Below are 72089 nucleotides of genomic sequence, written 5' to 3' on the forward strand. Positions count from 1 at the left end.
TTACTGGGAATGTAAGCCAGACCAACAATATGTCATGAAAGTGGTTTATATAATTTCATTTCCTCTTTTATTTTGGTAAATGCCAGTGGAAAAGGGGGGCAGGGAAGAGTGGGAGTGAAAATCTCCATGCTTTTGAAGTATAGGAGAGTCTAGAAGATCGATCGTAATGGCATCTCAAGCCTATATAGTCTGCCATGTATTATTACATTTTTCTTTGTTTTTTAAACTACAGCTGCACTGAAAGGACCTAGGGGGACTCAGAAGGGTTTAAATCAGTAAGACCTCAGATCTGGTTCTTGTATTTTTTGGAGAGAAGTGTCTTGTAACTGGGTCCTCAGTCAATATGGGATTTGAGATATTAATATATTATCTAATATAATAAATATTATATAGTATAGTTTATATTTGCTAAATATGTTATATATTGTATTTTATTAATTAAATAATTATAAATATATAATTATATTTTATATTATATATATCTGATAACTAAGCTGATTTCTGAGTCTATGTTCTATTTAGGAATAAAGTGCAAGGACTGTATATTAGTGTTAGTCTAATAATTGTCAAGTAGAAAGTTAGTTATACAATTGTATTTAGGACAGATGAATAAATCATAGAAGCCTCCAGAGACTATTTTTTTCTCTCATCTGTCTGCCATTAGGAGTATGGTGTTTTGTTTATTTTGTGTTGTCATTTGGTAGAAAAATCATCTTTCTAGAAGTGAACAAAAGGGCAAGGTCAGTAGCTCTCAGTGAGAAAAGCCAGTTATAGTATGAGATAATGTCAGCAATACTAGAAAAGGCTCTCCAATTTGGCCAAATTCTTTAATTTGCTGACTAGTGATTGAAACTTTATCATTACTACTTCATTTCTGTGGATAAAGGCTTTTCTTTCCCTTTTTATAAAGATTTTATGTATTTATGTATTTATTTATTTATTTATCTATTTATTTATTTGAGAGATAGAGATATAGCAAAGAGGGGGGAAGAGCAGAGGGAAAGGGACAAGCAGACTCCGTCCTGAGCTCAGAAGTGACTTGGGGCTCTATCTCAAGACCCTGATATCATGACCAGAACAAAAATCAAGAGTCAGAGCTTTACACCCAGGTGCTCCTATGGTTTTCTTTCTTTTGAATGATCAATACTGTCCTCACCTCCATCATGGGGAGTAAAGTAGGAATGAGTGGGAACCTCCTTACTTATGTTTTCCTTAGGTTTCAATCCTGAGGGAAGGTATTCATGATGTAGAAATGGACAAGAGAAAAACGTCATGCCTCGGAAGGCATGACAGATGGAGTCATGAGAGATTGGTTGCAAATTTTGTGAAGCAGAGTAAGGTCGATCCTAAGGAGAGGTATCTACCAAAACCTCTTTTATAGGCAGGGAGATGGGTTGACCGCAACCATGACATCTCATCCTTATGGAGATAAAATAAGTTATTCTCAGAATGGCATCACATTTTAAGAAGACACAAAGAGATTCAAGTTCCTACCTGAGAAAAGAGAGGGAGGAGAGAGAGCGGGAAGGAGGGGAGAGAGAGAGAGAGTGAGACAGAGAGAAAGAGAAAGAGAAAGAGAAAGAGAAAGAGAAAGAGAAAGAGAAAGAGAAAGAGAAAGAGAAAGAGAAAGAGAAAGAGAAAGAGAAAGAGAAAGAGAAAGAGAAAGAGAAAGAGAAAGAGAGAGAACCATAGCCTAGATCAACTTGAGAGCAGTAGAATTAAATGGTGAAAATCTACAAAGAAAATTCTGAATGCACGTGCTGGGCTGATGTGTTCAGGTCTCCTTGGAGGTAAAGCCTACATTTTGGTCTTAATTTTTATTTCAAAAGGATAAGGGAGTGTTCATAACCAGCTATGTTTGGCATTGCAGCTTCACACTGTCATCGATGGCACTAAGTATTGGTTAAGTGCCCAAATACCACCAAAGACTGTTATTATCTTCCACTCCCTCTAGCTAAAGAGCCAACATTCTGACATATTTACATACTAAATAAACTTTTTTAAAAAGAAAGTTACAATTAGTCAATCTATTTTCAAAGATTAAGTAAAGACATTTAAGGCTGTTAGAGCTAGCCCATTAAAAGGAAAATCTGTTAGATATTAAGATGATTCTTAAATTTATAGAACTCTTGGCTGAGTTTGTGTAGGCAATTATGCAGCAATTTGTTAGCTGTGCCATAGAGTCTCTTTTTCTCCTGTCCGTTACCTACACTCCCTCCCTGGTTATCAGTGGACAACAGATGGGCAGTTATATGGCCCTTGTCTTTGCTGATTTGCTCTTTTGTTGTCAGTTATTCATGGCCTGACAAGGCCTGAACCCTACGTAGGGGACAAGGAAAGAGCTGCATACCTTGGTTCAATGAAATCCTAGCCTTAATTTGCCATCTGATATCCAATTCCCAGCCTCGACAATTGCTTAAGTATACCTATTCAGGTTTAACAAGAAGCGACCATGTGATTTCAAAATCTGTCGTGAAGTTCAGCTAGATCATGGAAAAAAGCAAAAGACAGTTCAGAGTCTATTCTATTATAGGTTACACGAAAGAATACTGAACTTTGTTTGGCAAATAATCTCTTAGTAAGATTTGCTTCATTGCCAATTTTTCACTAAACAATTAAGCATTACATTTCCAATTATTGATTTGGATGACCTATCTGAAACAAATATTAATGAAATGAGCTCTAATTATCAGTTTCTTACCCACTATATGTCTTAAAAATAGACCCTCCATTGTCTTACCTAGTAATACTATAAATAGTAAGATTTCAGAGGTTGATCTCTTATAGTACTTAGTGTCTATATACAAACTTTGGCACTTAATGGTACTGTTTTATATTATTCTCTTAATAGTTCACATGTCTTGTTTTCCCTATTATGATTACAAATCATCGCAGGTAAGGTTCTGTCTTTTATTTCTTTTTCTTCTCTTAATATCCACAGAGACTCAACATACTGCTAAGGACAGAAGTAAGCTCTGGACATGCTCTTGTTCAATGGAATTGAAGGGTTCATCCAGTTTTCATACCTGAAATTGCTCTCCATGACCAGATTTCACTGTGGTATGTGATGCCTTGGTTGTCATTTTGAAATGTTGATCCTCCTCCTCATCCATCAAGACCAACTTATGAATCACCTCTTCTGGACAGCTTTCTCAGACCACTCTGCAGATAATTAGCCACTCCCTCCTCTGTGCTCCACTGTGTTCTGGTGCATGCTTTGATTATTGTGTATACCTCCTCCTCTGTAACTCCCTATTATTCATTTAAATGCTCATTTTCCCTATTTAAATGTGAAACTTTGTGAAAAGAGTCTATATTCTTAGTCCTTCATTGGTCTTGGCACATTACAGGTTCAATAATACATTTAATCAGTAAATAAACATGTATCATAGGGCTAGGTCACCTTTGATAAACTGCTGTTAATGCTTATTGATATGCTTTTAGTGAAAATTCCAGCAGACTTTAAAGGAAATTCCATATGTTGTTTGATAGTCAAAGGTCTGTGTTGAACTTTTGAGTATTTATTTTATGTTGTGCCTTGGCACCAATATCTGTCTACATTTACTTCTTTTTTCTAACATCCCCATGAAACTTGAGTTCCTCAAATTTCTCCTGCCTTTGCCTTCCAGTTCCTGCTTTCTTCGCTTGCCCTTTGGGGTTTAAACATTCTCTTTGGACATTTTTATACTTGGAACGTTTGAGGGACTATTTCAAATTCTACTTTATTTTCTGTGCTATCTAGAAAGAATAAAAGAGATCTGTGAAGAAGAGAAAATGATTTGGAACTTTGGAAGTTGTATGAACATCTTAGCTCTCCAGGCTATTTGGGAGAGAAGGTCTCTGCTGTGAACAAAGAAAAGTGCGAATGAAAACAGAACTTAGAAACAAATGAAATAGGGGTCATATTCCATGATCAAAAAAGCACCTTCTCCTCCAAAATTATTCTCAGCATGGCACTTTTTGCATCTATTTTATGGAGGTCAGTTGATACACAATTGAATTTTCCAAAAAAATACTTTTCAGCAATACAGAATAATAAGATTTAGTCCCATAGCGGTATCAGTAATCTTGAAAAGCTGTGCAATGTTTTGAGTTTTTCACAAGTTGCCTTTCTTAAAGTAGTTGGATATCTATGCATTAAAAACCAAAATCATGCCTGTGACAAGGACATGGTTCATATCTCCACCTGATAGAAGCTTCTATGCTTCTTGGAGACAAGGATAGAAACTTATGTTATTCTTAATGAGGTTAAAGCAAGAATGACGGGAAGAACTGAGAGGTCTCTGTGGCGGGGAGAAGGAAGAGAAGTAAATCATCATCTAGACTTGTGACTTTCTGAGCATGGTTCCATTGCTATGTTTGAGGCTTTTTTTTTTTTTTTTGAGGCTTTATATTATTGATTTTGCTTTCATCAAGTTTCTTTTTTTTATTTAAGTTGTTAAAAGCCTTGTCTCTGGAAATCACAGTTTTTAGATATTTCTTTTTTTTTCTCACATATGTGCTACCTTTTGGGGAAAGATACTTTCTTCTTCAGCCTGTATAGTTTCCCTGTATAGTCTTGAGACATCAAGATACTGTGTATCATTTTATATTTTTGTCTTGCCTAGGGTAGACTTAAACTTTCCTCCCAGGTGAAGTGTATGTACCTTGGGCCCCTGCTGTTGGCTTTGGCAGAACCTGACAGAGCACTGAATCAGTTCCCACCATCCTTGTGGGTGGTTTGCCAACCAGCAATGGTTTTCTTTGTGCATCATACTGGGCTGGATGCCTGAATTCTGCTCTCAGAGATGGGTATGCCTGGAGAAGCAGCATTAAAGCAGCAGCAGACCCAAGTACTCATTCTGGTCCAAAGGCTACTGACTTTTTCTTTAAGTTTGCATTGAAAAGGTTTTTCATTCTCAATCACACAGTTTCTAATGACACTAAAACCAAGAAAAATAAGATAGTGGAGAAAAACTAGTGCTTTCCAGAAATAAAAGAGCTGATCTAGATTAAACATGCATATGTTTCCATTTCCTTAATTTGCTGTAAAGTAGCTGTTAGTTTGGTGAGGAGACTTCTAGGAAGTAAAAAAATGTGGTCAATGGCTTAGAAGGTTTGAAACAGCAGAGGACCCTGTGGCTGCAGAGAGGATGTTTGTTTCTAGGGCTTGCAGGGAGAGAGGAGGCAGGAGGTACAGAGGCCAGACCCTGAGAGGATATATGTCTCCCTCAGCAGTCCAAACTTTGGTGACAAGGAGCCTTTGAACAATTGAAAATGGAAGGAGTTGTGTTGTGGTGGAAAGATTGGGAGCTTTGGAGGGAGCAGGTAAAGAGATAGCCAGATAGTCTACTTAGCTGCATGACCTTGAACAACAACAACAACAAAATCATCTTCAGTTTCCTTATCTGAAAGGTAGATATAATAATAGTGTTAAGAATTTCATATATGCACACAGGCAAAGCATTTGCCCAAAACATGGCACCCAAACACATACAAGCAAATTAATATTTGTCCAAAACAAATGCACACAAATAGGTACTTATTCTCCTTCAATTAGAAATTTGGGTATTTTGGTCAGGAGAAAGATATGCTTGGCTAATCTGTCCCACGTGAGTTGGGAAAACGCAGGCCAAGAGGTAATACACTTCCTCCTCAACAAAACTAAAAGGCACAGAGAGTGTTCAACATGCACATAAAGAAAAATACCCTAAACTTACACTGGAAAACAGAATGGCAGTTTCACCATTCACTAATTTTCTGGAGACTGAACAAACTGTTGTAAGCAGACTTGCCAGTTGATTCATTTGTTTCAGTGACCTTGATGTAGAATACGTTAATATTTCCCTACTCTGGCCTTATAGCTGGCACTTGCAAGTGACAAGGAACCAAAGGTATGATCAGAAGTACCACCAATGGCAGGTATAGAAATTACCATGTTATAAAGACTTGATTGTGGATACAATGTTCTGGTAATGGTCAAAACTTTTGAAAAGAATTGCACTGAAAATAAAGACGGCCCAGAAAATAAAGACGGCCCACTGGCCAAACAAGTTGGTAGAGTGGAAAAACAGTGTAGGTCCTGGAGGAGCTGACTTCCAGCCAGTATTGCATGTTGTAAGCTTGCATAGATTGGATCACCTATGACCCTCAGTTTCCTCATCTGTAAAATGGTAGAGTTGATCTAAATCACTGAAGTCCACTTCAGGACTAACTGTGTATTTAGTGAGTCTAAATTCGTATTTCTAGATTCAATATAGTGTCATCACGCTGACCCTAAGACTTGTCTTCTTCCCCAGAGTCTGATCAGTCACCAAGTCTTGCTCAGCATTTCTGTTAGAAACCCAAGCTTCAGAATCAGAGAGACTGTAATGCAAATCCCAACTCAGTCATACATATCAGCATAGGGAAATTCATCTTTCTCTACATTTCAATGTCGTCATCCACAAAGTGGGGCAACAATAGTATTTATAGCATAGCCCCTAGTGTGGATTGAATGAGGTAATGAATGTGAAGTCCTTAGCACAATGCCTGGTGTCAGGTAAATTGTAACTATATTTAAAACATCCTTTCCAAACAGCTCTTGAATGTGGTTCTTCCTCTTTGCCAGGAATACTGAAATCAAATTGGTTTCTTTAACTGTAGTCCAACTGTTTGCCCTGGCTGAGAGGTGATCTTTCAAAAGCACATGACATTACAACCACCATAAGAAAGCCAACAGGGTGATCACAGAAACGGAACAGAAGATGCCTTGAAAATGCTTATGGTATAATGTTAAGTGAAAAGCAGGGCCTGATTTGAACAATTTGAGAGCAAATTTCTTGTGGTCTTATTTAAGGGTGACAGAAGTAAAGGTCGTCTTGGACTTTTCAGGCCATTTTAATGTATCAGGTTGGAGTCGAGTCGGTTATGGTGGGACAGTGTTAGGACCCTTAACAAGGATCCTCTGCACACAGCACTCTGACTTCCTAAATTTTTATTCTGAAACCTAAGACTTGCTTTGTCTTAGAGGAAGATTCATCTGTCTGCGGGGCAGATGTGTGGTTGTTTGACCTCTGCGGCCACTGGCTTTTGGTCAGCTGGGGAGACAGGCTTAGGTAAGGGATGAAAAAGCAGCCCACACCCTGACACTTTGCCATGTGATTTGGAGCACAGCATGAGCTGCTCTGGCACATTGCTAGAGCTTCGCTTCCCTGCGCCTTCCCTGAGATGAGGGAAAAGCAGCTGAAAAAGGAAACTGTGCTCCGAATACAGCATGGGTGATTCCAGTTAGGCACCAGCATTTCCTACTATGAGTCCTGACGTAGTGTCAGAAAAACTAATTGGACTTTTCATTTGGGAGAAGAGTTTCTCTTGCCTGAAAAATATGATGAATCTCTTGCTAATACAAATAAGTAAATAAAAGTTTAGCTTTCATAACTGACCTGCTGGGAGTCTGGTTCATCGTGGAAAAATATTTAGCAGGGCACAGCTATCTCAGAACTCAAGGGGGCAGAGAGCATTAGCGCGACACCCAAGAGAACTGCAAGCTTTTAAACCCCTTTCAATTGCAGGCCAGTGGTAGTGACAGGACCCAGGAGTGGGGAGGGGCCGGGGGCTGTCCAGGCTGATGGGCGTCACATTACAGGGCAGGAGCGACTGGAGAAAGGGAACATTTGGCTCTCATTACAGAACAAAAGGACAAGGTGCTAGAAAACAGAGTGAATCTGGGTCAGAGGTACCTGACTCTCCCACAGGTGCTGTAGTCAATTTGCACACCTCCACTAGGGAGGGAGCATCCCAAAGCTGTCTCCCCACCAACCGTATTTGCCAACAATAACACTTTACCAGGACCACAACTTGTCGAGACCAGCACTGTAGCTGGAGCAGTGGCATGATGAAAATTGTGTTTGCTTAGGGGCAAAGCTCACTGCTGTTGAGAAGTTAGAGGTGTTAGTATGTGATTTTCATGAAAGCTCCTCCAAATATCCTAAATGTTGGTGTGATTTTATTTTTTACAAATCCCCTTTTCATAAATTCTTTGCTTTCTCTTGGAGGGGGTTGGTGAGGAAGGAAAAGACAAAATCTGTGACTCTTCTGAAGAATAGGTATTGATCATAATTCAAGATCTAAACTTAATATTTTCCTTAATTGTGACAGAATTGCAAACAGGTTGACATCGCACCACCTTTTTTTCCTTCCATTTTTTGTTTCTAACTCATCACTCCATTATTTTTTTCTTTCCAACCTGCCTTCTGATGAAGCAGTAATTTGAAAAATCTAGATTTTTGGCAATGTGACAACTGATCAGAGTTTTTAGTGCTCCCTTGACTTCTGGTTATTTCTCCCTTTCCTTCATTTTTCCTTCCTTCTCTTTTGAAATCATCTCCAGGCTTTCGAAGGGAGACTCTTGGATGCCACACTGACAGCAGGTTTGCCAACTTACCGCTCGAAGCTTGTAACTGTATTTTCAGTCATTAAGGACGAAGCCCCAGAAATGTTGGCAGAGGGTATGTTTCATCTGAAACAATATAAAGTATACAATGAGAGAAAAGCAGGCCTCAAGTATTTGCAGGGGTCCTGTTATGTGGTGGTTGTGATGAAAATAAGCTTAGTGACTTTAACAGCTGGCAATTTATTAGCAAACCTGGTTCTACTAAAAAAATATGGAAAATCAGAATTGATGTAGAGTGTTAATCGCAAATCCTTTGTATTAGCGAGACTTCTGTATTGTGTTAACTTTTACTATTGCGGAGAGCAGACATCCTTTGGAGCAAAAGGCTAGGCCAATGAACTTCCTTTGTCAAATAGGGCTCTGTAGGGATCCAGGCCACGTCTGCTTGTAATGTTGGGTGTAGAAGACAAAACATTTTCCTTTAGGCGGATTGGTACACCTGAGGGAGGTGTTCAGGTTTGGCTATTGTCACTACTGAGAATCCCTTCTTAGGGCATTGTGGAGTTGTCCAAGGACAGTTGTGAACTGTCCTTCCAGCTACACTTGTGGTAGCTCTTTCTCTAGGTGCATCATCCTGAAAAGCTTTCCCTTTGGCTGAGTTTTGGACACAGTAATTGAAAACAACACATTTTCCGCTGCCAACTGGAGACACCAGAGCGATCACTCTCTCTTTCTACTTTGGATTTAACAACGTGGCGGTGGATGAGATGGGAGACATGCTCTCAGGGTTCAAAATGAAAAACACCAGAACACAACTGCTATTTTATGAAAGAGGCTGGAATATCGTTAGTAAAAAAATTGCAGATGTGTTTCACAGATGAGGGGGAAGTAGCAGGAGTACTACTACATCGGAAGATAGCATAAGTACAATCTAGTCCTCATTTTTACCAACAGATTACTTCGGGGCTTACTGAGCTTGATTAGGGGGTTTATTTTCACTTTGAAGGGTATCTCTGTGTGTGTGTGTGTGTGTGTGTGTGTGTGTGTGTGTGTGTGTGGCTGCTGGTGGGGGTGGGGGTGAGGTGGGATTTTGATCTTTTAGGGAAACATAATGGATAGAATCTTGACCATGGTTCTTTACCTGTAGCTCCACTAAAGGAAACTTGATTAATTATGGAGACAACTACCCTCTCCAATTAGAAATTATCTTTTTGAACTCTTGTGCAAGAAGAGAAACTCAAAAGCATGAATATATTTTAATGGTAGACCACTCCAAATAGACCTGTTTTGTAAAAATTGCAATCATGAATTGTCCACTTTTGCCTTAATTTTGACTCTCCAGAAGATTCGTTTTTTGAACAAAAAGACTGTGGCTTGTTTCACGGGGCTAGGCCACCAGCAGGCGTTCAACAAATGCCTAGTTAGTGAATTAAGTATATGAAAAGAGTGTGAAATGTTACAGATGAAATTTCTATCCCTTCATCTGTCTAAATAAAATTTTCTTTTTTTCTAAATAAAATTTTAAAAGAATCTTTTATACTTTATTTCTTTGACTGAGCCTTTATGTATATTTTAGTGATTATTTTTCAGATAGTTTAATTATGTGTCTAAGTGACACAACTGGTTATTATGGTAAAATAGACACATGCCAAGTTTAAAATCTCTTAAATGATTGTGGCTGATTGTCATCCACAGCAAGTGACACCTAAGAATTGTTCTGTGCTCTGACAGTTCCAACAGTCTTGGAAGAGAGAGGAAAGTATTGCAGGAATAAGAACAATATTTGGGGGGTTTTGTTTGCCTTATACAAAGTGTTTTAAAATATATTTTAAGGTAACTAAATTTTTGTAAAAACGGATGTTTTGGTTCACCTCTGTTGTTGAGCACCCTTTTTATGGGACTTCATAAAAAAATGCTAAATATTCTAATTCCTCATCTATTGCAGATGTTCAGTTCAGGACATTAGAATAATTGTAGTCATTTTATTCTTACTTAGCCTTCATTAAAAGAATGTTGATGAACCTCTTCAAGAGAGGAATAATCTTTTATTTTTAGTTTACGAGTGCATATATAATGTTCACCTTATGCTGGGTGCTGTTTTAAGCACTTTACAAAACTTCACGCATCAAGTTCTTATAACCCTATGAAGTAACCACTTGTATCATCATGCCCATTTTATAGATGAGAAAACCAACGCATGTAGAAGCTAAGTAAATTAGTAAAACTAATGGCCCAGCAGGTAGTAGGTGGACGTGTAGGCTTTGATCCCACGCAGTCTGACATGAGAATCCTTGCCCTACTTCCTCTAAAACACTGTTGTCCAATAGAAATATGTCAGTCATATATGTAATTTAAAATTTCTAGGAGCTACATTAAAGAAGCAAAAAATAACATTGAACTTCCATAATATCTTATGTCATGCAGCAGTTCAAGTGAAATGCAGTATTTACCAAAGCAATACTATTGTGTGTAACAAAAATATGTTTTATACGTTTTAAAATTTAAATTCATTTAAATTAAGTTAAATAAAAAAATTCAGTTTCTCCGTAGCACTAGCCATGCTATAGTGCTAGCTATTTCAAGTGGCCAATGGCTACATGCAGTTTACCATAAGGAACAGCCTAGCCATAAAGAACAAACATTCCATAGAAGTGCATTTCTTGGAAATAGCTCCAGAGAACAAAATTAAGGCGAATTGCTTTCAGGAAGTTTTGTTTTCCTTATTACTCCAGGCTCATTACCATGACAGAAGGAAAAGTAAACATGGGTTCTCAATTTCTGACTTATCAGAGGGCTCAACACCTTTGGTTGGCAGGAAGATATCCTCTGATGGGCTTTCTGGTGGATTTGTGTTCTTAAAGGGGCCGTTCCCAACAGTGCTCAGGCTATGGCTTATCCAGGGTGGTGGGGATCTTGTGCCCAGCTGGAAGCACTTCCCTCTTGAGAAGAAACATTAATACCACCAACCACAAATGGAGAAAAGGAGGAGAGGTTTAGCTGTTCTGATTCCCCACTATCCTCAGGCCCACCTTCACCTGGTTTTACCGGTGTTTCCACCATTCACACATTAACAAATATCTGAAATGATCTCAGTATGGTTTTGTAGTCCTTTCTAAATATAGGCATAATCAGTAGAAAAAAATATATTTGGAAGTTGGGGATGTTAAATCAAATATGAGTGACTAGGCTGACAGAGGATAGAAGAAAGAACTTTTGTTTTCTCTTGATCACTAAGAATTAAAAAAATAAATCAAGGTAAGTATATCCTACACTTAATGTGGCAAATCTGCATGCATTTTGCATTTCCTAATATAAATTTAACTTTGCTAGAACTATTAACGTCATTTAAACTGTTTTAATGATAATGGAGACAAACTTTCCATTCAGATAGTTTACTATTAAAAGATAAAAGTTTTCATTATTGCATGAAAATAGTTTTGTAAACGGATGTCAATAGTACATCATTATGATTATTTTTATTTTTTTTAAAGATTTTATTTATTTATTCATGAGAGACACAGAGAGAGGCAGAGACATAGGCAGAGGGAGAAGCAGGTTTCATGCAGGGAGCCAACGTGGGACTCGATCCTGGGTCTCCAGGATCACGCCCTGGGCTGCAGGCAGACGCTCAACCACCGAGCCACCCAGGCTGCCCAATTATGATTATTTTTTAAAGTTTTGTTTTGTTTTGTTTTTATTACTGAGGGGAATATTTTTAAATTGTCATTTTTACCTTTTCAATTTTTCATTGGGAAATTCTGTGGAGTGTAATAGAAAGAGAAGGAGGTCTGGGGTTAGCAGACATCGATTTTAATCCAGGAAAGCTGAATTTTAATCCAACTTCTGCCACTTAAAAGCAGTTTCTCTCTAACCTTGAATACTTTACTTAATCTTTGTGAGTCTTTAGTTTCCTGCCCTGTAAATTAAGGACAATAATGCATATTTCTTCAGGCTGTTAGAAAGAGTAAATGAGAAAACATATGTAAAATGCTAAGCCTAGTGCTTGACACATATTAGGAAGCTAATAAATGTTAAATCCTTTTCCATAGTTACATGCACATTCTTTCATATGAATGGATCTCAATTCATCCAATGCCTCAAAATTTTATTAGCAAAAATGCTATTAAAATTGGTTTATGATATCTTCTCTTAAAACTCAAAATTCTTAATTGTGTCCTTTTTTTCCATGAGAAGTTTCAAAATTGTGCCTAAATTAATTATTATAGAGAGCTCGAAACTGATTAAATGGCAAATCATTTAGGCCCTGAATTTTTTACCATTTTCTTTTCTTCTTTCTTTCTTTCTATCTTCCTTCTTTCCTTCTTTTTCTTTCTTTCTTTCTTTCTTTCTTTCTTTCTTTCTTTCTTTCTTTCTTTCTTTCTTTCTTTCTTCCTTCCTTCCTTCCTTCCTTCCTTCTTTTTTCTTTCTTTCTTTCTTTCTTTCTTTCTTTCTTTCTTTCTTTCTTTCTTTCATTTCATTTATTTATTTGAAAGAAAGCAGAGCCAAAGGGGAAAGGGCAGAGTGACACGGAGAAGTGGGCTCCCTACCAGGCAGGGAGCCCAATGCAGGGCTCTATCCCAGGACCCTGGGATCATGACCTGAGCCAAAGTCAGACACTTAACCCACTGAGCCACCCAGGTGCCCCCCGCCCTTTTTTTTTTTTTTTTTTTACCATTTTCTAGAAGAAGGGAAGGCAGAAAGTGAACCAAAAAAGGGGAGAGAGTAAAATCTTAAATGACAGTATAGTAACTGAGTGGTAATATAATGATAATTGAATGAACAGATATTTGCTCTGGATTAAACCCTGCCAAGGGTTCTTCTTCGTAGCCTATCAGTAAGGGCTGGAGAGCCACTGACCTCATGTCACAATGTACACAGTGGGGCTATTTAAAGGCTGCCATTCCATATCCAAGTTTCACTCCCTTTTGACGTCTCTTGCACTGTTCACGTGGCACCCTTGGCTACACTTCAGCAGATAATTTGTATACTACATAAGAATTTAGAAAAACCCAGACTTAAACTGGGGTAAGAGTCATCGGTGACATTTATGGTTACTGAGCTCTTCCCTATGCCACAATGTAGGTCAGAGGGTGCATCTTTAAGAGAAAAAGACTATTCTTTCAGTGCTACTTCTTTCACACTGATGAGACAATGATTCTAGCCAAATTCAGGCTTGACCTCATTTGTCAAATGATTTTGTCAATAGATTTTTTTTTCTAGATGCTAAACTCTCTCTCTCTCTCTCTCTCTCTCTCTCTTTAAGTCAGAAATTCAGCATTGAAATTATTTGATCACAGGTAAATTTTTTTTTCAAAGTAAGAACAACGTTTTGTTGATAAGAATTTAATGGGAGGAGGATCCCTGGGTGGCACAGCGGTTTAGCGCCTGCCTTTGGCCCAGGGCGTGATCCTGGAGACCCGGGATCGAATCCCACATCGGGTTCCTGGTGCGTGGAGCCTGCTTCTCCCTCTGCCTATGTCTCTGCCTCTCTCTCTCTCTCTGTGACCATCATAAATAAATAAAAATTAAAAAAAAAGAATTTAATGGGAGGAAATTAGATAAATGTATTGAAACCAAAAGAGTGCAGTAAACCCCTTTTAGCTTAATAGATAAAAGAATGTTATGGGGATTTTTTTTTTCCTCCACAGGGATGGAATATGTGTTCTGCTCAGGGCAACCAGCTGTCATGCCACTTCCCAGAACTCGGGGGAAACAGAAACTTGTTTCTGTCCTGTTATTAATGTATGAGGGTGTGCCCGGAGCAAAGAGCGCAGTTCTATGGAGGTGCGGGTAGTTTTATGTATTTGGAAGGGCCTCAAGGAAACATCTTCCTTTGTACTTATTTACTCCAGATTGGGCAGTGCCAGAAATTGGCGCATTCAGCAGCACCAAGGGACGTGGTATGCATGGGGCAAATACCTTCACTGCTGGCACACTGTCAGAAATTGCAAGCTCAGCCAACACCTTTGACCCCACCGTGCAGCTGACAGCACAGTTGGCAGTCTGTAGCTTCCATTTATCCTGGGTCAGCTTCTGAGGCCTCAACCTAAAATCATATAAAGAATTGGGCAGTAACTTCAGAAACAAAAGTGGAATGCTCAATAGTTTGCTTCAGTCCACTTGGGCAGAGAACCATTTATTAAGCTGGTAAAGATGAGCAAATCAGATTCATAGGAGAAGCTGCTCAGGGTAAAGAACTAGGGCATCAGATACCTTATCTAAAGATCCAGATGAGGAAACCACTGCTTTATAACTGTCAACCAGCTGATCGCTTCAGTTGGGAATGCCACACAGTTCAGCGGGAAGACTGTCAACTTTCATAACTTCAGTGTCCAGCACTGTGCCTGGTAATTGGTGCTCACTCAGTGAGCATTTGGGCAATTAATGAGTGAAGCTCATGAGTGCTGACTGTCATTAGGAGCAGGGAGCGCACCAATCTTGCAGATGTGATAGGCTGTGGTTCTATAGATAAATCCTGTGACTTAATTCGTTCACTTTGAAATTATAGTCACTGGTATGTCATCTCTAAAGTAATACTATTGAGGGGTGCTTGGGTGGCTCAGTCAGTTAAGCGTCTGACTCTTGATTTCAGCTCAGGTTATGATTTCAGGATCCTGGGATTGAGCCCCTTGTAGGCTCCATCCTCAGCAAGGAGTCTTCTTGAAGATTCTCTCCCTTTGCCCCTACCCCCATTCTCTCCCTAAAAACAAATAATACTATTGATCATAAAATGCATACTCACATACCTACATAGAAGTTCATTTTGCCATCAACTAATTGGACCAGGAGAAAACTTAGCAAATAATATAGATACATATTATTTATATGTGTATGTGTTTACATACAATTATTTTTTTCTAGTTCATATATACTAAGATGAAATTCCCAAGTCATATTTTCTGAGAACAGGACGGGGAGGAAGGAATTCATATTTTTCTTCCATTCCTAAAGCATATGATATTTGAGTTCTGTGCTTTACAAAAGTTCTTTAACTTCATCTCACAGTGACCAATCCAAGAGAAAAATCAATTCCCTTTTGTAGATGAGGACACTGAGGCTCAGAGAATGTAAAACTTTCTAATTTTACATAGTGAAGAAACATTTGAGCCAAGATGCAACCTGCTATCTTTGATGCTGAAGTCTGTGGGTTTTTCTCTTACCTAAAACTTAAAATGTCATCAATTATAAAGCATTTGAAAATAGACACTGTATAGAAGGAGATATTCTTCAAGAAGTATATGTTAAAATCAATATAAAAAATTAATTTTTCTATGTGTTGGAAAAGATCACTTAGCAAAATATAATAGATTAAAAAGATCTCTCTCAAGAGATACAAAATATACAAAAATATATACTAATTTGGAATGAACTTATAAGAAAAATGCAGAAACTGGGATCCCTGGGTGGCGCAGCGGTTTGGCGCCTGCCTTTGGCCCAGGGCGCGAGCCTGGAGACCCGGGATCGAATCCCACGTCGGGCTCCCGGTGCATGGAGCCTGTGTCTCTGCTTCTCTCTCTCTCTCTCTCTCTCTCTCTCTCTCTCTCTGTGACTATCATAAAAAAAAAAAAAAAAAAAGAAAATGTTTAAAAAAAAAAAAAGAAAAATGCAGAAACTAATGAAAACAAAGCTACAAAGCTTTCCTGAGCAAGAAAATATAAAATCATAAATCTTGGGATAGATTTTGTTTTAGGATAGGAATTTTCAACATTGTAAGTTGTCACTTCTCCCACATGTTGATGTATACATTTAATGAAATCTACCAAAGTCCACAAGTTCTTACTCAGAAATTTGACAACTAATTCTAAAATTCATCTGAAAAAATACATAGAAGAAAGGAGCCAAGATATTTTTTAAAAGAATAGTAATGAGGCACGTTTACATTATCAGATATTAAAATAAATTATAAATCTTATTACTTAGAACACTGTGGTATAGCCACTTGAATTTATAGCAGATCATTGGAAACAAGGAGATGATACGTACATGTAAGTAAAATGAATATGATATAGATGAAATTTCGAATCAGTAAAGAAATAATTGATTATGCAAATAATGATGAGGTAATTGCTTTAAAAATGCAAAAATGAGTCAGCTATTAAAAAATTTATGCATGTGGTTTATAGAGCTAACTATAATAACTTAAAGATGAATGTCAAGCTGATCTTGGAATGAAGTGCAAAGGCTGAAAACAAAAGAAAGTATATATAGATTTAGGTAAAAAAATCATAAATAAAAATCAAAGAACAAACTTTGTGGTTTGCATAACAAATTCATGCAACATATTGTGGAGAGATTGTTAAATCTTCAGATTTATAAAGACTTCCTTTTAGGGATGTCTGGGTGGCTCAGCGGTTGAGCGTCTATCTTTGGTTCAGGACGTGATCCCAGGATCCGGAATCGAGTCCCACATCAGGCTCCCTGTGAGGAGCCTGCTTCTGCCTCTGCCTATGTCTCTGTCTTTCTCTCTGTACCTCTCATGAATAAATAAGTAAATCTTAAAAAAAAAAAAAAAAAAAAGACTTCCTTTTAAGTAAAAAGAATGAACCTTACAATGGAAAAAAGTGATAGAAAAGGCAAGTCCCAAGAACTATAGGATCAAACTCTAAATCATCTTTTAAATTTAGAAATAAAAAATATGCTACTTAAAATAAGACATCATTTCCTGCCAATCGAATTCTTTTTCCGGGGGCTTTTTTACACTTGCAGGTTTGTTCTAGAACTTACCTCCCCTTCTGCTATTGCCCTAAGTCAGCCTGGGCAGAGCTGCCTTTTACTCACTCAGCCTTTGCTGGAGACCTTTTTCTCCCACCCTACCTGAGACATGGAGAACCTTCAGATGCCAGATACTTCTTGGAGCTTCTTGGATGAAAAGGCTATGACTTGTTTCCCTCATCTGATACCTTTTGTTGGAGGAATATTTGCACCATCCTTTTTATTCCCCAGGGGCTTATTAAGTTTTATTGGAACAGCTTTTCATGGATTCTCCAGCTCTTTGATGGACTAAGGTATGATTTTAATAAAGACCTCACCAGAGAGACAAATCCTGGCATTGGAACCCATATGGCACTCAGAATCTGGAATAGCAAATCCCTTTCAAGGATAAGTCTTACTTAGAGGTTACTTTGCTGGAATTTTCTCTTAAGCTTCTTTCAGATAAGCTGAGATGAATCCCAAAGACTCCAGCCTGTCTGATTTGCCCTTAGTGTTGACTTTAGACACTCCCTTCTTTTGGATCATAAACCCTTCAAGTGGAGTTGATTTTTTTCCTTCTCTATGCTTTTAAAATGTCTCTAAGTTTCTCTCATGATCTGGCACTACAGCTACAATTTTATAATGTTCTTTTAAGAGTAAATGTTATAAGTATGGAAAAATGCAAGTTTTATTTCGTGAATTCATAGCCCAGAATTGATCCTTAGCAACACCATTTCCTTGAGCCAAAGATTAAAGTCTGCATTTTGCTTCAATCCAGGAAGGATAAGCAACATGTACAGATACTTTAAATTGAATTAAGGCTTTAGTTTGTTTTTTAAATGCCGAGTTTTGTTAGTCATCTAGCTTTTTGCATTTAAATTATAGCTAAGACTGTTGAACACAAACTCATAGCTTACCCCTGGCATGGAATAATTCCATTGAGGATTTATTTCAAAATAAAATAGAATATTTTCCATATTCACTACCATTATGCTTCCCACAAAACACGTAAAGGATATTTGAGGAAATGTTTCTAATTTTCAGAGTATCTCCTAAAAGCTGGTTTGGACACGGAAAAGAACTAGAGCCATAAATTTTTTAAAGGTGTTTATAGGCAACTACTAATTTATTATAAGTTTACATTTCATATATTAAAATTCTATTATGATGACAAAGTTCTTGACATACATTGTAATATTTATACTTTAAAACAATTCTCATGTGAACTGGGTATTTATTTACTCCCTATGATTTGATTTTTAAAAATTCTCTAAGAGCAAAGATTATGGACCTGTTTGTTTTTCAAGTATTCCTTCCTTGTAATTAGCTGTGCAATTGGTAATGAAGTTATTAAACAAATCAACCAACATGAATTTACTACTACTATTTATTATGTGAAATATTTAATAATAAGAAGTGAAAGTCATTTAAAAGAAAGAATTTTAGTGCATTATACATAATCACTTGAGGAAACAAAACATACACACACAGAAAAGACTATAAGACAACACTGAATGTTAACAAATGACACAGCTGATATTGATTTCAATGGATAAATATCCACACTGAGAAGCAAAAATGATGATGATGATGATGATGATAATCTCTGACACATAGTAGGTGCTTACAAATTGCTTTTGTTTGAATGAATATTTGTTTTATTTATCCAAAAAGTGCCTATTCCATGTCCCTTACCTCATAATAGCCCTGAAAGAGGACTTCATTAGCACTACCTTTTAAAAAATATTTTATTTATTTATTTGAGAGAGAGAGTTAGAGAGAGTACAAGCAGAGGGAGGGGCAGAAGGAGAGGGAGAGGAAGAAGCAGCTCCTTACTCCAAGGACCAGGGAGCCTGAGGCAGGGCTTGAACCCAGGACCTTGGGATCATGACCTGAGTCAAAAGCAGACTATTCACTGACTGAACCACCCAGGTGCCCCAGTACAATTTTTGTTGAGGAAGAAAATTGATGGCCAGTTCATAGGCTTCAAAGTGGCAGGTAGAAAAGGAAGTTTCATGCTCATATTTGTTTAACTCCATGGTCCATGTTTCCCTTTCCTCATTACATAGCTTCTTGCAGAGGGAACACTGGCATTGTGGCCACTGTGAAAAGGTGGATCTGCCATTGTAGACATGTTTATTTATCAAGCAATTCTTACAGCAAATATCACTGACCACTCACTCTGTGCTACGTATTGAGCAAAACTGGTCAATGGCCTCAGAAAATTTAAAGCCTATTCAAAAGATAACAACAAAAAATGCCACAAAAATTTTACAAAAAATGTAAAATTGAAATTCTGATAGTACCAGAATGAAGATATATATTCAACTAAAGATTATAATAGGTAGATTTGATCTAGTTTCGGGGTTGGGATTCTAACTCTGGAAGGTAAATAAGGTAGATTTGATCTAGTTTGGGGGGTTGGGATCCTAACTCTGGAAGGTAAATAGGTTTAAACTCCATAAATTGGAAAATAAAGAATACTCAAGACCTAGAGGATTTGGAACAAGAGGGGAAAACGGTGATTAAGAAGGATTAATGATGGCCAGCAAAACTTAAGCTGAGAGAATAAAAAGGATAGTAGTAGAAGATGGAGCTGAGGAAAAAGAGAGGCACAAGATTATTCTGGGTATTATAAACCATAGGGACTATTGGTCTTCTGAGAGCAATGGCAAGCCAATGAAAAGTTGTAACTGAGGAGTTGTAAGGGTGGAAGGGAAGAAAACATCTGAATAAACGTGGAGTTGGACTGCATGGGGGCAAGTGTGAATTTGAGTAGACCAGAAAGAAGACATTTTGTAGGCCAGCTGAGAGATGACAGTTGCTGGACTATAGAGTTGGTAATAAAGATAAAGAAAAAGGAATTGATTTCAGAGCTTATTTAGGAGATAAGTTAGCATACTTTGGTGATAGATTAGATGTGGCAAGGATATTATTGAAAGCTAAGTTTCAAGGATGAATTCAGGCTCTTGGTTTATGTAACTTACTAGATGTTAGTTCCATTCACTGTGACAGGAAACGGTCATGGTTTGGAAGGGAAGATGATGATTTTGGTTTTCAGCATAGAGGATTTGTGATACATTTGAGACTGGCTGGAGACTGTGAAATCATCTGTTGGATAGAGACACATGTAGCTCAAGAAAAGGTCTTAGTTACACAGATAAATTTATGGATAACCTGAGCTGATGCAGTGACTAAGGATATAAGTATAAATGAGATTACCTAGGGAAAGATATAAAATGAGAGGAGCGAAAGACCAGCAACTGAACACTGAGCAAAGATAGTATTTAATGGCCATGTGGAAGAAATGTACTTCTTCAGGAGACAGAGAAGTGACAGAAGGCAGGATAGTAGAATATCTGGGGACCAAAGAAAATGGTATTACAAGAAAAGAGTGGCCCTAATAATGTTGAATGCATTTGCAAGGTCATCTGAAATACTTTGTGCTGAGCCAAAGAAGGAAAGGAAAAGAATTTCTGACTGCCTATTCTCCTGTCCCCACCAAATTGAGGTGGACATCTAAATTCTTCTTTTCTTACTTTAAAAAAGTGAGGGGAAGGCAGAGGGACAGAGAGAGAGAGAGTCAGAAAGACAGAGAGAGAGAAACTAGCCTACTTCTGAATAATTGTTACTTAAGGAGACCTTAATGAGAGCTATTGTATTTACTTCCTCCCACTGTTCCCAACTTTGTCACCACTGGGTTGTTCCACAGAGATAGTACTTAGAAAAGTTATACAATGTTTAATATATTTCTCCAAGGATCACTTACACTATTTAAAATAAGTTTTTGTTGATTATATTTGCAAAACTAACCGAAAATCTGTTGTTGTTAAGTTCTCAAAAGCACAGCCATTTCAGGATGAGAGTTTTGAGGCAAACAAAACTCATAGAAGGCTTTTTAAATTTGCTTTAGTTGGAAATCCCATGTATATCCTCAAAGAAATTTAAAACTCTTTCCAAACTTCTTTTTTTTTTTTGGAAAAAAAAATGTATCTTTGACACATTAAAATAGGCAGAAATGTCTTTAATTTAAGAAAAACCTTTAAATATATGCATCCATTTGGAATTAAAGTGATTTGAGCAAGAGAAAGAATAGACCGTGAGCATCTCATAGAAAGATGATCTGAAAAGTAGAAAAAGTGAAAGGGGATTACTAGATGGGATGACTTTGCAAGAGTCCAGGAAAGAAGCATTTGCTGTTCTCCTCGTCTAGAGTGGAAGACAGTAGTAGGAAAAACAATAGTTTCTGGAATGAGGTAGAAAAATTAAAATGATGCTGTGACTGAATGGGAGGGGAAGCATAGATATGAGCTTCCACCAATGTTTATTTCTCACTGTTTCACAAGTGAAAATTTTGTGGAAGAGGAAGCTCAGAGATCCAATAGGCTGTTTTGGGAAACTCTTTAATAAGTTGTAGACCTAGAATTTCTACCTAAGATTTCAAATACAAGTTTTTTTTCTGATATAAAACCATAACAAATGCCCCCCAAAAGAACTAAAACAAGTAATAAGAAGTTTCATGAGAAGTACAGTGCTGTAAAACAAAGCTGATGAACAGAATAAACCAGAACTCTGTTTTCAGATGGAAAAGTAGCTTCTTCTAACAATGTCCTTCCTGTAGAGGCCTCGGTAATCACTGCCAGTCTTTGATGGCAGATGAAGAGAGTGGAGGAGGTCCCTCTCTTTGCAAGTGCTGTGGTCCCAGGTGATCATACTGAAGAAGCATATCCTCACAGCTGAATCAGTTTGGGTCATTGTGTTCACAGTTGCTCATTCCTGGTTCCCAGTGACCTGCCACGCTAAACACATGAAATGATGACCATTGAGTGAATCATGCCCAAGCCCTCAAATTTCTTATCAAAATGTTTCAGGTGGAAAAAAAGAAAGCAACCAAATTTATCATTTGCTTTTTTTTTTTCTTTTTAAGCTAAAGAATAAAGGCTGTCAAGAAGGATAGACATTTTGCAAAGAAGTGGAAAGTGAAGCCTTTAAAGACATTGTTTATACACCCCAAAGAAATCAGCTCTTATTTCAGTCAGGATCACAGAAGACGTGGGTATATTTTATATTTTCTTTTCAGAAGTGTAAAAAAATACTTAAAAGTGTATATATAGACTGAACATAGATTTATTGCCAATGACTTTTGTAAGGCGGGTGGATTGAGGCTGCTAATGTAAGTTTATGAGTACAGCTGGTCCATTTAACGGCAGGTTTATAGGCACACCTCAAGAACTGCCCCGTGTCTGTGGAAGGTATGGTATCAAACAAACTCTGTTGGACATATGGGCCCGTCTATGGGCAATGTACTATAAACCCACCCATAACTACTGCAGCTGTGATCATAAACCTTTTTAGAAAACAACTAGAAAAATCTAACTCAGAAATGTGTGCAGTGTTTCAAAAAGGCAAAGTGGAACATACAACGTGAGTGCCGATGCAGTGGCTTGGGTGAAAATATCACAGGCGCAGGTTAAACCAACAAAACCAACTCCACTCTCACACTGCATTGTGTTCATAAATCTCAATTGAAGGATCAATGGCAATTAATTTTCTGCTTTTAAAATGCTAAGTGCCTGAGACCTCTGGTATTCCACTAAACACCGGGGTTCCTCAAATAAGTAACCAGGATGTCGGTACTTACCTACAATGTTGGTACGGCGTTTTATTACACAGGCATACCTTCAAAGATTTGTCTTCCCTGTAATGAAGATACATTTCAAAGTTGAGACTTTTCATTGGTTAAAAGGGCATTTTGCCTTTTCTCTGACATTTTGAGATATTTATTTTCAAAACTATTTTATGGAAAGGGCCACCAGTGGACCAGCTAAGTGCATTACAAAAACTTATAGAAATACTATGACTGGATTTTTAAATTTTTTTTACAAAACATTGGCAGATGAATGCAAGACTCTTTCTCTCTCCTGAGATCTGCCATGGGGCCACACAAGGTAATAAGAAAACAATTGCATTTAATTTATAACAAATAATAATAGAGCTTTGAAGCTCTATCCATTTTTGTACTTTCATGGTTTCTAATGTTAGGGCTTGCAGAGTAGCTTTTGTTGTTTGGCTAGCAGAATACACAATGATTTCATATTAAGGGAGGACACACACAGAGAAGTATTTTTACCTACTTATTCACTACCAACAAATTGTCATACTGCTTTTCCTTCTTCTGGATTATGTTGACCAGTCTAGTTGGTGATATTGACATCTTTCTTTTCCATTACCTACTTAAAAATATTTTTAAAAATACGTGTAAATATCACTTATGTTTTATTTACTATTATTTGAAAAAAAATAATAGAGAATAAAAATGTGTGTGTGTGTATAGCCTTAATTTTGAAACTGACCTGATATCTGTTTTTTCAATCAGTTACTAAACTTATTATTGATTCTACTTAACATACATTTTGAGTTGTGGTGATAACAGTTTTTGGTTAAGTAACATCGCTTGCATTAAAGGAATCTGTTACTGACTTTATTTTTATTTTATTTCCAACGCTATGCTTGAACTCATGACCCTGAGATCAAGACCTGAACTGAGATCAAGAGTCAGACGCTTAACCAACTGAACCAGTAACAGGTATTCCTGACTTTACAGTGTATTATAGTTAAATAGTGGGAATCATTCCTTTTTAAGAGAGGGAATACTTCTTATATTAGACCCAAATTTTTGATATTTACTTCTCCAATTGGCTCCCTTGCTGGACTTGCAGAATAAATAATAAATAAAATAATAAAAAGGCTTTTAAGTTTTCAATTATCATATCATTGAGTTAGTTCATAGACCATTACTGGTTCTTGAATAGAATAAATGAGTGTGGCAAAATTCCCATTTTCTTTAGATGACTGTCTTTTGTTTGTCATATTTTATATTTTGGCCTCTCTGAATCTGGGTGATTAGAAGTCAGGGAGTACATCAATATGTCTATTATTTGGATGTAATTGGATTTCTCAATGAGAGTTAATTTCAAGATGCCTTCCAAAACATCGGAAGAAAGTGTAGACAACTGTCTACTTATGTGTTTCAAATGGAACATCCACTTTAAAATATTGAGAGTCCAAGCAGTTTAACATATTCAAAATTGGCTCTCGTAAAATTGATCATTTGAATAAGATTTTTTAAAAAGTAAGTTATAGAGATTTACATAATTTAAATTACTTTGACATATTTTATTTCATCTACTGTTCACAATAATCATTGGAGGTGTGCAGGTCAGGTACTATGTTCCCTTTTACATAGTAAAAGGCTCAGTAAGGTTAATGGTTTCCCATCAGTCTCACAGCTGGTTAGAGATTTACTTCAGCCCTGAACACAAGTGTTAGGTTCCATGATAAAACTACAATTGAAATTCACATATTGCCTAAGTAAAAGAGGGTCACACTTTTGATAATATTATTGCTATTACATTGGAGAGCTGAAAAGAGAAAGCCTTATAAGGAACAGAATACATGGCAGGTACATTTATTGTAAGAGGGTTACTGGATATTTTGTCTTTTATAGCATTGGCTTGGCAGGGCAGAGTTAGGTCACACCCTGGACAGCTGAAGGGAGGGGCTAAATGAGCCCAAGTGATTGGGTATGGGCCGTCAAGAGGAAAGAGACGAAAACACAAGCATCCCAATTTAACCAGAACCAGTGCTATGTGAGTATCAAAATGAACTAGAGCGACTGTAGAATATAACACTAGCATATCTTTCTTTTATTTTTAAAATTTCCTTGTATTATTAAATATATAAAGTGATGTCTCATCATGTTAGCAACCTTGGGCAGAAGATGGAAGTAGAAACTGCATCAGAAGGAACTATTTTATTCAGCCAACCACATCTGTTCAAGTACAATTAGGCATTCCAAAACTCTTTTGTGTTGGTTTAATCGTGCCAGATAGTCTCTGCTAGAGGAGAGGTCAACAAACCACCTCACAAAATATTATCTAATTATCTGAGAGCCTAATCTAGCTTAATTTTTAGATGATTTGGTGATAATAATATTATTTAATACTCTCCAAGTTTACAATTTAATCTTAACTAAATTATTTTAAATATAATACAATAATATAGGTTGGTTCTTTTCTATTTGGATAATATCTTGAAAAATTAATGGTAAATAGTCTCATATATATATATATATATTCCTATTCCATGATAAGAATTTTGAATCTAATTCTTAGAAATAAGGAACCATAGAAAATCCTTTTTATTCAACCTATTTTACTATTTTGTTACTTGCTTGCCTTATTATATTGATCAAGTTCCTTATTCCTTTTTTTTCTTCCCAATGTAGTTTGGAAGCCGAATAGCCTATTTCTACTTTATTAAAGATCAATCTTAAAATTTAGCATGTATTGTGCTCGTAAAAAAATTTTATTTTCTCAGAGATTCTTCTTTTTTTTTAGATTTATTTATTTATTCATTAGAGACCCACACAGAGACAGAGGCAGAGGGAGAAGCAGTCTCCCCCAGGGAGCCCCAAGCGGGACTCAATCCCGGACCCCAGGATCAGGCCCTGAGCCAAAGGCAGACACTCAATCGCTGAGCCACCCAGGTGCCCCGAGTTTCTCAGAAATTCTAACTTGTCTCCTAGTCAGGAAGGGATCACTGGAAAATTAACTCCAGCATGTCTCCTATATATAACAGTTATCTAGTATTTTAGTTCTACTGTATGTTTATACTCTCAATCATTTCAAAAATACAAAGGCAGGGGCAATTGGGTGGCTCAGTTGCTTAAGTGTCCAGCTCTTGATTTTGGCTCAGGTCATGATCTCACTGTTGTGAGATCCAGCCCCAAGTCTCCCTGCACTGGGTGTGGAGCCTGCTTAGGATTCTCTGGCTCCCTCTGTCCCCTTCCCCTATTTGCACACACTCTCTCTTTCTAAACAAAACAAATACTACAAATATATGTTTGGTTTCTCTTCTCTTAAAAAAATATAGCCAAATATTTAGAATTACTTGTTGACCAAATTCATTTCACACTATTGCCCCTTGCATTCTCCATATTCCTTCTGGGTTCAATTTCTTTCTTAAAATACATTTTTACTTATTTTATTCAATGATGATTTTGCAAATGATAAATTGCCTCGTAGTTTTTGTCTCAATATACCTTTAAATCCTCTTCCCTGAAAAACAGTTTTGTTTCCAATTATTTTTATTCAGTACAATGAATTTGTTATTCCATTTTCTTCTGACTTTATTATGGCTCTGGGAAACCCACTAGTAGTCTAATCATATAGTACCTTTATAGATGGTAGATTTTTTCCTTATTTTTCTTAAAGATATTTTCTGGGGTGCCTGGGTGGCACAATCGGTTAAGCTTCTGACCCTTAGTTTTGGCTCAGGTCATGATATCATGGGTAGTGAGATGGAGCCCTATCCTATGTCTGGCTCCCTGCTCAGTGTGGAGTCTGCTTGAGATTCTCTCCCTTTGCTCTTCACCCTACTTTCTCTCTCAATCTCTAACATAGAATAAAATAAATAAATATTTTTTTTAAAGATATTTTCTTTATCTGTGATATTCTGTAATATTGGTACTATTTGTTTAGGTTTGGAGTTATTTTTATTTATCATGCTTAGAACTCAGATTTCTTCAGTGTGAGGACTCAAGTCTTCAACAATTTACAAAAAGAGTCAGGAATTAAATATTTAAATATTCTCTTTCTCCTATTCTCTTTTTTGCCCTCTTCATCTAAAACTTATAGACATGTGTATCTTCTCATCCTATGTTCTGTATTCCTTCATCTTGTTTACATTTTCTGACTCTTACTCCTTATCTCTGCTGTCTTTAGGTTAATATGTTATTTCTCTCTTTTTTAGAAGAAACATAGCTATCTTACAGTTCATAAAATTTTGTTTTGTCAGTGTCTATTATTTGATCCTTTTTCAAGTGTGCCAAGGTTTCTTTCATGATGCCCTTTGGTTTCTGTGTAATTTCAACTCTGACTTTTATGCTTTTAATTATTTTTAAAAACACTTATTTTGTATGCTGTGTCAGACTGTTTCTATTATTAATGTTATTGGGGTCTAATTACTCAGTTTGTTATGGTCCCTGAATCTTGGTCATGGGGGATTATATCTCTGGGTATTTTGTAATGTTGAATTATAAATCCTAGACCATAGCAGCTACAACAGCTTAGGAATTAAATACTCTGTTGTCAGTTCTCATTTTATTCCTAAGCACTTGGGGAAATCCAATTCTTTTTGTGCATTTCTGCTATCTATCTAAGATAAAAGTTTATTTTATCTTGAATTTCTAGGTGTTGGAGGTAGGAGCGTTTACAGGTTGTTAACACTTCGTTTCATGTGGATGAAAGAGGCATAAACTTGCTTCTTGTAGGCCCTTTAAGAAAATAAATAAAACTAGAAAGGACTATTTCAGGTTCTTGTCTGTTTTTCTATCTGGTTCTCAGACTACTGGATTATGGACTAAAGAGATTATTATAGTCATTATTGAATCTCCAAGACAAAAAAAGAAAAAAGAATAAATTACTCCCAAAGTAAGAATTTGCTCAGGATTTAATGAAACCTCGTTCTCACTGTGAAAGAAATAACTAATCTGGTCATTTTTCAGGGTGATTTGAAAAGTTACATTTCAAGGAAAAAATTTTGGTGCCATATGTTTGTTCACTGTAATAATATAAATATTCCATTGGGTGTCATTTTAAATTCCAAATTAGGTCACCTTTCATATTATTGCTAAATGCTTATCCAGATTTAGGGGCCGTTTTGCTTCCTTTCTTGTGTAAACCAGAATCAACCTAATCACGTGAATTATTTCTTTATTAGGAAAAAAAGTAAGATTCATAGTTTTCTGTAATTTTCTTTTTTTGGGATTTATCAGTTTTTCATTCTTCTGTAGCATAATTGAAATAAAACTGTGAAATTACAAAGTTGGCCCAGAAATGGAAGATTTGATTGTTTCCTGCTTATTTTACATCAAAAAATATATTTTATTTTAAGGGGGAAAAGTTTAGAAGGTTTCCTTTTTTTCTTTTTTTAAATTTTATTTATTTATTCATGAGAGAGAGAGAGGCAGAGACATAGGCAGAGGGAGAAGCAGGCTACCTGCGGGGAGCCCGATGTGGGACTTGATCCCAGGACTCTGGGATCACGACGTGAGCCAAAGGCAGATATGCTCGACCACTGAGCCACCCACGTGCCCCAGAAGGTTTTCTATAGTAGAATGACTAATTTAATATACTCTGGGGAAGCAGTAATAGTCATGCCAAGAAATTATGAAAATTTTATAACCTATGGTCTTTGCTTTAGTGGCCCTTCTCTGAATAGCAGAATAACGTTGGAACCACATGAAACATATGGTCTATCACCTGGGTGGCTCAGTGGTTGAGCGTCTGCCTTTGGCTGAGGGCTAATCCCAGAGTTCCGGAATCAAGTCCCACATCAGGCTCCCTGCACAGAGCCTGCTTTTCCCTCTGCCTGTGTCTCTGCCTCTCTCTCTCTCTCTCTCTCTGTGTTTCTCATGAGTAATAAATAAATAAATAAATCCTAAAAAAAAAGAAACATATGGTCTATAAGTCAGTGCGGGTGTGTATGCAATATGAAAATACATGTAGTAGGTATATGTACATGAATACACATATATAAGAGACAACTAAAACTAACAATAGAACTATGATTTAAAACAACACTGTAAATCACATGATTATAAAATAAATATTAACGTAAATTTAATTTATATATAAAGTGATTTTATATGTAAATGACTACCCAGAGGAAAAATTACTCATTTTTTATATACTACTCAGCCTAAGTATTCAGAATTCATTTGTACTTTTTTCTTTTTTAGGATTTTATTTATTTACTCATGAGAGACACACACATACACACACAGAGGCAGAGACATAGGCAGAGGGAGAAGCAGGCTCCCTGCAGGAAGCCCAATGTGACTCCATCCCAGGACTCCAGGATCACACCTTGAGCCAAAGGCAGACACTCAACTACTGAGCCACCCAGGTGTCCCTCATTTGTACTTTAAATACAAATCAAAAGAAATTTGCCAAAATTGTATTTCAAAGGAAATATGTTATTATTATTACTGTATTGGTCTTACCTATTTAAAAAAATTGTGCAAGAAAATTTGGTATTCCCACCAGTTCTGCTCAATCCAGTTCTACCTGGATTTAAAAATAAACAAACAGCAGCAGCAACAAAACAAGAAGAGATTCAACTTGCTATAGCAGAAAAACAAGGAACAAAAATTAAGCTTTTGATTTTTAAAACAGGCAATTGAATAAGAACGTGTTTTTCAAATCTGAATAGTCTGGCCTTAAAGATCAGGAACAAGACTATTTTTTCTGAGCTGTAGGATTGATAAAGATGCGTAGGATTGGGAAGAGAAGAAAGATCCAATCAATGGAATGTGGTTGGAGTGATGTCTCCCACTTCCAGGTCTGGTACATAACAACATGCTACTTGGTCCTTCATAGTGTTTCTTTGGTCTGTTGGCAAGATGTAAATGACCAGCCAAGGACTCATGAAAAGGAAAAAGCCAGAGTACTTGAGGAACCACACAGAAAGCTTCCCCCTTACCAGTATAGCTACTTTGCACTTAACACAAGTGAGAGAGTTTGATAGATTTAAGCCACTGGGATTTGAGAGTTTGTTATATTGGCTAGAATCATATAACAAATAAAAATAAGCTAAAATAAGTATCCCAAACCTACATATCCAGCAATCAGAAAGTTATTCGAAAGGCAGATAATTATAAGTTTCAGATATAAAATAATTTATTTTAATACTTTTTGAAGCTCATGTTAATAGCTAAGGTGAAATATATACCCTAAAGATCCCTGGCTTTGAGGAATAATGGCTTGTTCTTTCTTTCTTTCTTTCTTTCTTTCTTTCTTTCTTTTCTTCGGGAGGGCGGAGGGAGGGGGAGGGGGGAGGCGAGGGAGGCTGGATGGAGGGAGCGGGTGGGAGGGCGGGAGGCTGGAGGAGGGAGGGAGGGGGGGGTGGAGGAGGGAGGCGGTGTAGGGATGAGGGGGAGGGAGTAGGAGGGGGAGGAGGAGGATGGATCTTCTTTCTTTTCCCCTTCTCTTCCTCCCCCTCCTCCCCCTCCTCCTCCTCCTTCCTTCCTTCCTTCTTTTCCTCCTTTTTTGAATAATAAGCTTCTTCTTCTTTTTTTTTTTTTTGAATAATAAGCTTCTTAAAACCACATTTCAAGGTCGAAAATCTAAATAAATTAATTTAGGAAACAGCAGGTGCTCAAAAACTATTTGTTGAATAAATTTTCCAGTAATTGAACTGGACTCTGCTGGGGATTATCAGTCAGAGGATGACAGTGTACATTGCATTAGATACCTATTGCTACATGACAAATTACTCAAATCTGTGCAGCTTAAAATAATACACATTTATTATCTCTCACAGTGTCTGAACTTTGCTGGTGGTTGTGGCTCAAGTGGCTCCTCCATGAGGTTGCAGAGAAGGTGCTGGCCAGGGTTATAATCATCTGCACATTCAGCTGGGGCTGCCAGATTCACTTTCACCCTCTATAAGAGCTGGCAGGCCTTAGCTCTCCTTCACCTCTCCATAACCTCTCCATAGGGCTGCCTCATGACATGACATGAGGGGCTTTCCCCACAGCAAGTAACAAGGGAGAGGGAGAGATGGAAATCGAAAAATAATAGATGATATGTAGAGAGAATCCTGACAAGGAAAGGTCAATCTTTCACATCTTATCCTCAGAAGTGATACACTTCCCTCCTGCCATATTCTATTCTCTTAGCAGACCAACCCTGGCACAATGGAGGAGGGTGATACACAAGGGTCAGGGTATGATGAAGAGGCGGGAATCAGTGGGGCCATCTTGGAGGCTGCCTACAACTTGCACATCAGAACTTCTGAGAGATTTATGAATGGAGATTATCATTGGTATTACCAAAAATGTTAAATAATGTTTATTTCTATATTACAAAGAAACCTATGTTCTTTGTTAAATAAGGGTTTTAAGTAATATAAATGTGTATAAGAACAGCAGATGTTTCTCTCAATGCTTTTCCTTTGTCCTATCTTTCTTCTTTATTTTGTTTAATCCAGAGGCATGTTTCCCCCCAAAGAGCCTTCAACAGACAGAACAGGTCAAAGAAAGATTTTTTGAGGATACTCATAACTCAATTCTCAGTTAATAGAAATCCTAACAGTCCAGGGTTATGTTTTAACTGTCATTGTTCTTCCGAATCATTTAACACAAGGTTTAAAAATGGTAAGAACTCAGTAAATATTTGTTGATTTGAAGTGAATTTAATTCAAAACAGTAACATATATTCTCAGTGTACGAAACAAGAAAATTACATGGAACTTTTTTTATAAGAGTTTTGAAATAAAGCTGTTTTTCAATAAATCCATTAAATAATTGGAAATAAAGAAATCCAGACCCGAAGATATATAGCAAGTCCCCGTTAACTGATGCTAAATTAGCTGAAACGTTTGTACTGTAGTTCCCTAAGGACTTCCAAAGATTTTTGGCCTGAATACAAGGCTCACAAAATACTATCAGCTGGGGACCTAGGGCATGTTTTCTAAAGGGCTGCCTGGTTCCCTATTCATGTAAAACTTTGTTTATCTAAAAGCTTCGTATGTACATTGCCCTACTCTACCACCTTCCTAGCATCTAATGACAGAACAATCTACTTAAATTTTAGTCTTAGTTAACAAATTTTTTTCTAATTTATTGAGGAATAATTGACATACATCACTGGATATGTTTAAAGTGTACAGTAGGATGATTTGATTTACAGATATTGTGGTGTGATTACCATAATATTTAGTTAATACCCAGCATCTCATACAGATCTAATTAAGAAGAAAAATGTCTCCTTCAGATGAGAACTCTTAGGAACTACTCTTTTAACAACTTTTTTGCTTATTTTTCATCACTATTAACTATAGCGGTTATCTGTATCTTATATCCCTAGTACTTACTTATCGTAACTGGAAGTTTGTACCTTTTGACTACCTTCCTGCAATTCCCCTTCAGGTAACACAATTTAAACAATGCCCTAAATGACCTCCTTAAATATTAGTAAGCTGTATTTTTACATTAACCAAACTCAGACCAGAGTATTGTATTCTATATTTGGAACATTTTTATGGAATAAGCTTGAAATAAACTGTGCAATTTATGTATGTCCAATTTCTTGGTGTAATTATTCATAACTAACAAGTGTAAACACTGCAATCAAAATCTTTTTCATAACCGGTATTTATAAGCTTTTATTCTATAATAGGGACCAGTCTATCAATTTATTTTAAAATTTACCCTGGAGAAACAAATATAATGCAAAAACACTTTAATTTCAGAGACATTCTGATAAAGGGATCCCTGTTGCTTAGAAATGGATCTCTTTTGGGGCACCTGGGTTGCTCAGTTGGTTAAGCATCTGACTCTTGATTTTGGCTCAGGACATGATCTCAGGGTTGTGAGATAGAGCCTATGTTGGGCTTCGCACTGCGTATGGATTCATCTTGGGATTCTCTTTTCCCTCTCCCTCTGCCCCTTGCCCTTACCTCTCCAAAAAAAAAGAGTTGAGGGAGGGGGAAGAAGTGGATCTCTTGTTTTCTGCTTATCATTCAGGCTTTTTAATTTGAGGTGCATGAAGCATAGATTCACCATGTAATCAACGTCAGTGTGGAATATTTGGGTAGAACTTTGCTGTAGAAATAGTCCCAGTAGTTTGAAAAAACTCCCTCATATCACAAAGGTTCTTGTTATTTTACATCACATAGTTATTGTGATCAGCATGTGATTTGTGTTTTTAATAACATGATCATTATTTTTCCATATGTAGCATGCAACTGTGGGTTGCCAACTCAACAGCTATTTTATTCATATTTCTTACCAATGCAATCCTGATTTTTTTAGATATTAGGCAATACTGCACCCAGAGAAGATGAGTCCCTTGTCCAAATCCAAAGGATAAATTATGACTATTCAAAGCCAATCCTTGCAATCCATTCTCCTTTGTTGGTGAATTTTATGGGTGAACATATGATCCATTTCTGGCTAATGAGACACAGGGGAAAAAATAGCATAGGGTTTCTGGGAAAACACTTTTTTCCCTGATAACAAGAGAGATGTACAAAGGATAACTTCTTTTTTATTCTTGCTTTTGGATATACTGAGAAGTTATGACTGAAGCTGTTGTAGGCAACATACGATCATGAGAGGAAACAAATTTCCCTCCAGTCCTCTGATCTTTTTAAGCTGCTGAATTAACCAACCTAAAATAATTTACTTCTTGACTTTTTGTTATGTGAGATATGTAAAAAATGCTACTTGGACCTTTACTTGAATATTTCATTATTTGCGCCCCCAAGCATCTTAACTAATGTACCATACTATTAACACTCTGTGTTTCATTCAAGGCATCAGTATTTATGCAGCTAATTTATTTATACCCCTCCTGGTGGTATTTTGCTTGGTTTCATAATTGTTAGTAGTGGCAATTGTGAATGATATGTTATATTCTCCTAAGACTTTTCTGTGTTTATATTTTTATAAAGTAGGCAATATCATCTCCATTTTGCTAATGCCAAAATAGAGGCTTACAAAGTAATCACGTCAGTTACACAGTTGGCAAATAATAGAGCTGAGATTGTATTCTTTCTTTTTCAATGTTTTATTTATTTATTTATTCATAAGAGATGGAGAGACACACACACACAGAGTGAGAGAGAGAGAGAGGCAGAAGCAGGCTCCACGCAGGGAGCCTGATGTGGGACTCGATCCTGGGACTCCAGGATCACACCCTGGGCCGAAGGCAAGTGTTAAAACCACTGAGCCACTCAGGGATCCCCCTGAGATTGGATTCTTGATGAAAATGTTTAACTTTGAAAACTGTGCTCTCAGACGCTGCACTACACTGCCTCCCTCATGGACCAGGATTCCTGCACTACTACTACTTCCACCATTCTAAACCTTTGGGGTTTTTTTTTTTTTTAATTTTTTAAATTTTTTTTAAATTTATTTATGATAGTCACACAGAGAGAGAGAGAGGCAGAGACACAGGCAGAGGGAGAAGCAGGCTCCATGCACCGGGAGCCCGACATGGGATTCGATCCTGGATCCCCAGGATCGCGCCCTGGGCCAAAGGCAGGTGCCAAACCGCTGCACCACCCAGGGATCCCAAACCTTTGGGTTTTTAACTCATTTTTCTTGGTTTTCACTTAATGTTTTCCCAATTGTATTTTCCCATGTTATTAAGAAAATTTTCAAACATACAGCAAAGTTGACATAATTTTGTAGCAAAAACCTATGTACTCAACACCTAGATTCTACCATTAACATTTCACTTGCTTGATCACATATTTATTACATCTTATTGTCACCATTCTCCCTTCTAATTCTCTTCTTTAACTTTAGTACTTTTCTAACATATACACATTTCATTAGCAATGGAATTAATGGTCCCTTGGATGCTGATTTAATTCTCTAAGATCTGGTGTTTCAAGTAGTCATTGGAGTAAATGATGACTCTCCTTTAATACTATTTTTCTGTTTGTTAAAATAAGAGAGCATTATCACTAATGAATTTTAAAAAATCACCATGATAGCCAGTACAGGTCTGAATCTGTTTGTTTTAGTATAGAGAAGTGTCAGGGGTGCCTCAGTGGTTCAGTTGGTTAAGCAGCTGCCTTATGCTTAGGTCAGGATCCCGGGATCTTGGGATTGAGTCCCTGCATCAGGCTCTCTGCTCAGCAGGGAGTCTGCTTCTCCCTCTCCCTCTGTGCTGTCCCCCTGCCCTCTCAAGTAAATAAATAAAATCTTTTAAAAAAGAGAGAGAGAAGTGTCAGGCGATGTTGCTATAATAGATTAGGGTTGTCTTTCATTTCCAATTATATTTATGCAATGGTAAATAATGGTGTCATTAAATAATCATTGAAATAGACAAATTATTCTTATAATGTTCTTGAAATATTTCTGATTCAGAGTGTTCATGCATGCCTTTTCTAATTTTAAAAGTTTGAAGTGGTTGCTCTCTTGATTTACCAGTGAGAGTCTTCTGTGTGTTTCAGTGTGAGAGGGGGGTAGGTGCGTGTGAGTGAAGCCACAGGCCGCTGTCTGAGGTTCCCCTGTGCCCTCTGCCATGTGTTTCTATTTCTGAACCTCTGGCCAGACTCACTTATGCCAACAGAATAATTCAGTGAAGTTCTTTAATTCAGTTCTCATAGTCCAACTGGGAAATATAAAAGAAACCAGATTTGTAGTTTGGGTCTCCGGCCTCTTCTATTTCCATAGTTTATAAATCCTTGGCTTCTCATGGCTAAATGCCTCAGGTATAGACAAGTAGTGATATTTTTAAAATTTATCTTCATCTTTACTATCTTAGTACAGAAAAAAGGGAAAGGTTCTTTGAGGGTGTTAAATATTCTATATAATAAAAATAATGAATGTATGTCCCTAAATCCCAACCACTTGATGCATAAGATATTATGATCTGGTTTTTATTTAGTATTTGCTATCTTTTCACCTAGGAGGAAGGAATGCTACTGTTTAATTTTTCTGTGGTTCCTTTGCTTGATATTAATGCATTTCTCAGTGTACATTTTGTTTGCATATTAGAACTATTTTTTTAAAAAGATTTATTTATTTGAGAGAGAGAGCACACACAAGTTGGAAGGGGAGACAGAGGGCGTGAGAGAAGCAGACTCCTCGCTGAACAGGGAGCCTAATGCAGGCTTCATCACAGGACTGAGGATCCTGACTTGAGTGGAAGGCAGACACTTAACCCACTGAGCCACCCAGATGCCCCTAGAACTTTTACTATTCTCTTTCCTTAGAATGCATTTGTTGGCCAATGGCTTGGTTATGACTTATTTTTATTCTTTTTAAATGAATGTTTGTTGAAGTCTTTTGTGTCAGATACAGTCTGGGAAACAGATAAATTGTCTTCAGGCAGCTTATATCTAATCACAGGATTAGCTGCTAATTAATTTATCTTCTCTTTTTATCTAATTTGAAATGGAATTTGTAAAATACGTTTGTCAGTAATATTTTTCTAAAGTTGTGTTTTCCTATCCTTTGTCTCCCCCACCGCTAGATATGTTTGGTCTCCTCTCAAATATTTGATCTGTATGTGAAAATAGGATTTATATATTGCATACTATTTTAAATACTGAGCCCTTAAACATTTCAAGAAACAAGACCTAACCTGCAACAAGTCCTGGGAACGTAAAGTGGAAAACCCATTTTGGCCAAGTATGTTTTTATTTTTTTTTTATTTTTATTTTTTATTTATTTATTTATTTTTTTTTATTATTTATGATAGTCACAGAGAGAGAGAGAGAGGCAGAGACACAGGCAGAGGGAGAAGCAGGCTCCATGCACCAGGAGCCTGATGTGGGATTCGATCCCGGGTCTCCAGGATCACGCCCTGGGCCAAAGGCAGGCGCCAAACTGCTGCGCCACCCAGGGATCCCTGGCCAAGTATGTTTTTAAAGCAGCATCACTATGATTCTCCAAAGCCTCCCTAAGGAGTGGGTTCTGAGGTTTTCACACATATTCAAGGCTTACTAAAAATGCTAACCCTGCTAAATGAGAAGAATATACTATGAATGTCATCCTCTGAACAACTGCGTTTATCTGAGAGAAGGCAGTCCTGGTGCCTTCTCACTCAGATCTTTGTTCAAAGGTCTCTTTTCAGTCAGGCGTCTTCTGTCTCCCTGTGGTGGTCTTCTCTGTGCCCCTCTGTCCCCTCCCCACCCAGTAGAGTCATCATCTCTCAGATAAATGCCCTGAGGGAAACGGGGCTGAGTGATCTGAGAGTAACAGGAAGGGGACTCACTAGGCTTAGGCTCATCGTTTGTTGCCTGTCTCTCCCTGTGGAATGTGACCTCCAGGCAAGCAGAGACCTTTCTTTTCTCATTTACTGTGGTGTCCCTCGTATCTACCTACAACAGTACCTGGCACGGGAAAATCATGCTATGATTACTGTTGCTATTTTTAACTTCTTGCTGAGGGATACACTCTGCTTTCCTACTTTGCAGAACAGTACAGTACATGGGCTTCTCAGATTTTATCACAGGGTGGACTCACAGCCATGTGGTAACACAGACTGCCTTCAGGTTTAGACAATTGCTTTGTTAGGTTTAGTTGATTAACTATTTCGTTGGGATGGAGCCAATGGGTATAATAGAACCAGCAGGTGTTTATTAATAATACAACCTTATTTCCTCTTGCTGTTCAGGACTGCCAACTTCTAAACAGGGAGATACCTGAGCCTTTTGTGTGCCACATGACAGTCTTGTATTTTTTTCACAGGTGTTAAAACAAAACAGGGATAAGCAGATTTTGTAATCTTGTGTGTCCTGAGCCAAGCAGAAGTTGTGCGACCTGTTTTCATGACACAGCTCAGAGTGGCTGGCCAGAAATTAAGTAGAACATCATTGGGGGCAAAACATATTTCCATTTATTTAATTAGATCTGTGACCAAAGATCTATTGAAAGTGGGTGGCAGAGTAATAGAAGATATTTTGAAATCTTCTAGATCTTCACCTTTACCCAGTTACATCAGGGCTGGTTTTTAGGATTTATGGTATACAACATAATTGTATACCATAATTTGTTAATGGAACCAGACTTTAGGCCTAAAAAAACCTACAATCAGGCTTTCAGGGGGCCCATTTGCATTTCTTTGAGAAATTCGTCTTTTAGACTACTCAGTTTAGGGATCCCTGGGTGGCGCAGAGGTTTGGCGCCTGCCTTTGGCCCAGGGCGCGATCCTGGAGACCCGGGATCGAATCCCACATTGGGCTCCCGGTGCATGGAGCCTGCTTCTCCCTCTGCCTGTGTCTCTGCGCCTCTCTCTCTCTGTGTGACTATCATAAATGAATAAAAATTAAAAAAATTAAAAAAAAAAGACTACTCAGTTTATAATCAATTATTATCAACAATTGATATAAAATGCACATTTATGGGTTTGCTTTAGTTTCATTTCCTTATTTCTCTTAGACTGAGAGATACACTAATATATACATCTAATCTTTCAATGCTAAAGATAAATTCTAAAAAATTTTTTTCTAGTTCCAGAGGCACCTCTTACAAAACTCGAAAGCTTGATGAATGCAGCATTTGACATGACATAAGATCAGAAATGCTGATTTATAGAACCCTCATTATCTTTTAGGTATTGTTTCAGGTGCTATCTTATTTATATATGTGTGCATATAATACTATATCTTAACTATAATCTAGTCAACACATGGTAAATAAATAAATTGAATCTCAGAGAGGTGTGGTAATTTGTTCAATCACACAGCTTAAAAATTGCAGCCCTAGCGTATAAACATTTTGTATGACTCCCAGATTTCTGCCATTTTCATCACATCAGGGTACTTCTCAGAAGACAAAAATGCTCAAAATTCCTTTTAAAAAAGCATTTGAATATAATTGGTAAGACAAATGACATCAAGCCAAATTTGTATAATAACATGAGGCTCAAAATGGAATCCCAAGTAGTATTTAAGAGAATGGTTCATAGATTCAAAGTGAGAAATTTCAACAAGTACAGGCAAGGCTGACACAGCTTGATGTCTGATGGTAATGGCTGTATTACTGGCAATTTTGTAAAATTTTCTTTGAAGCCGCATCGAATTACAATTTGAAAATGGAGTTCAAGCTTTGGTCCATTTTCTTGGATCTAGAGAAATCTGGGTGCACAAAAGGAAGCTCTGGCCTGGCGAACCTATAAGGGGAAGAATAGAGTGTCCCCTTTTTCCTACCATCCATTATGTTTCAGTGTCTGAGGAATGCAGAACCTGGAACAGATTAAGTAATCCACAGCAGCATGGACTTTGTTCACTTCCCTGCCCTAATCTCTTGGGCAGCCACTCTTTTCCTTCCTTATTCTTACAAGATAAAACAAACCTATTTGGGTCCTTCCGTGTCTCTTCATCTTAACCTCACTAGTATTTTAGCCATTCCCCACATTCCCAGCACCACTTACTACACACCGCACACATGCACACACACACAATTGGAGCAAAATTGAATTTCTATTCTTTATTGTCACTCCTTACCATGTGGGAAGTTTACATTTCATTTTCCTAACAAAGCAAGTTTACTCTGCTAATTAAGGATAGGCAGTGTGAAAGCATAGATGGCTTCTATGAAAAGAAAGAATTTTGATAGCTAAGAAATGAAACTGAAAGTGTGCGTGAATGATGCTTTCAGGAATTTTTTCTGAAGTTATTCATTTATGCCTAGCCAGGTTCGGCTATCATAGCTTCAATTTTGAAATGATGTATGTTCCATACACAAATAATTTACAAATCCAGAAAAAAAAATCATTGGGAAATTATGACTTCTAGGACTAGAGTTGAAACAATGCCAACCCCAGAGTTTTGTAAATTGGGCTCTAAGTGTGAAATCTTTCCAGCTGTTAAATGCATCCCATATCAAATTGTATTCAGGGTTTTTTTTTTTTTAATATTTCCTTCTGTATGAGACCTCCTAAAGACACACATACACATACAGACACACACACAGACACACACACACACACACACACATATATATACACACATACATATATAAGCTAAAATGGAAATATCCTTTTAATTCTTGGAAGATTATGAGAAAAAGCATATGTAAATTTAGTGTACACATGTCATATTTTTGGATGGCTTGTAGTTTTGTTGTATTTATTTATTTATTTTATTTTTTTCTGTATGGCTTTCTTAGTTTTCAGAATAGTTCAAATACAGAATTAACTATCACCTATAATCTGCCCACTTGATTGTTTTAAAAGTTCCAAGCATGGACACTCTGTGATCGACACTAAAAAAGGGATTTGTCTTTGACAGATAGACACTTTTCCCTGTTGATACAGCAGCTCTATGGAGCTGACAAGTCCCTCGGAGGAGGTGATGCTCTCTCCCTTTCCCCTTCAGCTTCAGCTAATTTAGTCCAAATGGAACCCAGTCTTGGGATGCCTGGGTGGCTCAGTGGTTGAGTGCCTGCCTTTGGCCCAAGGTGTGATCCTGGGTCTGGGGATCAAGGTCCATATCAGGCTCCCCGACGGGAACCTGCTTCTTCCTCTGCCTGTGTCTCTGCCTCTCTCTCTCTCTGTCTCTCTCTCTCTCTCTCTCTCTCTCTGTGTTTCTCATGAATACATAAATAAAATCTTTAAAAAAGAAAAAGAACCCAGTAGGGTATAACTGATTGTCAGTCCAAATTCTCAAACTACCTTTTCTCTTGAAGAATACAAATTTTAATCTGGGCTGATAAGAAGCATAAGATTCTGTAAACTTTAAAATCTTTGATTTTCTGATAATTATTTTCTATTCACTCACACTTCTGTGGTGAAATACCCCAAAGGGAAGTATGTATTCCCCCAGAAGAATATATGATAATTCTTTCCACCTTACCAGATGCAAAGAAAGAAAGCATAGTGAATGGAAACTTTCCTAGTCACTTGCCTTGTGGATGTTTTCTGACCCGTTCTTAGGGGTCTGTCAAACTCAATGAACTGAAGACATACACGTCTTTAAAAGTATTAACTAAGTCCTTCGATCTTGTACTTATTTTCATCCAATTTACAACCATTGTGATACAAGCATTAACATAAAAATTATTATGAAAGACTGTATAAGCTACTAAGAAATGTTGATTGGCTTATCAAATCATGATTTATTTCTTTTTATAGTTTGCATCTTAGTTCTGTGTTATTTGTGAAATCCTCTTTTTGCCTCTTGTGCCACTTTAATGGCCATTGGGAAACAGTGCTGCTGGGGTCAGGGGAGGTGCCAAGACTACTTCTTTGCTCCTTGTAGAGGATATTGTGTTCTGGCTATAAAAGTAAAATGTATTCCTATGCTCCTAGTGTTTATTTATAATTATAAACAAAAATAATTATCCATGATCTTGCCATCATTAATATTTCAGCAAGTCACTTTCTCTTCTTTCTCCGCCCATTTTTAAAACAGAAATTTTGAAATATGTAACAAATATGAGCAAGTCTTATAAACATAGAGATTTGAAACAATGAACACCGTGAAGTGTTGTCATTATGTAAGTGTTGATTTTGAGTCCTTGCCTTTCATCTTGCTAGTACATATAATTCAGAATTCAGAGATGACCAAACACTCTTATTCATGCACTGAGATGATTTAGTTTATAAGACACTCATGGAGCTTGTCATATTGTAATAATAGATCTATAATAAGCTACGGTTTAAAAGAAGCTATACAGAGATGCCTGGGTGACACAGCCCATTAAGCCTCCAACTCTTGATTTCAGCTCAGGTTGTGATCTCAAGGTTGTGAGACGGAGCCTATGTCTAGCTCTGTGCTCAAAGCAGAGTCCACTTAAGTCTCTGCCCCTGCCCCATGTGCTCTCTCTCCCTGTAAAACAAATAAATAAATCCTTTTTAAAAAATAAACAAAATTAATAAATAAAATTAATAACTATACAGAGGTCTCCACTAAAGAAATCACCCTATATGTATTTATTTTGACATTATATCATCAACATTTATACAAACACAAAAAAACAAAATCACAGCAGATTATCCAGGTTAGATTAATTTACATGTGATAATAGCATTCCTTTCTTTCATTCATCATTCATTTGCTTAACAAATATTGCCTGAATGCTTACTCTGTTCCAGGGACTACCTAAGAGCTTAGTATATGTCAGTAAATAAATTCCTTTATCTTTGTCCTTGGGGGAATTTGCTTCTAGTGAATTCCTCATTTCTATTGTCTAAGCTACTTTATTTTTTTAAAGATTTATTTATTTTTGAAAGGGGGGGGTCAAAAGGAGAGGAAGAGAATCCCAAGCAGACTCCCCACTGAGCTCAGAGCCCCATGTGGGGCTTGTTCCCATGACCCTGATATGACCAGAGCTGAAACCAAGAGTCAGATGCTTAACCAACAGAGTTATCCAGGTGCCTCCAAGCTACTTTAAATAATAGAAATTTTCATTAGCTTTTTGGTAACTCTGGGTCCAAGGGGCACCTGGGGCAAAAGATCTGATCCAAAGAGCTACTGTTTACCCCAATGTCATACAGTAAGCTAAAAATTCTGCCCAGATAGTTGCCTATTTCTATTTTACTTTAAAAATTAATTTCAAGGAGATAATTTTACACCAGTGTAGGCATCAAAGACAGAGACTGGGATAATGAATTTTGAATAATACTCCTGAGGCATTTCAGAGACTAAAAGCTACACAAGCAACTAAATTAGCACATTCTCTGTTTGGTCTTGTGCATGTTTGAAAAACCCTGATCTCTGACAGGTTCATGGAAAAGAAAGATACTATAAGGGCTACTGAACTTGGTTCCCAACTGGAAGGTGATTGATTAGTAAATGAGCCATCCATTGGGAATATCATATAATGAATTTCTTCCCCAAGTGTGTTGCCTCTTCCCAGGCATGCTAAAATGTGGGTGCACACAAACCAGATCTAGTGGAATCTCTTTTCCCTCATAATTTACCTTCTGTGGTCAGCAGAATGATGTCCACGGATGCTCATACCCTAATGGAGCCTGTGATTATTAAGAGAAATAGCAAAAGGGATTTCCAGAGGTAATGGAGGAGAGAATGTATCCTGCATTATCCAAGTGGGTCCAATCTAATCAGGTTAAGTCCTCAAAAGCAGAGAAGCTTCTACTGCTGGAGGTAGGACCTAAGAGAAGGTTAAAGAGTTTGAAGGGTGAAAAGAACTCCCAAGACTGCTGGCTTTGAAAATGAAGGAGAACATGAACAAGGGAATATGGGCAGCCTCTGAAAGCTGAGAATTTTACAACTGCATGCCACTAAATTCTGCCAACAACCTGAGTCTGGAAGAGTCTTCACAAGAGCCTCCAGATAAGAAAAGCCAGGCTAGAGGATTCTTGATTTTGACTTTGTAAGACCCAGAGCAGAGCAATCAGTAAAACTCAGACTTTTGATTCACTCACCAAACTGTAACATAGTAAGTCTGTGTTGTTTTAAGCCACTGAATTTGTGGTAATTTATTATGAGAGCAATAGAAAACAAATACACTGTCCAATGTAATTTAATCAGTCAACACTAGGACTTCAGTCATATTTTTGTTAGAATAAATGTATAAATTATCATATCCTGGGGTTTTGTATTAACATTTTGGTCAATTAGTAATAATTTGGCACTTACACGCTCTTCTGCATTTCCTAAGTAGTTTATCAACATCTTTTGTCCATTAAGTCTTTACCCAGGTACAGAAATAGTATATGCTTGAAGAAGTCCCTGCTTAGTGGTTCTTTGGTGACTGATTCCTCTCATCTATGGCATGGGAGCCTATTTACAATGCTGAGTGCTACCTGGGGCCATCCATGCTGTTACCAAAGGCTTGGCCAACAAGGACCCAAATGAGCTATCTGAAAGGTTTGTATACATATAGCCTGGGTGGGAATTATAGATTTACTGAGAAGCCCCACTGTGCCAGGCTGAGTTCCTTCTTTCTTACCTAGGACATCCTCAAGTAGGTGACAAGTATAACATAACCAGAAAACCTAGTCATGAAGAAAGTTGACTTGATCAACACCTGAGAGCAAGTCAGGTGAACCAGAGGGGATTTTTACACCTTTGTCTTCAGCCTGATTGTAAATCCAGTAACATGGTGCAAGCCATTTCATCTGTATGATTTCACAATGAAATCTAAACCATCTTTTTTGGAAGACTGCTAAGTATAGTGCCAAAGACATACTTTTTGTGGTTAACTCTCTCAACTTTATGCTCATTCCATTGCTATACAATTCTAAAAATCTGATTCCAAAACAATTACCTTGGCTTCCAGGGAATAATTACTTTAATGATCTTTTAAATATTTTCCCCATAAGATTTGACCCTGCCGTAAATTCTTTATTGCCTATTTATATGGTGATAGGGGATTAGGCAGACACCGTTCTTAAGTCTTTATTGAGCTAAAGGAAAGTGGCCGATAGATGGCCTAAAAATCATGGGGAAATTTTAAGGGGGAATGAAAATTCAATATTTCCAGAACCTACAAAAACAACCAAAGTCAATGATAAAAACAGATGTACTGTGTCAAATTAACAACAGAGGGAATGAGAAAATGTCAATTTTTGCATTGAGACTTAGAGTTGGCAACTTTAGTTGTTTACTGATTATATAGATTTCAAAATAACTTTACTGGTATGTATAAATTAACTAATAAATGAGTAAATTAATAAACTAATAAGATTAAAAGAAAATGAAAGGTGGAAGTCTTTTGTACAAAGAGATTTGTCCACTTAAATAGTAGAGATGGAAATCATAAGGACAGAGTTTAAGCCAAAAAAAGTGGATTGTTTCTTATATGTAATATATAAAAATGTCTAACAGTTATGTGTTAAGGAGTAATAAACCAGATAAAGGCTTAATAGTCTTTGTAGTAGCAATTGGTCTTCTAAGTTATATAAAATTTAACCACAATGAATATACAGGTTTTTATGGGAAAAAATTTAAAACCTACTAAACTACTTAAAAGAACACCTGAATAAATAAACGGTATGATATGTTTGTGAATGGGAAAGCTTAACATTTTAAAGATATAAATTCTTCCCAAATTATTCCAAAAGTTCAATACAATTCCAATACAAATTTTAGTAGGTTGTTTTTAAGAACTTGACAAATGATTCTAAAATTAGTTTGAAAAAATACAGGTTTGAGAATTGCTAAATCAGTCTTGAAAAGAAGATTCATTATTGAATCTACATGTGGACTATAGTTCACAGTAAAAAAATGTACCTCTCAGAAGTCTGCTCAATTGACCCATCCCCCAGCTGCTTCACTTTAAAATCCATTGCTGTTTGCACTCAAGGACATACTTGCTCCCTGTCAACTATTAAGCATGGCAGATACTATGGACTAAATGTGTTCCCCAAAATCATAGGTTAAAATCGAATCCCCTGTGTGAAGACATTGGGAGGAGGGACTTTTGAGAGGTGATTAAGTTGTGAAGCTGGAGTCTTCATGAATGAGATTAGTGTCCTTAAAAGAAGAGACCCTAGAGGCCTTGCTTCCTCTTCTGGTTTCCACCATGTGAGGATACAAGAGAAGATGGCCATCTGCAAACCAGAGAGCAGGCTCTTACCAGACACCTTATATGCTAGCACCATGATCTTGGACTTCCCAGCCTCCAGAACTATGAGAAATGTTTGCTGTTAAAGCCACCCAGTCTATGTTATATTTGTCATGACAGCCTGAATGTTGTAAGACATAAGGGATACTAGGGCATGCCATTACTGGGAGACATCGAATGCTTCTGGTGGCCAACTTTGGTTCCAGGACTCTCAAATAGCCTTGCAAAACTCTCTTTAGAACTACATGGCAGCTTAAGAGCTTTCTTCCTTACTTCTCTTCTGCATTTGAGGTGAGATTGGCATTATAGTTTGGTGGCTCTCCCACTCCCCCATTTTGGCATCTGCTTCTTATGGATCCAGACTTAACACATATTACATAGTTCTTATTTTTTTGAAAAATCAGACATTAGCACAGAAACAAACAGAACAAAGCAGAATAAATCACTCAGAAATTAGTCTGTTTTTACTTGTAGTTGATACATGATTAAAAATTGGTACCACATGGGATGCCTTGGTGGCTCAGCAGTTGAGCATCTGCCTTCTGTTCAGGGCAAGTCACAGGATTGAGTCCCACATTGGGCTTCCTGTTTCTCCCTCTGCCTATGTCTCTGTGTCTTTCGTGAATGAATTTAAAAAATCTTAAGAAAAAAAAAGTGGTACCACAAACTTGTGGGGAAAGAATAGCTTGCTAATTGAATGTATTGAAGGAAATTAGTTCATTACAGAGAGAAAGTTAAAATTGTATGTCTTCTTCACAATGTGTACAAAAATAATTCCAAACTGAATTGAAAACAAAATGTGAAAGAAAAAAATTGTTAGGATACTGAAGTGAGAAAGATTTTACAAAAAAAAAGACTCCAAAGTCTCAAGTCATAAGAAATGAATCAGTATATCAAAATTAAGAATAAAACAGGTGACAGGCTTAAAGAAGATAATTAGAATATTTAGAAGAACAGATATTAATATCTGATGCGTAGAGAACTTCTGCAAAGAAGAAAGTGATGGAGAGAGGAGGGAGGAAGAGAAGAGGGAGGAAAATAGGCAAAGTAAATAAATTGGCATGTCACAGAAAGGGAAACTCAAATGGTTAATGAGATGAGATTTTATACCCATCAGATTAAATAAACTAGAAAATCATATAATACTCTTTTGGTAAGATTATGGGCAAGTAAGCACTCTCATGCACCATAGGTTTGAATGTAAGCTAGCTATTCTGGAGAACAACTGACAGCACTCATAAAACTAAGGATTCCGTAGGATCCATTAATACCACTTGAGCATTTCTCTAGCACAGCTCCATATGGAGACATGTTTGAAGATGTTGGTCATAGGATTTGGTGTAGGAAGAGAGTGTTGGAAGCTACCTGAGTTCCAAAAACTAGGGGAATAGATAAATGGTATGTTCAGCAACATTCAGCAACAGTGAGAAACAACAAATTAATAGTACTACTGTGGCTAGATCTTTAAATCACAAACATGATAGAATAAAATTGGAAATAGAATAAGAATTATTACACAATATCAATCATATGAAGTAAGGGCACACACATACAATAGCTCAATAACACTGGACTCTTATGAGGATCATTACACAGCCAAAGACATATAGCACAACATTAAAGAAGGTGCCTGGGGAGGGGAGAGGAATCTGAAATAAGGAGAAAAATAAAACAGGATGGAAACTTGTGCAAACCAATGACGATGGGTGCCATGTACTAGGAAGTAGAAAAAACTGATTTCCCAGTGCTTGATGTCCAAAGCAGATTTTGGAGTAGGACGAATACGAACAGATTTCCAACAAGCATGTTTTATTCTAGTTAAATCACTCTGAGCATTCTGTCTTCTGTCTTCATGTTTCCAGCCACTATAGCATGCAAACTCTAGGAATTCAATAGAACCAAAACTGTAATGTTAGAGTGCCTTGGACAAGTTTCCTTTTATTCACAAGTTATGACAAATTCAACTAAAAGCAATATGCATTTATTATCACACAGTTTCCATGGGTCAAGAGTCTAGCCATCAGTTTAACTGGGCCCTTTACCCAGGGTCTCTCCAGGCTAACCTCAAACTATCCATCATGGCTCTGATTTTGTCTAAGGCTCAGGGCTCTCTTCTGAATCATGGTTGGTGGCAGAATTCAACTTGTGGCAGAGGACTGAAGCCCTCAGCATCTAGAGGCCATTGGCCATTTCCTGTCATGTGACTCCTCTGCACATCATGGCAGTTTACTCCTTTAAGGCCAGTAGGAACATCTCTACTGCTCCTGTAGAGTCTCTTTTAAAGGGCTTATCTGCTGAAGTCAGGCCACTTAAGGTAATCTTTCTTTTGATTAACTCAAAGCCACCTGATTAAGGGCCTTAATTTATCTGCAAAATTCCTTTGCAATCTAACATAACCTCTCCACAGTAGTTAAATACCTTTGAGATAGCAAGGCAAATATTCATCCATGCATTTGACACATACTAATGGCCCATCCATTATGTGCTAGGAATGAACAAAATACTTGAGGATGAGGAAGATAAAGATTAACAAAATAAAATAGTTGGCCATAAAGGAGCTCTTATTCTAGTGGTGAAGAGAGATGTGTATTCATTTAATTAAAATAGAGTAAAATAAAATAAGATGGAAAATGGTGGCTGGGGTTTGGAATCTGGCATCAAATTGCCAAATCCTGACTGTTGCTTAGTAACTGTGTGCCTTTGGAAATGTGCTTAAACATGCTATGAAACAAAGTAAGGGAAATAAGGAAGAAGGAAAGAAGGGAGAGGGTAAATGGGGAAAACTTACCTCATCTTTTGTAAAGATTGAATGAGTTAATAGAGTTAAAAAATTAGAATGGCACTTGACACAGCTCTAATAATAGAGGTAACTATAAGGTCTTATGGGAGCACAGAGGAGCAGACAATGATAGCACTTTATGGATTTAAAAAAAAAAAAAAAGAGGCTCAGTGAGTTAAGTGACTTCTCTTTATTCACAAAATTAGTGAGTTAATAGAACCAGGAACAGAAATGAGTTAACCCTGACACCCAATAGTTTAAGGCATTATACTCAGTAAACAAGGTAATACTGGAGGCCAGGAAAATTAAGGCCATTCCACCTCAAATTTAACGTTAACACAAGTACAGCCATCTCAGGCCCCTGTGAATAAGAGCTGAATTTTACAGGAAAAACTGCAGAACACCCTTGACAGAGATGGTCCCATATCAGAATGAGAACAGAGCTCAGAACGCCCTTGACAGAAAGTCCAGTATTGGAATGAAAACAGAGCTTAAGAAATTCCTCCCCCCCTTCTGAAAGTCCCCTAGACCAGCCCATAGAAACCCAACTGTAACCCCCCTCAGGGTCCAAGTCCCTGCTCCGCTGTGTCGGGTGCACTTGGACCCAAGCTCGAGCCTGTAAATAAACCCTCGTGTCCTCGTATCAGTGTCAGCTCCTTGGTGGTTTTCTCGGATTTGCAATCTTGTGCACAACATTTGGGGGCTCCTCCGGGACCCGAGAGGCCCCCAGGACCCCATCCGGAGGGTTTCACGCCTGGTGAGTACTCAACTTTTTCCACCTTTTGTGCGCATAGTCTCTGAGAGCTCTAAACTGTATTTTTACCTGTAGGAATTCCAATCTGTATTAGGTCGACATTGGCTGAGACAGACGTGCTGGCAGGCCGATCCACCGGGGGTCTTGGGAGACGTCCCTTGCCCCGCCTGGAGGACGGGGTCCCCATCTGTAAGGAGGGCCGACTGCCAGCCCTTCGGGTTACTTTCTGTTTTGTCTCCGCGGCCGCACGGGAACGTTTGTCTGTGTTACTGTGTCCTTGTTAACTGTGCATTTGTCTGTGTTACTGTGTCTTTGTTAAGTGTCATAACTGTCTGTGCCTTGGTATGGACTGGGGACATAATGGGGCAGACACAAACCACCCCCCTGTCTCTTATGCTCTCCCACTTCTCCGACGTTAGGGAAAGAGCTCACAATCTGAGCACAGACATAAGGTGGAACTTTCCACCTACCTATTATCTTACAGGTTAAGGCCGTGATCTTCAGGGATAAACCGGACGGCCACTCTGACCAGGGGCCCTACATCCTGGCCTGGCAGGACATGATCGAGAATCCCCCTCCTTGGCTAAAACCATTTTTACACCCCAAAGCAGGACCTACCAAGACTCTAGCCCTGCCAAAGGCCGAGAAGGAGACTGACTCTAAGACTTTTTTTTTTTTTTTTTCCAAAAATCCCCTTTATCTGGTCTTGCAGGATTCCTCCCCAGAGGACCTGATTCTCCCACCGCCCTACCCGACGCCCCCTCGGCCTCCCCCCCCATCAGAGGCACCGGGGGCTGCAGAAGGGGAGCCACCCCTCCCTGATGAGGGAGTCCCTGTGTAGGGGCAGGCAGCGGAGACACGCTGACAGACCCACTGGGCGGCCCCACCCCCTAATGCAGGGCCAGCCAACTCCACCGACCCTCCCCTCGGCCCCATGGGACCCCCGAGGAGACCGGTGGACAGCCAATGTTATATTGGCCGTTCTCCACCAGTGATTTATATAATTGGAAAACCCAGACCTCATAAACACTGCCTTCCCCTTATCCCACCCTACCTGGGACCACAACTCCAGCTGAAGGTAAGGAGAGACTCCGGGTCCACCGCCAGACTCTAGGGGCAGGTCTCCAGGAGTCCGCGCACAAGCCGACCAATCTGGCCAAGGTATATGTTGTGAGACAGGGTAAGGATGAGAGTCCAGCAGCCTTCTTAGAATCATAGAGGCTTTTAGGCAGTACACACCTATGAACCCAGAAGCCCCAGAAACAAAGGCCGCAATTATCATGGCTTTTGTTAACCAGGCCACTCCAGACATCAAAAGAAAACAAATGGGATTAAATTCACTGGACATCTAGGTCTTTTCCAAACAGGAAAAAGTGCTGAAACGTGCATTTGAATCTGTTGGTGAACATGCTTTGTACTTAACTGTTTCATAAATTTGCCATCTAAAGAATTCTGGTGTGACAATTCAAAATCGGTTACTCCTTAGTTTTCACTGGAGACTAAGGTTTCTAAGAATGAGAAACTCTGCTAAAATAAGACTGATGACTGAAAGGAAGCAACTCTGTATGTAGGAAAGGAGATATGTAAGAAAGATATAAGGAATGGGAATATATTTTTGTTCAAGGTAAAGAAAAAGAATTTCTAAAATTTTTTAAAAGAAAGCAATTTTGTCCTAAATGAGTCTGTCTGAAAAAAAAATGGCTTGGGACAAATTCTGAATGCAAAGGAAGGTGTAGAAGGTTTTGTGTGTGTGTGTGTGTGTGTGTGTGTAGAAGGTTTGTGAAGGGAAATCCTTAGAAAAGAATTTTAGATATGGTCAGGACAGACTATCAGATATGCGGGGGCAGCCGTAACCACGGAAAGGGAGATCATCTGGGCAGAGCCGTTGGCAGCCAGAACATCGGCTCAATGGGCAGAACTGATCGCACTGGCCAAGGCGCTGGCCATGGGGGAAGGTAAACGAATAAACATCTACACCGACAGCAGGTACGCCTTCGCCACTGCTCACATCCACTGAGCCCCCTACACAGAGAGAGGGCTTCTGACAGCAGAAGGAGAGACTGTTAAAAACAAAACAGAGTTCCTTGAACTCCTGAAGGCCGCAGACTCTAGCAACATCCTGCCAGAGGAACTAGGATGACGAGTCCTATCCAAAATGCATCGGAATACTCATATGGGAACAAGAAGGATGGAAGACATCTTACCGAGGTATGGTTTTCCTGTTAGAATTGGATCAGACAACGGACCAGGATTGGTCTCTAAGGTAACACAGGGAGGGGCACTAGTACTTGGGGCAGATTGGAAATTACATTGTGCATATAGGCCCCAGAGCTCAGGACAGGTAGAGAGGATGAACAGAACATTAAAGGAACCTTAACTAAATTAGCCCCAGAGACTGGTGGGGACTGGGTGACTCTCCTCCCCTTCGCCCTATATAGGGTATGAAACTCCCCACATAAGATGGGACTGACCCCCTATGAGATCATGTTCGGTATTCCTCCACCTATTTTTCCTAATTTAAAACCTGAGGTGCTTGCTGAATTTGATGATCACCAACTCCTTTTCTCTCTCCAAATGTTACAATGAACCCATGAGCAGGTGTGGCCTAAGCTGAGGGCCCTCTACGAGACTGGGCCATCCCCGGGCCCCTATCGATGTCTGCCAGGTGACTGGGTGTATGTCCAGAGATACCAATACCAGACACTTCAACCACACTGGAAGGGACCCTACATCATGATCCTGACCACTCCCACCACTATCGAAGTCGACGGGATTACTCCTTGGGTTCATTACGCCCACGTCCAGCCAGCTGATCCACACGCTGTTCTCAAGGACTTTGTTCCAGAATGGAAAAGCCAACCCGACAAGGACAATCCCCTAAAGCTAAGACTGCATCATTCTCATGTACCCTGCTAATGTTACTTGTGCTGTATCCCCTCGCGGCTAAAACCAACCCTCATCAACCACTAAATCTAACTTGGCAGATCCTCACCCCGAGTTCTATGGAAATAATCACCCAGCTGTCAGGAATACACCCTAGGGGAACCTGGTGGCCCAATCTAACCTTTGACTTTTGTGACCCAAAACTTTTCCGGGGCTGCCACAGCCCCTCGGCTCTCCTTGGCCAAGTACCATGTGCCAGTGTGTGGAGCTTAAGCTCCCTCTGTGCCACTTGCTTTTAGGCATGCCTGGCCCCCTTTCTATCTGACCATAATAAGGTCTCCAAATGTGGAGGCCCCGAGGATTACTACTGTAAAACATGGGGTTGCAACAAACTGGGACATGTTGTTGGCTGTCACAGGTTCCGGACGGCCTTATAAAAATCCAACAAAACACCACAGGCCTCTCATGCTCAGGCATTATGGGAGCAAACTCCCATCTCCTCTGTAACCCGGTCACCATTTCCTTTATGGAGGCTGGGAAACAATACAAATTGGGGAATAAGACTCCTATGGGGACTCTGGCTTTATCTACACGAGCACGATTATGGAGTCCAATTCATGATCAGGCAACTTGAAAAGCCTTTAAGTCAAACTCAAGGGGTAGGCCCCAACCCTGCACTAGTGCCACTAGTGCCATCCCAATCTCAGGCAAAAACAAGGCCACTAGTGGTCAGAACTGCTGTACCCCCTTTAAAATCCTCCTGTAACCCCTCCGATGGGGCTACCCCAGTTCTGACTTGCCTTCCCCTCGACCCCTCTCAGCACCCTCTTTTGACCCTAATGTCCCAGGCTTACAAATTCCTCAACACAACTAAGCCCGCTCTTACCCGATCCTGCTGGCTGTGCTATGACATCCACCCCTTCTTCTATGAGGAATTGCAATAACAGGTTAATATAAAACAACCTTCAGTCCCAATGACTGTAGATGGCAGCAAAAGACTCAAGGACTCACTTTACAATCAATATCAGGTCAGGGGCTCTGTATAGGCACCCCCTCACCCCAATACCAGTCCCTATGTAATGATACCAAATCTATATCCAGCCAGGACTATCACCTACCTCCTCAAAACTGTTGATGGGCATGTTCTACAGGCTTAACCTCCTGTTTTCATGGCTAGACACTCAATCAGACAAAGGGCTTCTGTGTATTAGTTCAACTACTTCCTAAAATTATTTATCACTCAGATGAGCAGGTGCTTCAATGGTTCAATGCAGGCACCCACAAATGAGATAGAAGAGAGCCCATCTCAGCTGTCATCATCGCTATGCTGTTGGGACTTGAGTTAGCAGATGCAGGGACAGGTATAGCCTCACTAGTCGCTCCAGAACTCCACTACGACAGTCTTAAAGCAACAATTGATCTAAACATGGAATGGATAGAAACCTCTATCTCCCACCTCCAAAATTCCCTAACATCCTTGTCCAAGGTTGTCTTTCAAAACAGAAGAGGATTAGACTTAGCCTTCTTACAACAGGGAGGGTTATGTGCTGCCCTAAACGAAGAATGCTGTTTCTACACTGACCACTCAGGGATAGTCCGAGAATCTATGGCAAAGGTCAGGGAAAGTTTGGCTAAATGAAAACAATGATGACTGTGAAGATGATGATAATGATGATGATTAAAATTTGTCAAACCAAGAAAAATTTTCAAAATTATAGCCTCATTTACTTCTTAAAAAAACTGATAAATGTCTTTCATTACAAGATCTCCCAAATTCGTTTTGGGGATCTAGGGAGATAATAATCTTAACAGTTCAAAACATATTTTAAAGGGATCTGTGTGTGCTATCTAAATTCTGCTCCATTGCCCAAAAAACTTACTAAACAAAACAAAAACAATGCCAACTACATGCCCATTTATTCAATATATGATTATTATTCAATATATGATAATGAACAACTATTTTGCACCAGGTATTATGGATACAAAAAGAATAAGACAAATTTATAGCATCTCCAGGCAAGAAAAAATTCCAGCTCTTCACCCAACAGGGGCATTGGCTGCAGTAATAACAAGATTCTAGAGAGATTGCTGGCTGCTTTGAACACCAGGATAGCCTGCAACTGCTTAACTGTCCTCACCTGTGCCTGTCATGGCCCACACTGAAATGAAAAGTTATTACTCGGTATTTTCTGGGATTAGTTTGAGCATCTGTTTATCCTGAGCAGTAGATAGAAAAGAATTGTTACAAGTTAGTGAAGTTTGATCAGCTTAATAAAATCAGCAGTGCAATTCAATTCTACCTACCAGGCCAACTTTTAAATTCATACCCAAATTAATAATAGAAATGTACAGTTAAAAGATGCTTTGATCTTAAGGATTCCAAAGGCTTTGCAAATTTAGGTGGTTGATATTCAAGAATGGAGTTTACACACAGCTGTTTGAAGTAGCAGAACAGCCTGGTAGTATCTTCCACTGAAAGCAGAGTTAGGCTCCTAAAAATTCCACTGGGCCTTGAGGAAAATAGGATTTGGGAAAATAAAAACAATATTCTATGAGCAGTTTTATATTCTTGCAATGAAACAATAATGGTAGTCATTAACCAAGTAGATTATCGAGGAAATCTAACACATTAACTTTTATGAATGATTGGTATGTTATGGTGATTTCTATTTATAATTTACATACCATAAACCTTCATCCTGAATAAAATGTAAGGAAGGTTGTATTATTTGAATACATAAGTATGATTTTTCTACCTACTACTCCACCCAAATATCTATTTAAGGTGTTCATATTACTTGTCATACAAACTGACAGATTTTGAGAATGAAATGAGGGACTTTCAATCATTATGCTAGGGTGACAGATAACTAGGACTGTCCTAACCAGGACATGTGTCTATCCTCTTATTAGTGGGTTTGTGTTTTTTTTTTTAATTTTCACAATGTTGACTCCTGCATTCTGGGCTATACTTCCCATATCTCTGAATTCCATCTCCCCTCATCTCAGATTTTTCTCTTTCAGCATTTTTCCTATGGACCTCTGTCCCCTCTCTCATGTAGTCAGTAACTATTTAATAAACTTGTTTCACATATCAGATATTATTCTGATAACTGGAGATACAGATCTTGACCTTTAGATGCTTATATTCCAGCCTTGGAAGGAGGTAAACTTTAACTAACAACATAATTACATGTAATTACAATTTTGAAGAGCTCTGTGGAGGGAAAAATCATACAGTATCTGAGCTCCCATGATCTGTCATTTTTAAAATATTTTATTTATTTATTCATGAGAGACACACACATACACACACAGAGGCAGAGACATAGGCAGAGGGAGAAGCAGACTCCCTGCAGGGAGCCTGATGTGGGACTCGATCCCAGAACTCTGGGATCACAACCTAAGCCAAAGGCAGACACTCAACCGCTGAGTCACCCAAATGTCCCACCCATGATCTGTCTTAGCTGGGACAGGTATAGCTCTTTCTTTATAGCTGCCATCTAGTTTAAAAACTGGAGAATATATTTGCCATTCCTCATCTCAATCAATTGTTAGGACCACACTTTTTGTTTTCTGCCATCATCTCCTTCTGCATCCCCTTTCTTGTAATTATTCTTTTACATTTTGAAATTTTTATTTTTTCTTTTTCTAATTATACAGTACAGTATAATTACACTGAACTCTATTTCTTTCTGCTTAGGATGAGATACAAAATTAAGTTAATCAATACTCCAATTTCACACAAATATGTAACAATGCAAGAAAAGATACCTATGCAACTCACAGGTAAGTTTGTAAAGAAGAATTTTAAGAAGCTTGTCTTAATTAATACATTGATACTTGATGCCTTTGTCAATTCCTGGTCTCCTTCAGTCCTTTGCTCTTAATGCCTCTTCCTTATGCTTCCCTATGAGTCAATGTTTCCTATCATTCTGTTCTTAGCCTTCTTCTAACTTATTTTGGTTGGAAAACTCTTCTTCCATGACTTCAAACACCACCTCTCTGTAGATGACTTTGAAAACACTCTCTTCCACTTTCTAGAGAGTTTCCTACAAAGAGCAATTTTGCATATTCAACTGGGTGCCAGGTAGTGTCACAGCTCAATCTACCGAATGCCACAGCTCAAGCACAGTAATCTCCCATCTCGAATTACTGCAATAACCTCTAACTGGCTTCCATGTCTCCAGCCTATCCCCTAGTTGATCTTTCTCAACTGCATCTGTTGTCTTAAAACCATTCTCTGGCTCACCGTTGTTCTTTAATCAAAGTCCGAGATCTTGACATACACTGATATATCCTGAAAAATCTGACCTCTGGTTTTCTCTCTAGACTTGCTTACTATTTCCCATCTTTACCCCCTTCTCTAGCCCTGAAAGAACTCATACTTTCTCTTAATTCCAATACATTGCACATGAATTTCCTTCTTCTGGACATCTTTTTCCTCTTTTAACTGACTTCCACTCATCTCTCAAGGCTCAGTCTCTTGGAAGCTTTCTAGAACCCCAAAGTCTGGACAAGGTGCCTTTGCAATGTGTTTTCATAATAGCTTTTCTGTCTGTTATCATAACCCCATCTTATTCTTGCATTTTATGTTACCCACATTACCTCTTGGTTGTCAGTTGCATCACTGTATGCAATGTAAATACTGCCATAGAAAGGTAAGACTGTATGTAGGCACTCAATAATTATTTGTTTCATATAAGGACCTTGAAAGTGGTTAGACTTTGGTAGGAGCTATGTAAGTCTAAAGAAGGAAGAGTATTAGCAAAGATGTATAGAGAGATTGGAAAATACAAAGCAATTATAGTTATTAGGTCATTCTGAGTAAAACATTAGTTTTTACAGGAAAATGAGAGTGAAGGCTTGAACAGCGGAGATCTTGAATGTCAAATACAGGCATTTGATATTTATTCTCAACTCACTGCTCATTGGATTCACCTGGGAAACTATTTAAATCACCAATACCTGGGCTCCACCTCCAGAGATACTGATTTAATTGTAAACTGAGGCAGATATTCAAGCACAATCATTAAAAAAAAAAACAAAAAAAAAAACCTTTCTAGGCGAATCCACTACAGTTGAGAACCGTAGATCTAGTAAACAATAGGAACCCACTGAAAATTTTTTTTTAACCATTATCTGGTATGTATTAAATTATTAATAAAAATGTATAAATAAGTGAATATTGATGCTATACATACCAGTTCTCCTTGTTATTGGTTATAAAGATTTGTTCATGTTTTATAAAATAGATTTTTTCATTTAAAAAATGTCACAGAGATCTTATTTCCCTTTACTAGGTAGCACATAATCATTTAACACAAAGCAAGTTGATTATATCTAATGTCCTAAATCTGTTTTTCTTTTTGTGTGAACACAAGTACTTTAAACATGATTTGAACAGTTTTTTTAGAATGTACACTTTTTTCCTCAACACTTGCTAATGTCTAAATGTTTTAGGTAAAATGTACTATTTCTAGTGATGCTCTAAAAGCCCTGGCAATGCAAGAGGTAGAGTGTTAGTGTATTCTAAATGCCACCTTTTCAAATCCTTTACTCAGTCATTATGAAATGTTCTCCTAGCTCTATCCTTGGGCCCTAAACTATAGAAAACCTTCCAGTTAAAGCACAGAGAATGATGATAGAATCCCATAACACAGTATCTCCAAAGAGTAATTTGTACCAGCTTCATCTTCATGTTTGACAATCTTGATTTGATCCTGAGATTAATAGAGACTTTAGAACACAATTCATATATTTAGTATATAGCATGAGCTTTGTCATGTTCTTAATTTATAAAAATTATAAATGTATATATATGCTAATCTAAGAATTCCTTGTTGATAGCAGTTACCTCTAAGATACTCTACAGATTTTAGTCTCATTTTGAAAAGGAAGCTAGTAACAGTATACACTGCTTTTCTCAAAATTAATAATTCTCGACTCAATATGGTATTCTTGACAGGCAGGCATGGAAATTACAAGATATAATCACAAAACATGATCAAAGAAGTAGATACAGTCATTTCTTAGATTGAAAGTGTTGCAATGATTACACTATTGCAAAAGTAGAAGGGAATAAGAATTGTCATTATCCAGTGAATTAATATAGTCATTAATCCACTTGAGAAAAAAAATGTGTTTTTCTGAAAATGTCCAGCATTTATGTCCCTGTGAAACATATCCTAATATTGACTCTTTTGCTAGGAACCAAGGATGTAATTTTTCTTTAGTGAGAAGGAAATTGGTTGTAAGAAATTCATATTTAGGGAATAGATTTAAAACCCTTTATTTAAAAAAAAAAAAGCCTTATTTTCACCACATTTTCCCTAATTTCCATGCTTTATCTTTTATTTTTTATTATATTTCCAAACATCCAATAAAAAAGAAAAAGATGCAATGGGAAGCTCAGAGCCCACAGTCCAATCTGATTATAAGTAATCAAATAAAAATCAGGTATTTATGCTAGCCAGAGCTGAAGTTTATTGAGAGATTCTCTTAATGTAAGAATTCTGGTTGTCCATTCAGTCATAAATAAAGGCAATAATTATAAACGTTAGGGGGAAGAATAACAGAACATTTTTGAAAATATACTGTTTCATAATCTAATTGAAGATAAAGAAAACTTTTTGTAATGTATGATTATATATAGTTCTGTGTGACTAGTGAATGACGTCTAGAGGGATTGCTCAAGGTTAAAGAAAAACTCTAAGGAATTCTTGCAGCAACATCCTGAAATAAGAGCTCTCACATAATAGATTCACTGTGGTTTCCTACATGAAGCAAGCCTGAACGTGGGGAACACGCAACCTTTAACTCTCCAGGATCAGGGAGAGAATTGGCTCATACATCTGAGTGCTTTTAGCTTTAGTTTACCCTCTGTTTAAAAAAAGAGTTATGAGATTAGCTAAACTTGATCATTTTCCTTTTCCCTTTTGTAATCTCCTGCCTGTACTGTAAGATATATGATGCTTCCTTTTCCCTTCAAATGGAAGCTAAAATGCATTTTCCAGGCATACAATGTTATAGATGCAGTAGAGAATTTGAGTAAGTGATCTGAATCTACAGCATGTACATGTAAGAGTTAAAAGAAGACAAAATCTTTCTCATCATGAAGAATGTGAGTGCAATAAGGATGAGAATGTTCAGTTGTGTATGGGTGGAAAATGGGGAGATTGGTATTTTGGCCTTGAATCCCGAAAGTGGGCATTCATCTACATCTACAGTGGACATTCAACTACAGTTTCTCTGTAGTTTTGACTTGATCATCCTTATCTTTTAACCACTTTACCACGATTATTTTAATAAAGAGCAGCACTCTTTCTACTGATAAGAGCCCTAGTGTTGTGAAGATGGCAGTTTTTCTCAAGTTAGATTATTAATAGTACAAATCCTAGTCAGATTTTCTTGAATTCATAAGCATCCAGAAGAATAAAAAGGGAAGAAATCAAAGAAATTTTTGAAAAAGAAGAATGCTAGGGGACTTGCTCTACTGGCTATTAAAACCATAATATAGAACTATAATAACACAGCAGAGTTTCCTAGGTTCAAGAATCAAAAGGCAGATCAAAGAGATAAGAGATCTAGAGACAAATCTCAATAATTGTAAGTATTTATTACATGGCATAGTTACCATCACAAATAAAAATAAGCAAAAATAATTCTAGGAAACCAAATTAAATCATTTAATAAAACTAAAATTTTAAAATAAAATAAACCACACAGGAAAAAAATTAATGTATGATTCTGTGAGAGCAGGTTAAATACACTAGATCTTAATATTACATCCAAATGAATTTCAGATACGTTATAAAGTAGTGTCAAGAAATAAAACTCACAAAAAGAAATAATTTATATAAATAGTAATCTGAGCCCTGACTTTAGAAAAAAAGGAAGTAACCACCAAGGGAGAAAAAAAATATTCAATATTTTCGAGTGCATAAAGTACCCAAACCATGATATATCAAAACCTATCATAGGCAAAACTAAGGAGTCAGCAATAAACTTGGAAAGCATTTTCAGAAAAATGACACAGGATTATGCCATTACATATAACTCATGCCAATTAGCAAATTTGCCAATAAGATATTGGACCAAAGTTTGAAGATAGAATTTATTGATAGGAATATAGATGTGACTAATGAATACAATAAAACATGTTTGCCTTCACTACCAAATACATTTTAACTACCTATCAACTTAAAATAAGATAGCACCATGACCCAGAGACTAGTGGGGTAGGGGATAAGGAAGGTACAGTGGGATTTCATGCATACCCAACCCTGCCCCCAGACTATCCCTCATAAAAGAGGGGTTTTGTCACCCACCCTTCCTTAGGAGTCCCTAGTCTAAGAATGATAGAAGAATTAGTCAAAGAGAAGAAAGAGACAGCACAGGTGCTATAGTATATCAGCAAGTTTATTTTATGTTGATGTTTCAATGTAGTACTGGGCCTGGAGGAATCGTTTTTTTCATCTCATCTTTTATCAGCAGGATCATGACTCTTTGCAGTAGATCCCTTTCCGACCTCAAAACTATGATGAAGAGGAAAAAAAAAAAAAAAAAAAACTAAGATGGTGAAAAAGGAGAACTTTTTTTTTTTTAATTCATGAGAGACACACACACACACAGACGCAGAGACACAGACAGAGGGAGAAGCAGGCTCCATGCAGGGAGCCCAACATGGGACTCGATCCTGAGTGTCTAGGATCACGCCCTGGGTTGAAGGCAGTGCTAAACCCCTGAGTCACCCGGGCTGCCCAGGAGAACTTTTTAAAGTCCATCAGCAATAGCCTTCCAATGCACAGTTGGTCATTTAGGAGAAAAGTAAAAAGATGTTCTTATCATTTTGTGGGCCACTTCTGTGTGTCACATTTTCTAAGCCAAAGATGATCTTTCTAGCAATGGACTTGTAAGCAAGAGAGGATGGTTAAGAAATTATCAGAGCCTTTCTGAAACAATCACTTATGATGTAAATGAAAAAATGTTGAGGGAGTCTGATACTAATATTGGTCACTTTAATTGTTTCAAGCTTTCTATAAAGCATGTAAGGTAGTAAGAGTTTTAAATTTTTTAAATATATCTTTTTGACCCCTAATTGCACTTCTAAGAATTACTCATTGAACAAGCTTTTTTTGTTTTTAAATGCCTCCTTTGTGCTGGATGTTTTACTAGGAGGTTGTGATGGAGCACTTAACAAGGCAGGCCAGGTGTTTGCTCTTACAGGACTTATATTTTCATGGGGCTGGGGGGAAAATAGACAATAAACATGTACATAAATAAACAGACAAGATATTATAGAAAGTGATACATAGAATAAGGAAAATAAATTTGTTAAAGAGTGACAGGGGATTTTCAGGGAAATTATTATTGAAGAGGTGATATATTAGAGTTGTCCAGAGAAAGAGAACCACTAGGATAGAGATCTATCAGCCATCTATCTATCTAATGATCAATTGACCTTATTTTTTTTTAAGATTTTATTTATTCATTCATGAGAGATGCAGAGGGAGAGGCAGAGACATAGGCAGAGGGAGAAGCAGCCTACCTGTGGGGAGCCCCATGCAAGCCTTGATCCTGATCCTGGACCTGAGGATCATGCCTTGAGCTGAAGGCAGACACACTCAACTGCTGAGCCACCCAGGCATACCATCATTTGACCTTCTAAGGAATTGGCTGATATGCATGTGAGGCTATCAAGTCTGAAATCTTCAGGGCAGGTGGGAGACTGAAAACCCAGGGAAAGGTTAATGTTGCAGTCTTGAGTACAGAGGCAATCTGGAGGCAAAATTCCTTTTTTTTTTTTTTTTTTTCTGGGGACCTCAGTCTTTTCTCTTAAGGCTTTCAACTAATTGGATGAAGTTCACCCATAATGAGATTTAATCTGCTTTACTCAAAATCTAAATGACTTAAATGATAATCACATCTAAAAAAATATCTTCACAGAAACATCTAGACTGATTTTTGACCAAACAACTGGGTGCTGTAATCTAGCCAAGTTGACACATCAAATTAGTCACCATAGGTGGTATTTCAGCCTGACAAGTTAATGACAAGATGTAATCAGCCAAGTGTGGTCCTAGTGGAACAGATGCAGAGATTCTAAGGTAGGAAGGAAAGTTTGGGCACAAAAACAAGACCTCTATGCTGGGGTTCCAGTTGCATGCTGGAGCCTCCTCATATTGTCTCCCAAGAGCTAAATATAGGACTCTCTTTCTAACCCCACATTCAGTGATATGATGCTAGCAGCTTGAAATCATTCAGAAAAATCAGCAAATGCCACTAAACAGGGCTTTTGATTACTCCTACTTTTTAAACATTTACTAGCATAGTACTGAAAAACGGAAAGAAAGAGGTAGACTTGGGCCTTAAATGTCATGTTAAAATATTTCTATCTCAATCTAAGTGTGAAGATTGGCACCTTTGAGTCATTCAATGAGTCAAAATGACTCTTACTATATTGATGAGGATGCTAGTGAGAAGGTGATTGAAGCAATCTAGAGAAGAGATGTTGGGGCTTGGGCTAGAGTTATGATAGGCACAAGGAGAGTGGTGGACAGGTTTGTAGGACAAGATTCAGGAGTGCCAACAGGTGGATGTAAGAAGGTGCAAGGAGAGAAGTTCAGAATGATCCTTGGGATATTGACCTAAGCAACTAGGCCCATTTTTGGTCATTTTATGAGATGGGAACACTTGGAAGGGAAAGGTTCAGCAAGGAAGTGGCAGTGTGGGGTGGGGGTAGAAATCAGTTGTAGCTTTGGGTCCATGGATGTTGAGATGCCCACTAGACTGAAATGTCTGAAGTTGTTAAGGGAGAATTTTATGTGAGTTTGGAACTCAGTGGAAAGGTCAGGGCCAGAGATTAAATTTGGGAATCATCTCTATGTAGATGCTCACTTTCTTAAGGAAATATTCCAAAATTCAGAGAAAGACTTAAAGATTGGGATAAAAGAAAGACACAAAATGTGTACACTATATGACTAAGAGAGACACAGGAGGTAATAAGTCAACATATTAACAGGTTTGCTATGATTAGTATAATTATAGGTAATTATTCTTAAGAGGTTTTTTTTCGTCTTGTTTTTTTTTTTTTTGGTCTTTAAGAAATTCACTACAACAAACAAATCATTCTTGAAACTAAACATACTCTTACTATGTTATCTAGCAATTGTATTTACCCAAATGAGTTGAAAATCCTGTCCACACAAAAACCTGCACACAGTTGTTTATTGCAGTTTTATTCATAATTGTAAAACAATTTAGAAGCAACCAATTTGTCCTTCAGTGGGTGAATGGAAAAATAAACGATGGTACATCTAGACAATAGAATATTACTAAGCACTAAAAAGAAATGAGTTATCAAGCCATAAAAAAGCATGGAGGAACCTTAAATGATATTGCCAAGTGAAAGAAGCCAAGCTAAGAAGGCTACATACTGGATAATTTCAACTATATGAATTCTAGAAAAGGCTAAACTATGGAGACAGTAAAAGGATCAGTGGTTGTCAGGAGTTAGAGGGGAGAGAAGGATGAACAGGAGGAGCATGGAGAATTTTTAGGGCAGTGAAACTACTCTATATGGTCCTATAGTGGTGAATGCAAGTCACTCTACATTTGTTCAAACCCATAGAATGTACAACACCCAGGGTGAACCCTAATGTGAGTTATGGACTTTGGTGGTAATGATAAGTCTATGTAGGTTCATTGATTGTAACAAATGTACCACTTTGCTGTGGTATTTTGATAGTAGGAAAGGTTGTATATGTGTGGGGGCAGAGAATATGTGGGAAATTTCTGTACCTTCTTAGTTTTGCTATAAACCTCAAACTGCTCTAGAAACTAAGCCTATTTTTTAAAATAAGAAGAAAGTCTTATTTTTAAATTTTTATTTTTAAAGGAATGTAAAAATATTAGATGCATTAATGATAAAATTAAAATATCAAATATAAGTAACTAAAATCACATCTAGCCATTAGTTAACTTTTCTTTGACCTAAAGAACATGCAGTTATGTAAGTATGCTATTTTTTATTTTGTTTCCCATTACTAAAATAACACATGGCTGTAACAGACAACTTAGAAAGTTAAAAGAATAGAGGGTAATAACAATTCACATATTATTGGATATTTAGTTTTGTTTGATTCTATTTAAATGGAGAATTCAGTAAAATCCAAAGTTTGTGATATATTCCTATCTTTTAATTGTAAAAACTACATGTTATTAGTCCCTTAATGGTGCATTTTTGTCAGAGGTCAAAAAAGGTTCACTGCTTTATGTGGTTTTACATCTTGTGATATAATCTGTAATATTTAGCCGCTATGATACTGCTGTAGTCTAGTGTTTCACTGGAATTTTTCATTTTCACTTCAGTGCCATAAAGCTGCAACCTTGAATTTATTGCAATATTTACATATATGGCAGCTGTTAAAACTACAGTAGTTGAAATACACTTAGGGAATAGTTACCAGGGCAAATGTGTATACACACACACACACACACACACACACACTTTCATGTAGGTCACTTATTGTAAAGTTGAATTTCTTTATTCTCGTGGCCAAAAGAAAGGGCAGATGCATTGATATTTACGTAATAAATTTACCCAGTTCCCTGATTGCATTCCTTCATTTCTTTAGTCATACCAATATTCATATGAAGAGCCTATTATGTGCCAGGCAGTGAACCAAACACAGCCATCATGGAGAAGAAACACATAAAAGAAAAACAGTATTGCCATATGGGTGTGGGACCCAGGAAATCTAACAAAAATCCCCTACCCCTGGACAAGCAGAGCAGGACTAACTCCATTTTGTGCTACACCCGCCATCTCATGTAAAACCCCCCACATGACCTGCCTATTGTTTAAGGCACTCCCTCACCCTAGGTTAGCTATTAAGCACACCCTTATCAGAAACTAGCACACATAGGAATGCGGGACCTCTGACCTTTAACCACCAAGAAATGAAAACCCCTCTTTTGCCCACCAAACCTGCGCACCAATTCTAACCAGAATAATAGGCTAGTTCAAATGGTCACTATAGGGTGAATCATAATTCAATTGGCCACCTGTGTGTGGACCGACATGACTGTGCAACTTTCTGCGTATGTTACAATCTCATTGGCCATGGACCCCTATAACACTACTATGCTTCTTAGTCTCGGGATCCAAGTCCCTGCTCCACTGCGTGGGGTATACTTGGACCCAAGCTCGAGCTTGTGATTAAACCCTTGTGTGATTACATCGGTGTCGGCTCCTTGGTGGTTTCTCGGATTCGAAATCTTGGGGACAACAATGGGCAAGAACTGCTGTAAATCCGAGTCATTTGGAATCACACGGGGGGATGGGAGTAGGTGCCCCTTGCTCTGGGTGTGAGTGGATGGATGCATTTCTCAGGCCCAGGGAATAGCATTTACACCCGTGTAGAGCTGTGAAAGGAGGAAGAACAACAGGAAATAAGCTGCAAAAAGAAGTTTGGATTAGCTTGTGATTAGTCTTGTGTACCGAGCTAAGGAATTTGGAGTTTGTATTGCAGGTCATGAGAAGTCAACAGAGGCTTCTTGGCACTGGAGACTGTCACAATCAGTTTGGCCTGGGGAGCTCATTCTGTAGCAATGTGAGGACAGATTCCACTAGAAAGAAACGTGATCAATGGGGGCTGAGTTCAATGCAAGAGATCAGGAGGGCTGCAACTCTGCCTCAAAGGATGGAGAGCAGTAAATTCATGGATCAGCAAACATAACAACAGTGAATGATTGATTAAAGGGAGAACAGGTGGGGGAGAAAGAAAATAGAGGATCAAATTTTTAAAAAGAAACTTAGTGTAAAAATCAGAGAAATTGGGAAGTAATATGAAGAGGGGTTAGAATCAAATAGATTTTTTTTAAGGATAAGAGAGATTTGAGCATGTGAATTAAGGAGGAGACCCTGGGAACAAAGAGAGTGATATGCTTTTCCAAGTTGAAATCAATGTGTTTGAAATATTTAAAGTTTGCACTTTTCTTAGTAAGAGTGGGAGAAAAAAGGGTTGACAGATCTACCTTCATATAGACTAAATAGATGCTCTGCAAGAAAGGGTAATGGGAATCTGAAGATGGCAAGAAGGAAGGTGCCCATAATGAGATAAATAACTTGCCCTTTCTCTTCTCAGACCAATAAAAGAATTTCCAGGATGAGCATAGAACTCAATCTGAAGCAGAAGAATGTGTTGGGGTCTTTTGGCTTTACAGTGAGATATGCTTGACATTGCCAAGGCAGACAAGTGCTTCCTTTGGTGTATACTTTTCAATAGTGTCATCACTTCAAGGTGATATGCAGACCTTACATAGGACCACTGACCTAAGAGTAAAGACTGTGTTCTAGTCCAGACTCCACCACTTTCAGCAAATATGACTTCCAATAAGCCACCTAACTTTTATTTTGTGAACCTCCAACCTCATTATGTATGAAATGGTGGCATGATCTCCCTGCCTACCTCACTGGGTTTTCTCAATAAGTAATAATGCTAAGAGAAGGGCATTGAGAACTGTCAGTTACCATTCAAATTCAAGATATTCACATGGTCACTGTCATTATTACCTTCACCCAACTAAGACCTTAGGACCAAAAAACCTGAGAGAACTTACCACCAATACATGACTAATTTGATTTTGCTGCTCAAGAATCTTCAACTTGAATGGTTCAGTTTTTCCAATCACTAGTCGTATATTGTGTACAGGATAAAATGGGGAAATATGAGACTTCAGGTGTAACTCTTTCCATCACCTCATAGTTCCTTCTACTCATCCAATCTTAACTCTTAACCTGATGGCCCTTGCAACCTAGGTCGATATTGCAAAGTAGATTTCATGAAAGAATTTTCAAAATTGTGTGCTCTGCTTTTCAGAGAAAAGGAAAGAGGAAAAAAAAAAATGAAGAAGCTCACATTCATACCCAAATCCCTCCCTAACAATTTTCTTAGCACCTCCTATCTGATGGATCACCCCCTTCACTTTCTCAGCTGCAGCCCCATGGCTTTCATGTCAAGCTCTTTCTTATCTCAGTACTGCTCACACCTCCCTGACCAAAAGGTAGGAAACAACAGAACATGACCAATTCCTACCTTCCTTGCCTGGCTTCACAACATCTGATCATCAGCAGATATAAAATGTACTTGTATGTTTCTTCTCTGTCCACTTTCATGTCACCGTAAGCTCTGTAACAATAAGACTTTGTCTTATTTACCATTGTAACCCCTAGCCTGATACATGAAGGGCATTGCTGAATAAATGAATGAATGCAGCCGTGAAATGGATGTATCAGTTTCAAATATCCTGAGTCTTTGGGAGGATTTTAAAAATTAAAAATATAAAGTAGTATAGGGACTGTTGCTCACGGTTAAAAAAAGAAATAAAGAATGCAAAATTCAGGCAATGGATGGGCTTTGAAGAGAGACCACTAGGGGCAGGGCGAGCAAAATAAAGAGCTAGCATAACAGGTAAAACAGTAGGGTCCATTTGGGCCAACTTATCTCCAATCACCTAGGATTTTTCCAGTTTTAAGACTAGAAATCTTAAAAAATCTCTCATCCCATGCAACACTTTGCCCAAGGCAAATTCGGACAGTTCATCACCTTGGCTTTTAAGAGGCCCTCATGAATTTGAATTCTCTATTCACATCTATTACCAATATGACTTGGGGCAAGATATACTTACTCTCTCTGATTTTGGTTTCTCATTTGTAAACATTCATAATTGGGAATGGAAATATCTGGGTCAAAGTTTATAGGGATTTCTTAAAAAGGAATATATAGAAAATACTTTAAACATTTCCTGGTACAGAATGATTGCTGATAAACAGCAAAGGGTATTGTTAATTAAAGTGCCTGGCTTATAATTGGTTTCAATAAATGACAGCTTAACGATGAGGGAGGATGCTAATTCTGGACTATTTTTTGTGACTTGGACAATGAATTTTTTTTAAAGATTTTATTTCTTTATTTGAGAGAGGGACTGTGTGTGTGCAAGTGGGGGGAGGGGCAGAAGCAGAGTTCCTGCTGAGCAGGGAGCCCTCCCCTTGGGACTCAATCCCAGGACCCTGAGATTATGACCTGAGCCAAAGGCAGATGCTTAATGAATTGAGCCACCCAGACTCCCCAGTGACTTTTCATAACAGAATTGTAATATCTCTAAAGGCTTAATAAGGAATGTTTTGTGGCACACTTTTAATATTAAATTTGCCATTCTGTTTGCTGAGCTTTATCATCATTTATTCATTTAGAAGGAAAGATTTTTTTGGTCATAGTCTTTGTTATTTTTTTTAAGACTATGTAATGCATTAACAAAATAAAAAGTAAAAATTACAAGAACATTTATAAAATTTCAGGCATTTTAAAACATTACTTAAATATTTTGTATCTGTCAGTACAAATAATTTACTCAAAGTCATTCAAATAAGATTGGTATAAGCTGGGAATACTATATTTTAGGAAGGCATAACTCTTCTCATCAACAAAAACAAATGTTCCAACTAGTTTTATGAAATAAAAGTTTTTCAAATACTCACTTGGAGTTGATTTGGGAGGGGGGAGTTCTCTTGTCTATTTCTGTTAATGCCCACATGAGTTTTACTAGTTGCAACTGAAATCACAAAAACCAGATCTTGATGCTTAGCTGGCAAAAAGCCAGGTAATGAAATTAATAACATATGCTGAAGAACCCATTTGTAACAATTTTTCCATTAAAAAAAAAAATGAGGCAGCTCAAAGTTATAGACAGGGCTTTTTCCCCCTGCCCCTGCCCCTGCCCCTTTATTTTCTTTTGCCTTTAATATGTCTGAATATTGAAGCCAATGGTTCTTAGTTACTTTCACAATCCACATGACTTGAACATTAAGCAACCCTGTAGCTGTTAGTTTATTTTTGTTGTTTTTGTAAGATTTTTTTTTTTTTTTTTTATAGATCAGAGTTGAATTATTTGAATCTCAGGCAACCACAGATTCTCTCCAATTTGCAATCAAGCCCTATGCTAGGAACACTTCTTAAGACACCCGTCTCGGTCATGTTGGCTGGTCTCACCTGTCAGCAACCTGTCATGGAAGTTTTCTGCAAGGTAACTCTCAAATCACAGAGCCCATGACCAAAGATATACACATCTCATTTAAGAGAAGATCCTCTGAAGATCTCTCTTAGGACTTCACCCTCAACTTAGGCAGATCCTCAGCAAGCTTGATAATCTAATTTTCAAACATATAATAAATTAGAGGTAACAAATTAGGAGAAAAGAAACAAAAAAACTGATAGTAGCAAAAAGCACTAACTGACAGCTAAGCATGAGTCTGGACATGTTAAAATCAGGCATTGGAAATAAAACAGTGCTATCATTAATAGAATAAGATTTTTACCAGCTTAATAGTATGGGAGAGCATCACAGAATTTCAGGAAATAGTAGGGTCTGAATTATTATTGTCTGGTGATGGTGATAGGTGTTTATTGTAGATACACCTAAGTCATAAGGAAACATGAAGTTCACTATTCACTGTTGAAGAATGGTTATGCATTTTTTCACAGGCATTAAAATAAAGATACATTGTATATGTACCTCTTTATTATAAATCAACTCATATATTATAAACATATTTGTATGATTACGTATGCATAGAACATGATCAGAAGGACACACGACAATAATGGATCTCTGAACAGGGTACTAGAGGATAAACAAGAAAAGAAGGCCTCCACTTCATATAATTCTGCTTTGCTAAAATTTTTGAAAGAAGCACATATACCTTCATAATAAATATATTCAAATATTTTCTAAGAAAGCTAAAGCATTATTACATTTTGACCTATAAACATTATTTTATCAGTCACTGTAAGCCAGTAAGATCTTGAGGGATAGGGTCAATATTCATCCTTTCAATGCACACACATTGAACCTCTGTTCTGTGCTGTATCTTTGTATGATATCTCTGTTCTATATGCTGGGAGAAAAAAATAAATGTTGCTCAGTCTCTCAAAGGACTGATAATCGGGTAAGAGGCTGAGAAAATAAGAAAAGTGTTATGTGTAGAATGGAAGAAGTAAGGACAGAAAGCCTTTAGAGCTTGAACATCATTTGGCCTTGAACATCATCAATCATGACAGTGATGCTAGGAGGCCATGGAAGCAGGGGAGCATTAGGGAATGGGTGGATAGAAAAGGGGCTTTGCCAAAGGGGTAACAGGGAGGGATGTGAAAACAAATTGCAATGATGTTAGAATGTTACAGAGGTCGGAGTCATCTGCACAGTGGCCCCTTGTGTGGGGCCTAGCTTATTATTCCATTGAAGGTAACAGTAATAAACCCAGATATCGCAAGAAAGTCCTTGACAGTGTATCAGTGGGTTCTCCTTCCACTCACTATGCTCTTTGTAGCCCTACTCCCTCTGCTATAACCAAACACTAGAGCCCTGGAAGGCAGTACCAAGTTAGTGCAAGAGATACGGAAGCATTTAATGAATGCTCTTTTAATATATACATATTTTTAGAAAGCATTGGTAACTTGTAAAGGGTTGATGTTGTAGCTCTGCCAATTATCTTGCAAATAAGACACTTAATATTGCTATCCTCATCATCAGCTAAACTCTTTTGCTTTTCAATCCAGTAATAAATAATGACAAAATTCAACTAAAGATTCTTCTGGTCTAAGAAGGCCACCATATTTGGCTAGAGGGTCTTATGTGCCTATCACCTTATTTCAAAGATAAGACAGAAACGAACTGTCAAAAGCATGCCATCATCCAGAAGTTTCTCCCTACACTGACTTCGGGAGTTGATATGGCTGTACTCTGTGTGTGTGTGGTAGGGCACAGGATGTTGGGGGAAAAAGTGATACTTATTTGAAGGTTGTTACCATAATGAGTCGTAGACCTGTTCATTTTCTCTAATTCAGAGGGGACCATATGCATTTGCTCTGTAGCACAAATTAAAAAACAGCATTTTATGAGTGCTGTCTGTTGTAGTGACAAAAGACTAAACATCACATAGCAAAGATTTTTGGAGGAAATATGCAAGAGTCACTGAGGACATATGGTTGATTTCAGCAAGAAAAATGATATGACAGGAGAAAGGAAATCAGCTGTGTTGTGGCAAGGTGAATGTACAGAAAGAACACAGAAACTGAATGACATTAAAAGTCAGTGAATTGGCCATCCCGAGGTACTTAAGGGGCACAGAAAACTAGGAGTGTGGTGAATGATGTGTCAGTGAACAGTTTATAGATACTGCATGTTACAGCAGGTAACTGAGAGCAAGAGTACCAGGGAGCAAAGAGAGAAGCTGTGCATCACAGAACAAAATAAAATGGAAAGAAGGATCTGTGGCACCAGACTTGGTGGATTGAGGTTATAAAACTCAAAATTGCTTAAATATTTCCATGAGGTCCTTAAAAATCATACTAGAATAACAAAACCTAAGTATGTTTTAAAGCTGTTGAGGAAGAAAAAGTTCATTTACTCTTAACTGGGACATTAATGTAGTGAAAATATAAGCTTGATACATCTGAGATAATAAACCAATAAGGAAGCAAATCAAGGATTCTTGTAAACCAGAAAAAAATCCAGAAACTTGTAAAGATGGGAGGAAAGCCCAAATTTTTCTGTGAGTTTGTGAGATAATAAAAAATGTATGTGTTGATCTCTGTCCCCAGTTTCTGGCACAGAACTCCTAAAATCTTCATTATTTTCTATGTGATGAGAGCACTAGGAGCATTTTTTGTTCTATTCTGTGTGGGCTCCTAGACGGGAGCTGGTCATCACAAAGACCAAGCCATGATTAGAAGCTTGGATTAGAAGCTTGGATTTCCCAGAGAGGGGAGAGGGGCTAGAAATGAAATTCATTGGTCATTCCTACATGAGGAAGCCTCCATAAGATTTTAATAGCAGGGGGTTTGGAGAGCTTCCAGATTGATAACACATCCACAGTGGGATGTTGACACCCTTCAGCTCCACAGAGACAGACCCTCCCAGGGCTTGCCCTATATGTGTCCTTATCTAGCTATTCATCTGTATCCTTTATCATATCCTGTAATGGACTGATGGATGTTAAATGTTTCCCTGAGTTCTGCAAGTTGTTCTAGGAAATTAATTGAGTACGAGGAGGAGGATCATTGGATCTATGGCCAGTTAGTCAGAAGCAGGGATATTAATCTGGCTCAAGACTGGCATCTGAAGTGAGGAACAGATAGTCTTGCAGGACTGAGATTTTAAGCCATGGATCTGACACTATCTCCAGTCAGTAATAGAATCAAGTAAAAGTGTAGGACACCTGGCTGGCATCAAAGAGAATTGCTTGTTGAGGCGGAAAATCCCCACATATTTGGTGGCCAGAAGTGTTGGAAGTAAAGTGTTCTGTGTGATTAGTAAAAGAGACTCACAGGAGAGAAACCCAGAAGGGAAAAATTGGGTTTTTCCTTACACAAATGGAAAAATGGTAGGGTTTTCCTTTCTAGAGTTTTTTCAAAGGAATCTGTAGCACTCAAAGCAAAATCTGTGTAGGAGGACAGAGTGTAGAAAATAAGAAATACAATCAAATAAGGCTTCATTGCCA

At 37.8% G+C, this 72089-nt stretch overlaps 2 long non-coding RNA genes across 3 annotated transcripts; both read right to left on the minus strand.

Moving 5' to 3' along the window:
• Positions 1 to 18216: 18216 nt before the first annotated feature.
• LOC119870732 lies at positions 18217 to 49139 on the minus strand. Its single transcript, XR_005353511.1, has 3 exons — positions 48710 to 49139; positions 22686 to 22742; positions 18217 to 21843 (listed from the first exon to the last, which is right to left on the minus strand). It is a non-coding gene; the product is annotated as an uncharacterized LOC119870732 (long non-coding RNA).
• Positions 49140 to 59940: 10801 nt separating this feature from the next.
• On the minus strand, positions 59941 to 68731 carry LOC111095280. Of its 2 annotated transcripts, XR_005353513.1 has the most exons (5): positions 68581 to 68731; positions 68070 to 68143; positions 66628 to 66720; positions 66152 to 66400; positions 59941 to 60063 (listed from the first exon to the last, which is right to left on the minus strand). It is a non-coding gene; the product is annotated as an uncharacterized LOC111095280 (long non-coding RNA). The 2 variants fall into 2 exon arrangements; XR_005353512.1 differs by lacking the exon at positions 66152 to 66400.
• Between the last annotated feature and the right edge of the window lie 3358 nt (positions 68732 to 72089).

The sequence above is a fragment of the Canis lupus genome, chromosome 1 (assembly GCF_011100685.1).
Source record: "Canis lupus familiaris isolate Mischka breed German Shepherd chromosome 1, alternate assembly UU_Cfam_GSD_1.0, whole genome shotgun sequence".
Classification (NCBI taxonomy): Eukaryota; Metazoa; Chordata; class Mammalia; order Carnivora; family Canidae; genus Canis; species Canis lupus.